This window comes from Chanos chanos, chromosome 9 (assembly GCF_902362185.1).
Source record: "Chanos chanos chromosome 9, fChaCha1.1, whole genome shotgun sequence".
NCBI classification, from domain to species: domain Eukaryota; kingdom Metazoa; phylum Chordata; class Actinopteri; order Gonorynchiformes; family Chanidae; genus Chanos; species Chanos chanos.
The window spans coordinates 15109953-15182041 of NC_044503.1; the positions used below are offsets into that span (position 1 = coordinate 15109953).

Consider the following 72089-nt stretch of genomic DNA (forward strand, 5'->3'; position numbering starts at 1 on the left):
ATTTATTTCTACCATATGCTCACCTGGTGCACGCGGTCACCTTGACAAAAACCCGTTTTCTTAATTATGTTTTTGTTTGCTTGTTTGTTGGTTGGTTTTCAATTTTTGGTCATCAAATGATCATCAAATTTGGGCAAGGTTCTGAGACACGTTGAATATTTCTATTCTTCTAAATGAAATATCGTTAGGATTTGAGCTGTTAATTGCTGTTGTTAAGGTACAGTTTTAGTTTTGTTGTTTTTATTATCGTTGTTGTGATTGTTCCCCTGAGGTTTGCTTTGCAGCCAGTATTCCTCATTTTGTAGCTACCTGTCCTGATTTCTGCTGCACTACCCTGGAGGAAAGAAGGCAGGAAGTGAGTCAAAGAAAAGAAAGCATTGTCCCGCACCCTCAGGATGTTTCCACATGGATGGTCTCTTCGACTCTGACTGTTAGTTTAAGTCTTGATGGGCCACTCACATTGGAAAAGAACAGTCTAGACACTCAGACAGAGTTGGGGATTGTTTAACAATGAGCAGTTCACAAGGATTTCACATTTATTCATTAATATATGCTTTTCTCTGTTTGGTTTGAATTCATGTTTATATTTATGTTGCAATGAATAAACAGATGCTCTTATCAAGCGTGATTTACTGATATTGTAGTAGCACATCCACTCACATGTAATTCCACCCAGTATGATGCTTTGCCATGGTTTCACTGTTTCCCTGTTTGTTTTCCATCATTTACCACAAAATAGCTTTTTCAAAGTCACACACTGAGTTATATTTAGAGGATAACAGACATAAAATGAAATGTTTTAGAGTAGTGACTCACAAAAGCTTCATGGCCCATCTCACACAAAGCCAAATTCAAAAAATGATCAAGTCATTGTAACATCCCTAAGCCAAAGACTAAGCCAAATATTGACTCATAACCTATATTCATGTAAACTAACTTTTATGTGGGTCATGAAACTTATGACCATTCACCAACATATGCGTCTTTATGTACCTTTATTGGTTTCGCAGTCAATCAAAAAAGAATTATAAAAACCCAGCCCTTGATTTAAAGAAAGTAACGTGATGGCAGATGGCAGGTCAGATTTTGTAAGAATGCAGTCTTACTGGTTGACTGGTGTGAACTGAAATGGAATTCAGTGAAAAATCAAGAAACGTGAAATCAAATCATAGCGTAACTGCTGGAACAGTACACCACTGAGAAGTGTGAGATGGCCTTGAGATAGGGAAATCTATTGCATGCCGTTGCTGCGGACGCATTTCAGGAGCATATAGGAGTAGGCCTATCAGTGGTGGCATCTCTATTTTCACTTAAGTTGTGTCAAAGGGTGTCAAAGAGCTCGCATGGACCATAATGCAATTTTCACGGAAAGAAACACCTCACGTAAGGAGTAAATAACTTAATTTGTGAAATTCAAATTCTTCACGTGACGGCACGTGACAGCACGTAGGTTGTTCAAAACGCCCAAATATCAGCTTACGTGACACAGGTGAATTCAACAAAGTCTACAGTTTAATTTATGCATCAGTGGCTGATAAAAGAAAAGATACCGTCAAGAAGCTGGGTTGATTAACGCCAGGATTACAAAACATTTAATGGGTGTGAAGTTGACGAACATCTGACCGGAATGTTTGTGCTGCATGAATACACTGCTCGTTCTCCGCGTGCCCGGTGTCCATGGAAACACAGTAAACAGTAGAGTAGAGGAAGAAAGTAGAGGATTCAGGCAAGAGAGGAGGAGATTTGAAGCAGTTGACGAGGTCAGTATGTGAAAACAATGAAAAAAAATCTTTATGAACGTTTGACAAACCCCACAAATATTGATATTACTTATTCTAATGACCTATATGTTTACTTTTCAAGATGTGTTTGTTGTCACTCAAGCAACGTGTCAATCTAAATTGACCGCTAGACCATTAGAACTAGCTACTGTGCTAACCGATTAAGCGTCCCTTGGCTTTTATTGTAAGATTAAGTGTAAGTGCGTGTTACTGTGTTTCTCAGTTACAATGGAAATGTCGGCGAAGATGAATCCGTGTGAGGAAGTGGGCAGCATGTCACTCTCAGAAAGTGAAGACGGCCTAGTGAAAACTATGACAGACAATGAGACAGGTGAATGGCCAGTAAGGAAGAATAGTTATTCGGTCGTTTTTACCTGTCATATATTCGACAGGTAACGTAGCTACATGCCACAGCTTAGCTGGATCTCTATCGTGGTCAGTGTTTGCTTTGTTTTCTATCCATGTCAAGCCTTTGTTTTCATTTAAGGTGAAAATACGGGAGATGTCATCTTGCCGGGTGAAGATGTCTTACTTGCAGATGCGGACTTGTCCCTGAATTTTGGCACAAGCTCTGAGTGGTTTGTAGTATTACTCTATTTTTGCTTTTGTAAGAGGACTCACACACACACACACACACACTCACATATATGTGAGAGAGTGTGTGTGTGTGTGTGTGTGTTAGAAAATTTGCTTTGTTTTTAGTGTGCACTATATATACTTATCCATTACACACCAAATTAGAGACAATATTGTTTTCTCCAAATATGAAAGATTGCCTTACAAAAGGATTCACCCACAAAGTAATTAGAGGAAGGCAGAGAAATTCTTGAAGCGTGGTTTTTGGTGATCTTATTTGCGAGTACATTCACTCTACTGCAGTCCAAACCCATACCTCAAGTCTTGTTTTTACCCTACGCCTGTCTGGCATTAGCTCAGAGAGTGAGTACGAGGATTTGGGAGATGGCAAGAGTAAGAGGAGCGTCCATGGTGCCGGCACACGGATGTTCATGCTGGGAAAGAACCTGCACCAGCTGGACAGCTCTTACAAACAGAAGGAGCTCAATGTGTTGATAGCCAAGTTTGTCTCTCTCCAGCACAATCAGAACCTTACTAAGCACATACGTTCAACACGCACCAGAAGGATGTTTTCACATTATAATTGGCTGATCTATTTAAAGTCACGGAGGGAAGAACAAATCCACCTCACGTAAGGTGTAGCGTACCTGCATATTTTAGCCTCATTTTATCCTTAACAGCCTAATGTGGAAAAGCTGTTAAGTGAGCGGCTAAAACAATTCCGTGGTCTCACTATATTTATGAATGCGGAAAAGTAACATCCTGACAACCGTTGGAGCAACAAAGTTGTAGTGTTTTATTCATTTATCAGGATGCAGAGTCTTTTTCACTCAACAGCTCTGGTTGGTGAATAATAAGGCAACCAAATTGAACTGTTTTAGCGGTCAGAAGGTGGTATCGAAATGCTTTGTCCATTCGTTTGATTCAGTAAGAATCACTGTTCCATGCAGCTAAAATCCATTGTTTTCTGAAATAAGCATTTTTTCCTCATAAAATGCCACCTGTGATGGTTGCTGTCACGGGACATACTGGTAAATGTTCCTGTCCCTTATCATGTGCATGGTCAGTTATACTCTATTAATAATATGTCATTATGTCACATTTGTAATTCCTTTGTAAGGAAACAGTTGGTGGTAATGGTACCAATTTTTGATCTCCCCAAGGTAGTTAACAAATCATTTGAAAAGTTGTTTGGAAATCAATTTTATATCAGTAGAATTTTTAGGCAATTGTCATCTCCTCTTATCACTTTTTCAAAATCCTTTTTTTTTTTATTAAGGCGGGAACTCGAGGCATGTTGCGTATTGCCGCGTTGCTTAAAGAAGTTCTAAAAATGGCCTCCACCCCCCCCCCCCTCCTCCTTCTCTTTCTCTGTCTCTCTCTCACTCTCTCTGTCTCTCTCTCACTCTCTCTCTCTCTCTCTCTTGCTCTCACTCTTTCGCCTCCCTCGTCTTTTGCGTGGTTCCCCCAGTGCGGCCATGTTCCGCCTACAAGCTGTGCACAAGTATGTGTGTCTCGAGCTTCAAGGCAGGGAAGACTTGGAAGCTCACATCAGCGTAGTCCTAAAGGAACACAAGTGTGTTCTACACCTCACAGTAACCCTCGTTTACGCTTACAGTGAACTCCTGCTCCTGTTGGTATTGTTTTGTTCTTCTGTGCCTTTCCTTTTTCAGTTGTGTCCCATTCTCAAGCATAAGAGATTTTACACACAAGATAATTTTATATCGAAAGCCCTCGTTTAGCTATCTGCATTTTTGCTACATTAGATTTCAGTTTTCTCTTGTGATTATTCTGTAGATTGTATTTCTTGTCAGATTTGAAACTGCTGATACTGCTCAAAGTACTCTTCCTCACCTCTAAGATAAAAAAAAGCATCCTCTGTACTTGGTAAATTACTTTCCAGTGCTGATAAGGGAGAAAATGACTGATGGCAGGTGTCTGACATAGTAGACATCTTGTACTTTCACACTGTATTTATAAAAAGATAGCAAATCAGGCAATGTTTATTCTACACTGAACTCTATCAGAACTAAAATTCACTTGTTAGACACCCTTGGTTTTGTTGAGTATTGCATCTGAGCTCTTACGTTCTGTTGTGATGTCTCGTATTCCAGGTTTGAGCTGTGCTGGGCTGAGACAGAACTGGGCCGGACCCACAGCCCGAGACAGGAACTGGAGCAGGAGGAGCAGAATTTCATGGCCCGGCAAGAGAAAGAGAGCAGAAGAATGCAGATAGAGAAGAACGCTATAAAAAGGGCCAGACAGCAAGCAATGCGTGCCAGAATGTAGATACCACACTGTTTAATGTGTTTTTTAATTATTCCTTAATTAAATTGTTCTATATTCATTTAATAATTTTTCTTTCTTTCTTCCTTTACCTTGCCCTTGCTTACGTTCTCACATTGAGTCATGCACATTTTAAAGAAAACTTTCTACTGACACACTAAAAATTTCAGTATTAGTGCCCATATGTATTAACTGTGTTGAATTCTGTTCACTCATTGTGTTCATTATTCCATCTTGTATATAGAAATGAATAGCATTTGAATATCACTTCTCCTATTTCCATGTTTACAGAGCTCTTGCAACCAAAATACCCATTGCTTTGTTACGCTTAAGTGCAAAAAATTCACACCACTCAAGATTCATAGCCATTGACATGGATTGTACTACTATGGTGTGGTCACTATAGGTCATTTCTCAAATACCAACAGTGCCATTCCCATGGTATTTTGCACAATTATGTCCAGTTACCTGGCACCCAGGGAGAGGAATCTAGGTTATGGTTGTTCTTAGAGAAACAAATATGTATAGAATACATGCTTTGAATGGAGTTACTGTGTAATGTGTTTTTAGATAAGACTGTTATTTTCATACTGTTCTAGAGGGGCTGTGTGTGTTTTGTTACAGGAAGCAGGAGGAAGCTTTGCAGGAGCAGGCAAAGCTTCATGAGAAAAGACTGGAGCAAGCCATGGCTAGCAAAATGAAAGCAGACGTCTACCTCAAACAGACTCTAAACAAGTATGTTTACCAAACTGAACAAATCAGAGTTAGAGACAGATAGATCTATAAACACACACACTCACACACATAAATGGCAAAATGTTTTTACAAACATCCACACACACAGGCACACACACCTGCTGTTGTATTAGTTCAGAATTTCATGAATCTGTAAACTGCAGGATCTATCAGAAAGAGACAGAGGAGGAAGAGAAGAGGAAAGAGGTGCTGAAAAAAAGACTGGATGCTGCAATGTCATTGAAGGCCAATATAGCAGCCAACCGGGTAAGAGCAGCTACAACGGTTACCACTCAGCACTAGCAGTGAAAAATTGTCGTGTATACAGAATTTATACAGGACAGGTGCAAAAAGCATTCACAATTTAATATGAAGGCCTTGACTTTAAATTTTCTTAGGATGTTGTGATGTAGAGATTTTGCACTGGTGCTGTAAAAGATGTGTGTACTAACATTTATAAACAAATTCCATAAATCAATAGAATTTATTCTTGGTTCTGAGACATTATGAGTGGCATTGCTGTATTAATGTTTGAACAGGAGACTCTAAGAGCCCGGCTGGCTCGAGAGAAGGCCCATGCTCAAAAACAGAGAGAGGAGGAGAAAGGAAAGCTAGAGTCACTGCAAGCAGAGGGAATGTACAGAATGAAGCTTCTGTACCAGCAGAAAAAACGAGACGAAATTGACAAAATGAAACAGTGAGTCTCTACATATTTCCCTAAGTATTAAAGTCATAAGCTTTAACAAATTTCTGTATTTATTCTGCAGATTGATCTGTATTTCATAGTTTGAAGGTGGAATGTTTTTTATTTATTTATTTTTTTTTTACTGACATCATAAAGAGTATGGAGATGTTTCAGCGAACACAGCTTGACTGCTCTGGCTTTACAGGTTGCTGTCAGGGGGTCAAACGTGTATCTAGCATTTTCTGTTGTTTTTGATCCATTGTACGTTCTGATTGGTGGTGAGATTACAGTACACGGTACATTTTGTGAGATGATCCTTGTTTGAGTCACATCGGGCACGGAGTGGGTTGGTAGGATCTGCATTGGCCTTGGTTTGTATCAAGAATGTACCATTTTGCTGCTTTCACTGTAGATTAGGAGAAGTTACACTCACATGAACCGAGACAAAGCATTAATGTGGCCTATGAAATGGCTTACTCAGCTGGGGAGCCTTTTTAAAAACAGATTTGAAAACATCCTGTTATAAGTGCCGTTTATTTATTTATTTTTTAATTGCTGAGACCCAGCTGTTGCTGTTAAGGGCTAAGAATATGACCAGATGGAGGGGCTGGTACCAGGGGTTTAACTCAGCTTCGGTGAGGGGATTTAACCCACAGGGCCTGGTGTTGGACTTTTCCTTTACTTACCAGCCAACATGGCTAATGTTTTTTCTCTTGTTCTCTATTTTGCTTTCTTTTGTTTTTGCTTACCCACCACTTGTCATTTTAACCTTCCACAATATTTTATCCCAAAAATATATAGGTTAATTATCAGAGATTTTTGTTACATACATTTGTGTTAGTCCTAGTGTTCAAGGGAGTTGTCAGTATCTTGTTAATGGACGTCAGTGTTAAAGAGCTTTGCTATATTACTGTAAAGCAAGAGGACCTGAGAGGTCGTGGTATATCACGAGTCACATCTAAAGGTCACACAGCGCCTACAACCCCTCTGGCTGTGACTATATTCACAAAATACCACAGCCTATTTAAAACAAAGTCAAGGACGTGAGTTGTTAGCTCTCCCATTTTTGCCCACTCATGGACATAATTTTCCCTCACCTTTAAACCCATGTTAGACATTTTCTGCACCAGCCAAAGCAGCCACAGCTAGAGAGTTTTGTTTTGCTGGTGCATCTGTTCAAGTGTTTTTTTTATTATTATATGAATGATATCATTAGTAACGTAACTCTGATATACCATGAGTATACATAGGGTTAGAGCACTGTTTCAGCCAATCGGCAAGCAGGGCCCGCATCAAGTGTTTCATAAAGTTATTTTGTCATAGTGAAAAGCGTATCGACAACTCATTACGATCGCCCAACAAGGTGTTCTAGTTAATTAACCCAGCAGAGTTACCTCCACTACTGCAGGGTTTTACACACTTTTGGTAGGTTGTCAAGCATTCATTTCAAGCCCCATCTCATGAATAACCTGATACCAGGGCTTTAAAACTGGGGTGGATATTTTACACTTTGACATTGAAACTTTGGAAGGGGAAGAGCCAGAGCTGTGTCAGTTCGTCTTATTTGTTGCTAAGACCAAATGTGTCCTTCAAAACACATTATTTGTTTTCTCCCCTCAACTCTTATAAAAAAATCATGAATAATTCTTTTATTTTGACAGAAAATTTGATGAAAATCACAGAAACAGATGGAAAGGGATTGTCTCAAAGTTACTCTTGGAAGAGGAAAGGCATAAGAGAGAGGAATCTCTGCTTTTTCCTCCGGTGCCCTCAAAGTCAAAGAAGACCTTGAGTCAGAGAAAGCCTGTGGAAAAGTTGCCGCAGACCTTTGATGCAACAGACAAACCAACACTACAGAAGCTAGTGAGTAATTACACTGGCCTGGACCTGTATTCTAGACACAAATAACAGCAAGACATTAAATATTTAGTACATCAAAGCAAAGCCTGTTTCAAAAAGAATTAGCACGGTGTTTCCAAGTCAGTCAATTTGTGGTAAAAGCCACACAAATAGCTCTAAAGTGGAACCACTCAATCTATATGGCATGTAGCCAATAGCTATTGATAGTGAAGGACAAGAGCGTAACATGTTTGCTACTCTGATTTTTTCTTTTTTCAACCATTTGTGTTCCTAATTTGAAATGCCCAGTTGCCCTCAAAGTCTCATTAGTCTCCCTCTGGCATGTCAGCCACCTCAGCTGAGGTGAATGAGGACACTGTGTGTTTTCACACTGCGAACTGTTGTGTTTGAGTAACATGACACGCTTGGCAGGGGAGTGCTTCTTGTACAAAGCTGCACACAACTCTCAATGATGAGTCAGAGGAAGGGTGATTCCAGAAGCCTTTAATTCTTGACACAGTAGCCTATCCATGTCCAAAAAATACCAAAACGACTTTGAAACACGCTGTTAGTAGTCTTTAATCACAGAGCTGTGGAACAGAAGACTAAAACGTGTTTTTCCATGCCAGATTTTTCTACCCCGGTATGTAATTCAGGACATAAGGTCTGCTCCATATGAATTTTAATGAGCAGTGAGAAGTAAAGTTGTCATTAAGTAAATGTGTGCTATCGACTACAGACGTATAATTGCTAAATGAACTCTAAGTGGCAGCCATTTGACAGAGCACATTGCCTGTAACGAGCACATCACGCCAAGCACTGCTGATGTTGTAGGAAAGACACTCGACATCACGTCCCTTGTCACCAGCCAGCGAGAGGAGTGATGTCAGCTCCTCTCTGGATGAGGAGGAAGACACTGAAGAGGACCTAGGACTACAAGAGACTTTGGCTCAGTCTGAATTTACAGGGCTCTGGGACCAAAAACCCAGAGCCTACACGGTAAGGCCCTTGAAACACATTTACAAACCGCACATGTTGCTTTTCAGGAATATGTATTTGCCTGACATCATGTCAAATCACATCTTAGTGCAGTACATCCAGTCAAGTCTCTGGAGAAGCATTAGCCTTAAGCATAAGCCGTAACCATTACTATTTGTTTGACCACATCACTGCATCATTTTGGCTTTAATAGTACTTATCAGAGTATGACACTGGGCAGTAGATTGTATATGACTGACAAAGATATACAAAGATAGATAAAAAAGGTAGACAGATAGAGAGAGAAAGAGAGAGCAAACATTCGCAGAAATTTGCTTTAATGATTTGCAGAAACATTTGCATGAAGCAGAAGCACATTTCGTGACAAACGGGCTGGATGATGTTCGGTTGGTAAGATCATTGTCTGTCCTCCAGAAAATGGACACGTGAAAGAGAAAAGCAGGGAGTCCGCGTTGCACTGGAGAGTTAATGTGCGGGAGGTCAAAGTAGTCTCGTACAATAAAAAAAAAAAAAAAAAAACCCATAGAGAGACTCGTCCCATGCCCTTAGATCCACAGCGACACACATCACTTCTCATTTGCTGGTACTGCTGAAGCTTCAAACCCGACGTGACGTTCAGGCTGCTCAGGACTGACTTTGAGTATCCATGTGGAAAACACTGTAGTGGGGGGATTTTTGTTTTGTTTTGTTTTTTTTGTCGTTTGTTTTTTCTTTTTGCCGTTAAGGCTCCATGCATGGAAACACACCACAGCGTTTTGCTGAGTCTTATCATCGTAGCCTTAGAGTAAAGCGGGGCGTAAAGTCAAACGCTCTAATTATCGGTAAAGTTCCTTCTCTCCTCTCACCGAAACACAGACAACGCAAGCAGATCAGCTCACATCAGCATTCTCATTACTCTTTATCTCACTTCCCCTCCTTCAAACAGCTGAAGCATTTGTGTGCCAGTGTGAGTTTTGCCTGTTCCAAACGTTTCTTTTAATTGACTATGGCATGTTAATATTTTATCTGGCTGGGTTTTAAGGAGGTAAACATTAGCATTACATTATTCTCCTCCACACAGGCAGTGTCTTTAGGCTGTACTCTCAACACATTAAGCAGTTATGTTTCATGCAGTGAATGAGGGTTTTTTTCCCCCCCTCGTGTTGAGCTGTACCAAGATGGTTTTATGTGACTGCATTATCTTAATGTCAGCTTACTGCAGAAACACATTATAAAAATCTCATTACAATTTAATTACTTCTTAAAATGCTGAACCTCCATAGTACCTGAGAAAATGTCTCTCTCTCTCTCTCTCTCTCTCTCTCTCATGATTAGCTTTTTTCATTGTTACTCCTCAAGAGTGGTCAGAATTCCACAGCCTTTGGTTGAAAAATGAGACAGAAAAATAGGAAAACGTTTTTCTGAGGCCCAGAGCAAATAATTCAACTTGTATCTCAGTATTTTAACCAATAATGGGGTAATTTTTAATATTTGTGTCAATTATTATGATTCAATTATTAATAACTCCATGACTAACACTGTAAAAACTCACCTCATGTTTTTTATTACTATGTCAGTATGCTTTAGGAACAGAGAGTTTTGTGGCCGAATAAAGATGCACATAATGAAATTGTTGCAAACTATTGTATTAGTGTTTAAACCTTGCTCTGGAAATGAACCAGTTTAAATCATTTGATTTGATTTTTTTGCCATGATGTTCTCTTCCTCCTGTTCACCTAGAGCACACAGGACCAAGAAACCTTGCCATCCATTCTTAAGCTGGATAAGGCGACTCTGTTATCACCAGCCAAAAAATCTGTGTCTGGGAAAGAATTTAAAAGTCAAGCATTCTTGAGCAAGCCAAAGGTCATCCACTTTAAGGTACAAGCCCATATGATCTATAGCTTTCATGTCTTTCATCCTCAAATATCTATATTATGGTTATTAACATGAAGAAAAGTTTACATTCAGGTTTTCATCTAAATATATTTCTAATTCAATAAGTAATATTGACTTTTTAGAATGTCCCTCCGTGCCTTTTCTGATGAGTAATAACAGAGTGCCCCTGTTTGTAGAACTTCGACGTTGGAAAGACATACAAGAAGAAGGCTGTCCTGACCAATGTCACAGATGCCACTAATTACTGCCAGCTGCTGGGTGTCTCCGAAAATTTGGCTGATTTTGTCTCGATAATGTGAGTAGTTTTTATTTATATAGGAGTTTGTACTGAGTCTAATAAAATGCAGTGCAGTATGATGTAGACTCATGCCCTCTCTGCATTGTAAAAAATACCTCTGGGGTGCTGTAAATACAACATAGATTAATATATAAATTCTACATAAAACGAACAAGTTCTCTCATTTTCTCATTTTCTACTGGAAATACTTCACTCTGTTACCTAATTTTAAACAGGAAAAAATACGCTGGAGAAGAGATGTTAGGTATTAGTTCATTTTATGTAAGATGTAGTAGAATGTATCATGTAAAAACTAACAAATATAAAATGTCTTGTAAAATTAACTCAAAATAGTTAGTGTTCTATCCACAATATTCCAAAGTCCCATGATGCCTTGTCCGGAATATGTGCGGAACCTCCCATTTAGCGTAACCGTTATATTAAATGCTGTGGTAACATCTTAAAATGGCAGAAATGGGAATAATGTTTTGGATGATCTCAACTCTATACATTGTTAATAAAACAATTGACATAATGTGAATTCATGTGAATGATTTAATATTATTACAGCTATCTTATATGTGTTGCTCAGAAAATTTGTATTTAAAAAGTAGAAACAGTTATATATTAAGGACTAAAAATGTTTAGTTAATAAAGCCTAATTTTTAAACATTCATTTGCATTCAGAAAGCAGGTAAAATATATGGAGGAAATCTAGGTAGGCTTTACCTAATATATTTTAGTAAGGGACGTTTGCAAAGTTTGGGTAAAATTTGCTCAATAATGCATAAGATTAAATTTACATTAAAAAAAAAAAAGTATGTGTAAATTGCTGCCAAATGTTTTTAGTGGGTACATTCTACAAGTTATTTTTTGCAGTGTGGCCTGTTCTGACAATAGTGCTTAGCTGAAGGTGGACTTGTTGTTAGATGGGTGCAATACAAAGCACACTTTCTCTATCAAACTGCAAAAGGTAGAGAAAGAATTTAAGGCTCCATCTGGTCAGGTTAGTCCATTTCTGCTTCCTAGCTCTTCCCTGGTGGGCTTTGTTTGGATATGAGGACCTGACCCAGGTTTTCTAAATCTGGCTATTATACTGGGAATGTTTTTGTCCTAAATCTGGCTATTATACTGGAAATGTTTTTATCCTGGTGCTGTCTTCCCTGCTGCTTTTTGGATACAGACCAGGGATGTTTTAGTCATCTGAGGCAAGGCAAAACCCTACTGTGTCCATAAACGTTTCATATTCTCTATTCAATTTCTCGTGGCATCTACTATATGTGTATTTGGTTTGTATTACTTCTAGGGTTCCTGTAGTTACTGTTTGTGGTATTTGATCAGCCAGTGGTAATTTGTTTTGTTTGTTTGATCTTACTGTCTCTATGACTTCTGTTTTTGTTGTCTTGGAAATAGCTCTTTATATCAGCAATGTGCTACTCCAGTAAGCTACTTACATCAAGCTATGTAATTATGGTGTGTTTTTTGATAAGATATTACAGTTGTACCTCTTGCCAAACATTTCCTCTATACTGCTGGAATTCAGTCAGCTCCACAGCTTCATAGACATGTTGTGTGTTTATAAAATCACAATCAATCCAGTGTGATGTGGAATTGCTCTGTGGTAGTAAGACTTCTTTTTTGCTGCTTGTCTGTGGCTCCTTTTAACGCCCCCAGAAATTCTAAAAATGGTCTCCATTCTCTCTCTCTCTCTCTCTCTCTCTCTCTCTCTCTCTCTCTCTCACCAGCTTTGTCTTTTCTGTGAGTATGTGTGGGTTTTGCAGCATGTGTTTGTGTGTGTGGGTGCGTGTGTTAATGTGTGTGGGAGTGTGTCTTCGTGTGTAGGAGCAAATGTGTGTGTATGTGTGTGTAAACATAAGTTTTTATGTGTATAGGAGTGTGTTTGTATGTATGTGTGTGTGTGTAGGAGGGGGTGTGTTTATGTGTGTGTGGGTGCCTGTGTGTGTGTGTGTGTGTGTGTGTGAGCATGTATGTGGAAGCATGCATTTATGCCTGCTTAAGTGTGTGTTTGTGTGTGTTTGCATTTTGTATTTTGCCAGCATCCCCCTGTCTTGAGTCTCCATACCGTACCAAGCTTCCTGTGTCAGCTCAGCAAGAGCACTGAACAGGATGTTAACATGCATTTTTTCCCTCTTTTTTCCCTTGTTTTGCTTGATTTAAAGATGGCATTTTTTCCAGCACCCAGCACCAAATATAAATCCCTTTGCCCTCTCCCTGTCCTCTTTTGTGTTTTCTTTTTCTTTCCTCATGTTTTATATTAACATAACCTGATCCCTCTATTATAATGTCATAAAATATAGTTTAATGAATATTGTAATTACTGATTTTTACATTTCTACCCTCTATTAATAACCATTGCCATTTCTGTCTGTTATTTGTATTTTGATGTTAAATTCAGAGGAGAACAGACTCAAGCACAGCCTAATGATGACTACATACAGTAGTGTATTTGCGCAAATGTTTTGCCGCGTAGGGAAACTGTCTAATCGTTTAAATTTGAAACTGTTCACTGTGTAGATATCTGAAAACTGATCAGTTTTTCAGACATCTGTATCAGAGGCCAAGTTCTCCGTAAAATATATGCACTGTGTGAGATCACGGACTTGTATAATAAACACTCGCTCTGTTCTCATCTGCTTAGCCTCATCTTTCCTCAGAGCATGTCCACACGTCAGACACAGAAAACATTTCATTTCCCAGATGGTTTCCAGTTAATCCTTAGAGCAACGATCTGAAAAATTTGTAAATAAGATGTGTTATATTCTTGGCTAACATTCATTGAAATGGGAGCATTGAAATGGGTTGTGATTATGACTCGGAGTCCCCTGTAACATGGAGGTGATTGACAGAGGTCTTGTCAAATGACAAACCAGGTTGTTGAACTGGAAAGCTATAGGCTGACCATAATCTTTTTTTCATTACATGATTGATATCAGGAATCTGACACACAGTAATAATCTCGCTGCGTTTTGCAGTCATCTAATAACATGCTGATTGGTTATGGGCTGTGTGATGTAATGATTTTTTTACGTAATACATGTTACATTTCAGAAAACAGCAAAAATTTGTGAGAACAAAATGAGAATGAGGAACATATAGGTATATGGAGTGTGGTTAGATGTGCCTTTAATCGACCTCTGTCAGAAATGAGTTTGCTTATTTATGGCTCACAGAGGAAGCAAGATTTACCTGATCTAAAGCTTCCAGTAAAATCCAGAGCACAGTCCTGTGTGGGCTTGAAATTTAAGATTAAATTTTATGAAGTAAAAAACAAATTGTGTTTTCTGTTTCTCTCCACTGTCGATGTTGCAGACCTCTAATTCACCAGGGAGATTACTCAGTTTAAAATGCAGCGATGATGTGTATTTTTAGTTAACACGATCACTGAACAGGATTTGTACAACAGCAACACAGAGGACATGTTTTACGCATCAGCACTGAGGTAGTTAATACACACAGTTCACTGTTCACTCTGACAACTGCCCTGGTTAGAACATGTTGCTTTAAAAAGACTTCCTCATAAGCTAGTGTATCATGGAAGCTAACCCCCTAAGCTTTCTTTTCTCCTTGGTCTTCAACCCTTCCTGGCATCTCTTACATGGGATTTGGTGAAGTCTGTGAAAAGAAAAAAAGCTCTATGTGTGCATTTTCAATGTGTTTTCAAGAACTTTTGACAGGTTTTGTGGAAAGCTAGAGGACATGCAGGGGCACCAGGGCATTTGCTTCTCTGAAACACTGAGAGTCTTAGTATCTTAGTGTCTTTGACGTATCCTAAGGAAGGAGAACATAAATAATTAAATACACGAATAAACAAAAAGTAGCAGACAGAGAGAAGCAAAAAAAAGAAAAAAAAAATTGCAGGTTTTTGTTAGGGTGAATATTGTTCTCTAGACCTCAAATAAAGACGACAAAAATCTGTGACTCGTTAGCTTCTCAACGCTTTTTTAATTATTTGTCATTCTTCTTTTGTTTTTTTTTAATCCAATTGTTTATTTTTGTTTTGTTTTGGCCTTTTGCCTTGTTGTATTGATTGTTTTATCTTCTGGGAGACTGAAACACAGCAAAAAGCTCCAGGCAAATAGCTTTCTGATCCTGATCTTTCTGTCTTTTAATCAATAATCTACACGCTGTGCAGTATTTTGGGGGTTTTTTTGTTTTTTCGGATGGGTTTTTTTTTTTTTTTTTTGGTATTGCATGTCGCCTTGAAACTTTAGCTCACCCTGAAACCAAAATCCATAATTTTCACATTACACAGTCACAGTTTATGTCATTTTGATCATTATGGTAGCATATGGTTATCATTAGTGTAATGGAAATGAATGCACTGAAAGTTAGTGGGCCACAGAAGCTGTTAGAAATATAGCAGTCACAGTTTAGCTACTGTTAGAAATATAATAGTTTTCAATATCTTTATTGATATTTATCATGTAGAAGAACAGGCTAGACTTTTTTAGTGGTTTGCACAGCAGTTTCAGTGAAAAAGAGTGTGCCTTGTGTCTGTTGCTCTCTAATTACGCATATGATGTATGCATACTCAGCTTGCGACTGGATTACCAGTTTTGTCTTCTATACTTGTGAAATCATTAAACAGTTCTGAGCTTTTTTAATAGTGTACACTGACTTATTTAGTTAATTAGTTACTATTTATTTATTTATATATTTATTTATTTATTAAGGCATTTGAATGTGTTGCTGGGGTGGTAGTTCAATGGTAGAATTCTCTTTTTCAGCTTTGAGCCTCCTGGCCCCGTGTCTCCAGGACTGACTTGTCAACTGGAAGCTGTTTTTACACCAATGGTTAGTAAAGATTGTGATATGTTTAGGGGGAAAAAAGAACTGTAGGTTGTACAGGCAAAAATCAAAACATTATCTTGATTCTGTGTTGACTTTTACTAATCACATTATTTTTGGGCAGTAACAAAAATAATAACGGTTTTAATTTTGTACATTCTCTTATTGGTAGTACATGACCTAAAATGAAAAATGTCATTGATTTTTTATTTCATTCTTAAATGATGTGTTTTCGAAGTATATTTGTTCCTGAACGACTTGAGTGGCTGTGGTTCAAAGTAACGATTCACTAAAATGAATAAAAGATAAATACTTTCTGATGAGAAGTGTTATGTTTTCTCTTTATTTTAAACACTTACTGCTGTAAACTTTGACTCACCTTTCAGATAAACGAGGATTTGGATGGTGAGGTTCAGTTTCAGTCAGCGACTGGACCTTTCTCAGTGGTCGTTAAGTGCTCTAAAAAAACCTGTAATGTAAGAATTTTTACTGTACTCTGCATGCGTTTTCTGGCCAGTCTACAATCAAGGGAAAATGAAATGTAATTTCTCCTCTCAGGGCATAATGTGTTTTTTTTTTTCATGGAAAATCATATTGTTGTTCTCTCGCCTCCTGCTTGGCCCAGATGGTGGTTGATAGCAGTTTCATTGACTTTGGCGCCCATGTGGTAGGACAGACAATTTCACGGACAATCACCCTGACCAACAGGGGGGCTATGGGTACTCACTACACCCTGGTCCCTATTTCCTCCAATCCCTCTCAGCTCCAGGGTATATCCCAGCATTCCTCTATCAGCTCACAGGTGAGGCTTTCTTATGTTTCCCCAGTTGATGCACCAAGCATATTGTAACACTGTTTTACCCACTGGGTGTTATAGCTAATAATAACTTAACAACTTGCCAACAGCTACGATAGCTTTTTTATCATGTGACATATAACAATAAGCCCCTATTGGTGGGATGGTTGTGAGAATTTGACTATGTATATTGAGGTACTACATAGATGAAATGTAATAATCTCATAGTGAACAGTGTCACTCAGAATACGCAATAGGAAGCACTGTGAAAAGTTGCTCATCTCCGTACATTTTTTTTTTTATGGTAGCTATCATCAGTGATTAACGGCACACGCTGTGGACAGCTCAAACTGTGTCTCTGTACTGTAAACCTTTGTGAATATGTATCATGTAGTGTGCTTGTGTTTGTTTGAAGGTGCCGGCTGACGTTAGCAGTGCTGAGATCTGTGATTTGCAGAATAATGCGGTGCCCCAGGAATCAGGAGGGGCCACTCACACACTGCTCAGTTTGTCAGGTAAACTCCAGAGTCTTTAAAACTGTGACAAGTGACTAAAAGCAGGTAAAATAAAGGTGTGTTGAGGCTATGAACAGAAAGTTTTTGTTGTTTTGTAGAAAACAGTTATTTGTTCTTTTATTTCATTTAGCAGTAAAAGCCAAACAGTTTGACAGATATTGCTGGAAACTAGAAATATAGCTGATTCTAATTGGCTGCACAGGTGATATTATATACTGTAAACACAGGATCTTTCATATGTTTTCTCTACTGCTTCAGCTTATCGAATTACAAATTTTTGCACCACTGCTAAGATTACTGTAGTGACATCTTTGTTTTCCCTGAAGTCTCTCCTTTACGTCCCCAGTCTCTGATAAGGCAGTCTTAGATGTGCTTTTCCCCAATTTTAGTCTCATTTATTCCATCCCATTCATCACATCCCTGCCTACTAACTATTTTAGGCTCTAAGACCAATCCCTGAACTTTGACAATATAGGAAATGAGAGCCAGAAAACCAAGTTTTGGGGTTTTTTGGGGGGGGGGAGTTGGGGGGTGGGGGGGGGGGTATTTCTGAGTTATGAGATGTGCTCTCCCAGGCACTCGGATTATTTATTTATTTTTATTTTTTTTTCCAAAAATAATCCAGTCTTGAGTTGCAATGAGACATTTCTAGAATGTTTTTGGGCCATGCCTGTCTTAGTGCTTGGTTTCAGTTTTACAAGAAGACCATATGTAGTCTTGGAAGCACTGCTTGTCACCTTGGATGGCTACTAAGTAAAGCAGATAAGAAAATCTGGGACCCCTTCTCTTATCTGGGCTGGTTTGGTGATGTCAGCAGCATGTGCGACTCATGTTAGCGTGGAGGCTGATGGAGCAGGCTCAGGTCCAGAAGTCAGTCTCACTGAGGAGAACAACTCGAAGGAAAGCTGTTATCCCAGTGAGATCAACATCGGAGAGGTATGGACCCTCAGACCCCATGGGTGTCACCATCCAATTAGAAACTGTACTTAATCCGGAATTACCATCTGGATTAACAATAACTTCCTTAAATTGAATGAAAGTAAGAAGGATAAACCCATAGGCAAACGAATCAGTCTTGCTCCTTTGGATCCTGATTTCTTGCTGGTCTTGAAGCGGGATCCAAAGGGGTCCTTCTGGACTCTGTCCTCTGTCATACAAAGACACTGTAAATAGAACAGCATTTTGGTCACTTTCGATACATTCCTTGCATTAGATCCTGTCTTTTTCCAGGCTGCTGAACAGCTTGTTCATGGCTTTTTTTGCCATAGTTATTGCAATACATTTTTTTTTTTTTTTTTTACCAAATGGTTACCAAAACAGACCAGAGGTAGACTACATCTCACTAACGCTTTGACATGTTTCAGTGGCGCTCCAATAGAACTGATCGTACTTTAAACTGGGGTAAGAGTGCTTCCATGTTTTAGCAACTCACCTTAACTTTGATGCCATTTATCATAACGAATCCATCAGGCAATTACAGTGACCTATTAAAAAATGTCTGTACAAACATAGTACTTCTTTTACAGTCTTTGCCGAACAAATTAACATCAGTGCTTTTATTATTTTTGTAGCTCTAACTAAAAAACAAACAAACAAAAACAGGTTTGATATGTCTGATAAGAAAATATGCTAACACGTGGAGCATTTGTGAAGAAAAAAAGTTGTCTGTTTTTGCTGTGCTTTGACTCTTTACATTTTCTACACCCCTTTTTTCATCCCTAAGTCTCATTGAAAATGCGTCTCAGTTTTATATGAATGTCATAGCAGGCCCTTGGCACTGTGCTCTGCTTGGCTCATTTGCTTTACTACATTGCTGTGACTTCCCCATGGAAACTAATGGGAACACTCTGCATTGATTGTGCTTACGCCCATGTGGAGAACACAGACCAGGGCAATCACAGGAAGATTGTCAGTTTGATTTATTTGCTCATATCTAGTGTTTGATTGCGGCAATGCTTAAAAAAAAAAAAAAGGCAACAGATTATCAGACAACATGTTCAGGCTTGGCAGCAACACTTTATGGTAGAACCTCATTGACTGTACTGCCATCTTAGGAGACGTATCTTTCATCCTTTTCATCCCTTCATTATTGATTTGTTCGCAATCACCCGCCTGTGCCGCATGTAATTGTCCAAACTGGTCATCATATTGTGCAGAATCACTGTTTCCTGTGATTTTCTTTAAAAATAAAAAGTTATGATAATTTAACATGCGCTGAACATATTGGTTGTTGCAACTGAACTTATTTGTGAGAGAAGTATAAACTTGGTGTATTTGATATAATAGTTAAAAAAGAGAGTGATGTATGCTCATGTTTTGAAGAAGATATTATGTCTGCCTGTAGAGAATGATTGCTTACTATGATTACTTGATATTAGTTTTTTGTTATGCTCCACACAGTCAATTTACATATTTCCAAAGAGGCTAAAAAAAGGAGTATGAACCTTGTACCCTTTCAGAAACTGTTGCTCTCCTCACCCACAGATAACAGAGGGAGAAGTTGGCCCCTTCGCCAGCGTCAAGATACCCGTCGTTTTCACACCCACCATTCCAGGGGAGGCATATCTGGACCTCCGCATCCTGTTCTCCCAGTCCGACTGTGATCCGGTAACAGCCTTGTTGTCATGGAAAATCTGAGGACTGCGGGGCTGGTTAATTAACACAGTTTGCACATATTAAAGTAACACAGCCAATGGTTTGGGCCTTCGCCAGTCATTTGGCTAGTTCACGTCATATGTTTATGTCATGAGACTGCTTTTAATGCGACTGGACAGCAGAAGCCACAGCTGTGTGTAAAGCATATACTTATGGACATAATAAGTAGAGTTTATAGGTGTATGGATGTAATGAGCAGATTAACAGCATGGTTAGAGATGTAGTTGGGACATAACTGAAGGGGAGGCTAGGAATCCCCTGCAGCTTAAATGAAAACAAACAAACAAAAAAGTTCACAAGCATCATAAATCAAAAAAATTACATTAGAGTTACATATGTGATGAGACTTATATATACAATATAAATCTTCTTATTATTTGTTCCAAGATTCAGGGAAGATGTTGCTCATAACAAAGGTGTTTAAGATCTGTACTAAGCCAAACTGTTGTTGTATGATTGTTTTATTGGGACAGGTGGTGGTAAACATGCGTGGAGAGGCTGTGGCTGCCCTTGTCTGGGTGTCACGGCCAAACATTGACCTGAAGGTCTGTTTGTTTGATCGGCCGTGTGGGGACCTCATTGAGGTCCACAGCAGGTGAGCAGTCTGACATCAGATCCATTGTCATGGCTATAAGATAGATCGCGATTAGCTGGCCATTAACTGAACATGTAACAAGCTACTCGTTAAACACTGATTACATGGAGTGAGAACATAGAGTGATACTATTAGAGAGCAAACATTAGAAGGTCAGTCAACAGCATCACATAGAATACACATAACTGTACCTTTATGTGTGTGTGTGTGTGTGTGTGTGTGTGTGTGTGGGAGTTGGAGTGTACATGTACATTTGTGTATGCATGAGAGAGAGAGAAAGAGAGAGAGAGAGAGAGAGAGAGAGAGAGAGAGAGAGTGTGTGTGTGTGTGTGTGTGTGTGTGTGTGGTGTACGTGTGTGTGTGCGTGCGTGTGTGCGTGCGTGTGTGTGTGTGTGTGTGTGTGTAACGTCATCACAGAGGATTTGTAGCAGTTGCCATCTGGAGCTCAATCACGGTGCTGTATATGACGCTGGTTGTGTGTGTGAACACCAGCCTCCCACTGACAGGCCTACAGAGATTAACTAAACCCAATCCTCACCATACATATTTACTTTCACTCCCAGTCACGCAAGGTTTGGCCATCTACTGACGCCATTTAACACACTCTAAATTTATTACAACCATCAGAGTGTGATTCAGTAGTGGCTGGGCTGGTGTGAAGAGAGAGAGCTTTACACCCAAAATAGCTATGTCTACTCCATCACTCACACCTCGGTTTTCTGAAAGGCCTTACCTTACTGAGTACCCTCCCTCTTTTTGACAGCCTAGCATAAGGTGATTAATTTCCTTTTTTTAGAGTTGGCTTCACACTCTCTCTCTCTCTCTCTCTGTCTCTCTCTCTCTCTCTCTCTCATTGTCTCTCTCTGTCTCTCTCTGTCTCTCTCTCTCTCTCTCTCTCTCTCTCATTGTCTCTCTCTGTCTCTCTGTCTCTCTCTCTCTCTCTCTCTCTCTGTCTTTCTCTGTCTCTGTCTCTCTCGCTCTCTCTTGCCACCCCCCACTCATGCTGCTTTCTCAACTCCGGCTGCCGCTGCAGTCTCCTTAATATAGAGTCTTTCAAGAGACGGCTGAGAATCTTCAACTCTACTGAGGCTTTCAGTACCCTTAGTGGGCTCGGAAAAGGTTTTTACTCCGTATTAGGTCAGGACACGACGGCTATGACGTGAGGGTCGCGCAGACACAGACTTTGCCCCCCCCAGGAGGGCAAACAGGCTCAGATTAAGTGGCTGGTCCTGGAGCAGGTTTACCATCTGGCCCTGTGAGGCGATGTCTTTAACTCTGCCAGGACCAGTGAGATGAGAGCCACTAATGGGCATTAACTTCTCAGGGGCTCAGTACTTCAGGCTAACACTGTCTCTCTCTCTCTCTCTCTCTCTCTCTCTCTCTCTCTCTCTTTCTCGCTCTCTCTCTTTCTCTCTCTCTCTCTCTCTCTTTCTGTATCTCTTTCTGTATCTCACTGTACTCAAGGGACTCTCAGGAACCTAGTTATGCTCAGCCATTTCACTGGATTGAGACACTTTGCCAGAAATGCTCAGTTTAGGTTTGAATTAGGTTACAGTGAAATTGCTCATCGTCAGGTCACATCTAAATTACTTTAGCTTCACTGTCACTGATGTAGATTATGACTAGTCACCCTCAGCCCAGTTTGTGTCAACTGAGGGACATATCCAGCCACAGTTAAGTAACTAGACACCTGAATTTAGAATTGAAAGTCAGTCTTAAGTTTTAAAAAGCAATAAGTCATTAAGAAACAAGAAGAAAACCATATCTAGAAAAACAGGTCTGAAAGTACCTGATTGTATTTCCTGCTAGGTTAACGACACAAAAGTCATTCATGTCAGAACTTTTAAGATCTATGATTTTTCAGGAGCAGTACTTTTTCACTGTATGATTTTGAAGATTTAAATATTTAATATGGGCTTTTTTTTCCAAATCTGCAGTGCCTATCATTTAGGCGTGTTAGTTTCTTCAAGGTTGATGCTGCATAATTGTTGTAAGACATCCATTAAGATTTCCCCCTTTCTATTCCCTGGCTAGAAAATGCCTTTGCCTGGGGCGTAACATCATCTGTTAGGTCCTTTTGTAAGTGGGTCATTTGACTGAAGAATAGATAGAGGTGGACCACACTGAACATAACATCTGAAATTTTTGAGGCTGTCTTCTCTTCACTGATAGGCTCTCCCTCATCTCTGAGAAACATTTTTATGTAATGAGATTTGAAAAAAAAAGAAGAAGAAGAAGAAGCAGCAGCCAGCGAATATGACTCATCATGAGTTGGTGAGTCCTTGGTAGGTAGGACGTAGGTGTATGCATGAGTTTGTAGCTGGAATTCTGCAGAGAATTCCCAAGGACAGAGATCCATTTATATCTCGCGTTATGGAAGCTCCTTGCCACAGGCTGCACTGAGACTTTGGATCCCTCTAAATTGGGTCACCCCATCGGCGAGGAGCAAAGATGGCACCCAGATACTGTACTTTACAGGAGGCAATTAATGTACGCGTCAGTCATTAGGGTTAGTCCTCAGTATCCATACAGAGCACTTTTCACAAGCCATGTGAAGCAGCCTAGAAAATGTAATTGTGTTCTGTTCCTTTGGGATACGTCTTTATTTGCAGTAACATCTGGCGATGGAAAGCACTGTCATGACTTTTTAGATCACATCACAACCGCCATGGAGGCATTCTTAATTTTCACAGATAATGAAACTCCGAATGGCTGCCGGTCTTTGCACTTAGTATTCCTTTCATAAATACAGTCCCTAAGAATCAACAATCAAAGTATGAACCAGTTCGTACATGCATAGACCAGTGCATATTTGTCTACGTTTGCATAGCAAATTAACCATAGTCAGCGATCAGTGGTTTGGCACAAGGTGTAAATTTAAGTCAGTGATTTAGTAAATGAAATTGTGTGTTCAAGGGCAAACAGGAGTCTGAAGTTAACCTTCAAAGTGTGTAAGGAGTTGAAGAACCACCTGGAGATTCTCCCTAAGTCAGGCCACATCCAAGCCAGGTCCAGCTTCAAGGCGAAACTCAAATTTAAACCCAGGTAATCAACACACACACACATCCTCCTAGCACACGCTGTAGTGTTCTTACCATGTGAAGGCATTGTTGTGTGACTCTCTCAGAGCATCACTCTTTTATTTTAAAGCAGCTGTGTGTTGGCCCTGAAGCTGACTCTGTAGGTGATTCTCTTTTAGGGGTGTCTGTCTGTGCAAATAGCAAGACTGTAGGCATGATATTGTAAATTGTGGACTATTGTACTGTTTTTTTTTTGTTTTTTGTTTTTTCTTTTCCTGTTGAGCACCACTGTTGCCACTGTCATATACACAATACTGACAACTTACATTTTTCTAGTGAACCCACAGGTGTCAGAAAGCGTTATTTACATCTACCCTGTGATGCTAACACAAAAAGGTTTTGGCGATGGTGCATTCTGATGAAATTGCCTGTGTGGTCTCCTGTGAATTCAACCCTGATAATTACCCAGAGTACAAGTCCAGCGCACATTTACACACAACCATTTATTACTGCTCAGCGACTTTCATTTGAGCAAGACTCGTGGGATATTTTTAAATCTGTGGCTATGCCCCACTGTGTACTGTGTGAGTACTGCAGGACATTTCAGCAAGCATGCTGGATGTGTGTGTGTATGTGTGTGTGTGTGTGTGTGTGTGTGTGTGTGTGTGTGTGAGGGGTCCAAATATTTCTCGCCTACCTTTTATTCATTTTGCCAGAGAGGCATATTGATAGCTAAGAGGATTTGATATTTGATGGTTGGGGCTTTATATGACAAAAAGTTAATGGTGCATTTGATCAGCCTGCTGCCTGAAGAGGAAGTGAAACTGCAGTAATCTGCTTTTGCGAATCAGAGGGTTTTAAAATACGGATTAGACGGGCATTACCATCATCTGCCCTCTCCCTCTCCCTCTGTCTCTCTCTCCTACTCTCTTAAAGCCAGGAGCCGATTTACACACTGGTAGCACTAGACTAGAATGCTTACGTAATCTATTTGAGAGGTTTGTGGCTATGGTTGTATCATTTTTCAGTGATGTCCATCGTGATGAGGCTAGCCCGCATAACATGTGTCAATAGTGCTGAACAATAAAATGTGGAACCCAGCGGTACAGAAGGTTGTGCTTTTGGTAGTGGCTGGGGCGATAAATCAATATTCTGTTTTTCAGTTTGTTCCCACTTAAAACCATTGTCTTTAAATCGGTTATCCCTAATATCTGTCCATCCAGTTCACCATTACAAACGAAAGTACAGCCTGTCTTTACACACACGTAATATGGAAACTATTGCTGAACTTGACATGTCAATATACATAGTCTTTACAGACACGTAATGTGGAGCCTGTTGCTGAACTTGACATGTAAATATACAGTCTATACACACACCTAATGTGTAATGAGACCTGCAGCTCCCTTTATAAGTCGTCTTTAATTTGATTGCTCTGTATTAAATCCCTCATGGTTTTTCCTTGGCGTGTGAAAACTATAGAGAATCATTTTTCCCTCTTTCGCTCTCTGGTATGTATCATTTCTCTTACAGTCTATCAAATATGAAATATGTTTATATTTCCTTCCCACTGAGGCATTGTATGTAAATGATCCCCTGATCATCCTATTTAGAGAGAACAGTATGTTAGGGATCATTATTGAATGCTTTCCTCTGACCTTTGGAACTGTGTTTTAAATGGTTTACAGTATAATCTGTGGAATGGGAGGTATGGGTTGGCTGGACTGACCAGTCATTCAGGACAGGGAGAATGAAAGGAGGTATTTGAGCGTTGAACATGACTGGATTTTTCTTTTCTTTTCTTTTTTTTAAATGTCTTTCTTTTTTATTATGTCTATGGACTTGACTGATACGCTCAAAATGTTGTTAACAACAACAAGAAAGAAAGTAATCATCTGTGCATTTTTCATTCTCTGCTTTTTTTTTATTTTTTATGATCACAAATGGCTGGTCATATGATGACAAATCATTAATCCTCTGAATCTCCTTTTTAAAATCCTTTTCATCAGAACTGTTTTAATGTGAAACCCTAAGCGACACAGCTCACTGCACTAAGCAACAGCTCCCAAGTTTCTAATCAAAGATGTAGCTTTCTACCTCAGAAAGAAAGAAAAAAATGTTTTTCTTTACACTTTGTGAACAACTAACTACACCGTAGACAGAAATGGTTTTCCTTAAATGTACAACTCTCTCTCTCTCTCTCTCTCTCTCTCTCTTTCTCTTTCTCTCTCCCTCTCTCTCTGCATCTCTTTGTGGTATCTGTGTGGGATTACAGGAAACCTTCAGATTACTTTTTCCCAGTCTTTCAATATTGCTTGTGGAGCAGGAACTGCAGTAAATGAGATACTTCTGACTGGGACAGAGACGTGAAACCGAGGATCTTTAATTGTGATGTTGCACTCTTTCAGCAGTCAAACAGATGTTATCCTGTGATTTTCCACTGCAAGTAATAGCATGTCGGTTTTGTTATTGTTTATTTGGTTAAATGAGAAGTAAAGCAACAGTGGATGATTCAGCCTAGAGGTTCAAAAGGACACATACAGGCGTGCGCGCACGCACTCACACACACACGCACACACACGTCTTGCGTGCGCACACACACACACACAGACACACACACACAAGCCTTTATTCAAATCCTAGTGGGGACTTCCCATTCACTCCCATTATCCTATAACTAAAAAATACTAACCAATCCCTAACCCTGACCCCTTACCCTAACCTTAACCAAAGAAATGTTTTGACGATTTTTGTTTTATCAGTAACAGCAATATAGTTTAGAAAAACGTTGTTCTCCTAGTGGGGACCAGCATTTTGGTCCCACAAGGCAATTTTGTCAGATTATGTTATCTTATTGGGGACATTTGGTCCCCAAAAAGATACAAATAAATGGTATGCGTGCACACACACACACACACACACACACACACACACACAGAATCATACTTGTAAACAAGCTCACTGTGACAGCTTAAACCCATTCAACACATATCTTTTGTATTGAGCCATTGAAGCTGATATTTTGGGGGAGGGCGTGATGCTGATAGTAATGATACATGTTTTGAAGCGAGATATCCTAAAAGCAGCCACCCTCCCAGTCCTCCGACAGATGGGCCCTGAGATATCCCGCAAGGCTTTTCCACAGCATCATGCCAAGCTCATTCAAGAATGACCTTCCCACTGAGACTCCATTAACTGAGAACAAGTGATTCCTTAAATAAATGATCCCTACTGCACATTTCATACAGCCATCATAGTTCCTTAAATGAGTCATCTGCAGCCTGAACTTAACACAGTCATAACAAATCAGACTCTGAAGATTCTCTCGTCTCTATTGAAAATTAGTCGCCTGTGCTTTTTTCATGTGATTTTCATCTTAGTTTACCTCATTTTTATTTTTATTCATTCATTTATTTACTTATTTATTTGTATTATTTTTTAGTGATTGAGCTCAGAGATGTTTTAAGGTGATCAGAGAAAGAGTGTAGAGAGGATAAATAGGAAGAGAAAAAATGAGCTGAATTTCAGTACACTGTGCAGAAACGCCTAAAGCATTGGAACTGTGTGTAGGCACAGATGTTACTTGTAACGTAATGAAAACACGATATTGATGCTTTTTATTTATTTATTTATTTATTTTCCAGGGCTGCTGCTAATTGGGGAGACTGTAAGTTGGCAACTGTGGTTCAGATATCTTTACACTGACTTCTTACAATATAAGTGGTTGTATGCAGATATAATATTGCAACAGGCATTAATTTTGCAGATGGCAGTTCTCCCACTCTCCAGTCATTTTAAATCTAAGGTGTTAGCGCTCTAGCTTATTGTATTACATAATTCTGTCCAATGGCAACGCACCTACAGCTGACATCACCATGGTTACCGGGTTACACAGCACTCTCTGCCTATTACTGCCCTCGACACAGCCATCTCATAGACGAGACCACTAATACATGTCAAATACAGCCCAATCTCTCTGCCATTACATCCGTCTGTGGACAGTTAGATCCACTTTATCGTTATTGCTAAAAGCACTCTGTAGTTGTGTACTTTTCATTTGTATGATTTTTACCTCTAGATTTTCTTTTTTTTTTTTTTTTTGAGTGGGGACCCAATTTGCTGAGAAAGAGCAGGAGACAAGGGTCTTTGGAGCGTGTTAGGTTCACCAATCAAAAAAAATGGTGTTTTCTTTTTGCGTGAGGGCATAAAATATTATGTTTCATTGTGCAGACAATAATTGTATTGGTGACATCTAAATTTCCATGCTTATACAAAGGCACCCTACAGTCAAACAGAACCTGATTGAACAATCTGGTCGACCCTACTAAATGAAAACGTCTGTTATTCACTGTCTACCAATACTGCTCATATATTTGACATATGTTTAAGGGGTAGTAGAGGTGTCTTTCTTCTTTCCCCTAATCATCCACTATTTTTCTTATCCACTATTGTCTCTAGATGTACCTTGCCTGAGGATGCAAAGAATTTTTTTGACAAAGAAACATGTGTACTGGAAGTTCCTTTGACAATCCAAGTAAGAGATCAGGTAGGATTCTCCCTCCAAAACGCTCTGAATTAAGTGCATTGTTTAAAAAAAGAAAAAAAAATCACTCCACACACTTCACTCTGATTCCACATCTCCATTACAGGGCCATGGCCTTTTACACTGGTGATGATCCATCGTGTTTTAATGCTTAGCACATCTGAGCTAAAATTACTCACCGCCCCCAAAGCTGTGCATGCTCGTGTGTTCTAATGATGCTGCACTAAAGGTTATTACATGCTGGCTTGTGGAAAAGGTCTTTGCCATATGAGTGTGATTTTTTTTTAGCTTTGCCTTGAAGGCTCAAGTATAAGTCATTTCATGAATAATTCCATATGGACACACATGTATATTACCACACAGTAGCTGTAGTAGCAGTTATCATAGGTAAGTGTGTTCAGTTTTACTTTACAGTCTGCGGAGGCTGAAAAGTGAGTTAATCCCCATAACTGGATGCTCATGATTTCCCCTCTTCCAAAAGAGGACCCCCTCCTGCTTTTGCCTATTTTCAGAGAGAGGAGGCAGAGAAGGGCAGGAGCTCAGCTCACCTCTCTGTCTCACAGCCAAACACATCCTCAAGGCCAAATATCACGTAGAGCACAAACCTGTGTGCCAGACCGATGCCCCCCCCTTCCCTTCCCTCTCTCTCTTTCTCTCTCCCTCTCTCTTCCCCTCCATATCTGTCTGTCTGTCTGTCTGTCTCTCTCTCTCTCTCTCTCTCTCTCTCTCTCTCTCCCCCTCTCTCTCTTTCTCTCCCTCTCTCCCTCTCTCTCTCTCTCTCTCTCCGTTGCTCTTTTCATGCTTGTTCTCTCACCACCAGACATGCCAGCTTGATTTCACTAGAGAAGTAATGAGTGGAAGGAATGACTGTGTAACCAAGGTCATTTGCATCAACCTGATCACCATTATGTGCGCGAACAAACAGTTGTGATTGTTTTTCTCCCCTTTTTTCTTTTTTTTTTTTACCGTTAGGCATTAACTCTTGCCCTGAAATCATTTTAAATTTGTGCCATGAGTAACACGTGGTGTCATTTTTTCTCTCGTAATATTATTGTTACACGCTTCATTGAACCTTCTAATGTTTCTATCATTTTTCCCATTTTAATGGCACGAAATGAGAAACAACATTTTGAGAATGCCAAGACCATTGTGCTGATTGTCAGTGCTCTGTCAGGTACAACCTGTGCGCTTTACCCTCCATGGCATTGTCACAACTTCAGACCTGGAGTTTGACTGCACCAAGGTCGACTTTGGCCACTGCTCCATCTATGGATCCGTGAAGAGGACTGTGCGACTCACTAACCGTTGTCTTCTGCCCCAGGACTTTGGCTTTTTGCACATACCTGAGGTAGCCAAAATTGTCAGCCAAAATTTCTAAGCATAAGGGTATATATGACCCATATATACTCCCTCTCTCTCTCTCTCTCTCTCTCTCTCTCTCACTCTCTCTCTCTATATATAAGCACTAAAATAATTTTTTAAAGTAATTATCTTCTTATTACTGAATCGCCAGTTTCAGACATTTCTTTAGGTAAATCCAGTAATCCTGTTTTTTCCATGAAAAAAAAAAACATTTACGCTCTTAAAAACTAATTTTAAAACCAATTTTTAACTATTTTCTGGTCAGCATTGTTTTTTCAGGGTTACAGACATCCTGCATTAGGTGGCAAAAATTCAGCTGTTCTCATTTTGCTGATAGAGTCGCCCGTAGATTTAGCTAATGTGATGTGTCTTATGCAATTTAACTATGATTATTTTTGGTGTTGAAAATTCACAGCAAGTTAGCACTTCAGAGAAATGCTGGGAGAGACGATTTTCCAACTGTAATTACTGCAGGGCCGTCAAAGTGGAAGTGGCCACTTAAAACTGAAGGAAGTAACCTCCCGCAAAATGATGTCAGCTCACTTCAGGAGGACTGCTGTTGCACAGGGGATCTCAAATTCAAAATTAATATATGAGATTTCCTGTAACTTGTTACTTGTTTTGATCCAATTAGAAAACGTGAAATGCCCAGGACTTATTCAGCAATGGATGGATGGATGGATGGACGGACAGGCAATGTAACAGATAAAGTTTTGTTTTTCTCTGCAGTTCATGGACGTCCAGCCTGGAGATGGATTTGGGACTATTCTCCCTCAACAAACCCTGGAGATAGATCTGATTTTTAGCCCCCCCAAAGCTGGAGAATTCAAGTTTCAACTGAACTGCAAATCAGGCATAAACAGGCTAGTAGAGCCTGTTGAAAATGAAACTTTGACTTACCACTACACATGTTTCTAATGTGTTTGCTTTATTTCAAATTAATGTTCTTCAGATATATTACTCTTGTTTCAATTATCGTATGTATGTGATGCCAAGGTAAACATCAACAGGAAATTTGAGCTTACATTTTAAATGAGTGTATTGTTGTATTTGTAGTGCGTTCACTCGTTTTTGGGGGGAGACGTCTTTGTAAATGTTGTGTAAATGCTTTGTAACTGGGTTATGTGAATGCAGGGACTTCATGCTGTCATGCTACGGGATTGGCGTTCACCCTCCGCTGGTACTCTCTGACTCACTGGTAAAGTTCAAAGCCACTGCAGTTGGAGACAAATGCACAGTTGTGCTGTTTGTGGTGAACTCCCACACCAGTGCCGATGAGTTCTCGGACTCAGTGCCTCGCATCGGTAACGGTCCCATTGCCCCCGTCGGACCGCGACTGTTTTCCTTTGTTGTTCCGGAAAACTCTGAAATCTCAGTGTCACCCACCTCAGGACTGGTTCTGCCCGGAAAGGTACCAAGCATTGTGTCTTGACCCAAAGCTAAGACTAAAGTAATGAGTTGTCTAATTATGAAAGGGTTTCCATGTCACCTGTTATGTTTAATGCATTTTTAGAATAATGAATGTTATACACTCAATTTAATTGTAGGGGTCTGGCTATGAATTACACAATGTAAGGTGCAGAGAATTAAAATATAAATTAAGTGCATGTTCATTACATTCACAAAATGCATGCCTCTGGTACTGACCGGAGCCTGTATTTACTTTGAGTTATTTTCAGTTAATTTGACATGTTCCTCTGTATGTGTGTGTATGTGCCCACAGAGGTGCCTGGTCCAGGTCACGTTCAGTCCGTCCCTGTCTGACAATGTGATCAGGGCGGAAGCGTTGAGGTTGAAACTCAAACGTAAGAAAGAGCTGCCTGCTCAGGAGCTCCAGAGCACCCAGACAGAGTCCAAGAGCAAACATATCGATTCTGATCAACAGGTCAGACCTAACAACACTGAACCCAGCATCTGTCTCACAGCTAAACGCAGAGGACATATCCCTGTATTCATCACAGAAAGAGCTGGATGTCCCCAGATTAACCCCTATATCTAAATGACAACTTATCACACCAAACCATACGCCTGATAAGAACCAGTCTGACCACTCTGAGATTTTGTAGGTAGTACACTTTTGAGCACAAAGTTCACATTGTACCAGATGTTCCAGGACTAACTCTACCAGATTCTATGTTTTATGAAGAAAAAAAACTGAGCCCCATAATGTAGTTTTCAGCAGGAAGTGAGCAGGCTGTACTGGAGGCTCAGACAAGAAGATCAACATACACAGAGATAAATGTTCAAATCAAAGTTGTTCCTTTGACTGCCTGGAGCTAGATGAAACCATAGAAACGGTTTACTAAGATTTTTCTTGTTTATTCATCAATAGGGTCTTCATCTTTTTTTATGTATATTAAATCATGTTTTGGCAAGTCCTGTACTATTTTATGTTTAGGTGAAAAAAAAAAGTTAGCTCTCAAATAATATTGGTTTGGTAGAAAATGTAAAGAATTTTACTAGAGTTGTATTAGAATTTTAGGGCAACAGTGCATTCTAGAATGAAAATCATGTCAAGTTTGTGATTGTGTTCTGTTACAGAATGAAATATGTGATTTCCCCTACTGTTCAACTTCTGAGTAGTTCATTTCTGAAAATACAGTCATGTCGTGATGATAATGACTGATTTGAGACAGGGAATTACACACTATATATTTCATAACTCTCAATCAATCACCATGTTAACCTGAACACATCCATAAAACACTGCCAATAGTCTAAAGAGGGTGTTCACATCTTACTTTTGTGCTTTTTGAAAATTTGGTCTTTGTCACGTGTCCTAATTTTAGTAATTTCTTTGTAATTTTTGAATACAAAAAAGGCACAGCACAAAGTGAAGGAAAAGAAGAGGCCATCATCAAATCAGGCTTCAGGAAAGCAGCGGGTGAAAGAGAGCAGCAAAGTGCCTGAGACCCCACGAAATGTCAGCCCGCACAAAGCCCCCAGTCCGGACGACATTCATAAAGAGTGGGCGTCCACTTCAGCTGTGTTACACTAGCTTATACTTGCACTAGCTGTTTTAGTGAACTGTAATTATTCTGGGGGAACAAACTGTGTGATAACTTGAGTTTTCTGTCATTTTTCCTGTCATTAGCTCAGACGAATATGCAGCTGCAAAAGCCTCGCTGCACCGATCGTTTACAAGACGATTTACCAGTTATGCCATTCCCTGTTTTGTGTCTGATGTATACACTACAAACAAGGGAGACACAGAGGAGCCTACATTCAGGTAGTGTTTATCTGTGCCAAAGCAGCCCAAATACTGCTACATTTCACTTAAATAAAAAATGATGGTCAGTCAAACACAGAAAAAAAAGTTGTACAGTTATGTATTCTTACTCTATAAAAAATCTGAAAAAAAAAAAAATGATTGAGAAAAAGGAACAGATGTACTGAGAATGGACTGAGTGTACGCTACAGTTAATACGTGCTTGTTAGCTGCTCCATGATGTTCCATCAGTTATTTTCCCTCACAAAATATTGGTAATATTTCATTTAAAGCTTTTGGGTTAAAATGCACCGTTGTTTGTAGTAGCCATATTTAAACTCCTAATGATCTTTGAACAAGATAAACAGAGTTCATCAATTCAGGAATCTTGGGTTGTACCCCCATTCACACTGAATTCAATTTGAATTGAATTAAGCATGAATACATTAATACCTAAATCAAGTTGAACTGCCAGCAGCTGAATTGAATTCAGTGCAGATCACAGTTTCCCCCTAATCAGTTTGACAGATCACACACTGCTGAGGGACCAAATACCAGATGAGAGTCAATACCAGAGTTTTGAATTGAGCATGTCTGGAGCTAAAAACATTCTAGACTCCTCCATGAATAGAACTACATGTTTCATCAGATTGAAAATGACTCTTAATGAAACATCATAAAGACACGATAAGGTTTTCCTGCATGCTCATGATTAGCGTTATAATGTATTACAACTGACCCATCACAAACGAGATGTTCTTGCCTAATGTGACCAAAAAGGTTTAGATTTAGCTTTGTAGAAAACATTTGAGCTTTTTCCTACACTGAAATATGACGTGACTGTGAAACGAAATTTACATCAAAGGATGTTTTGAATGGTGTGGTGTTTGAACTAATGATAAATTGAAGTGACATTCCTTCGAGGCATTTGTCTTAAAGCAGAATCTAAACCGTTCTCCACAGTCCCTATAACACTCTGCACCTGGAACTGCATTGTCCAGCGGTCACACCCAGTCTAGTGGTCACGTCAGACAACGGCCGCACACACGTCGACTTCGGCCGAGTGCTCGTGGGTGAGAAAGCTCCAGCCTCTAAGGCTCTTTTCGGTTATCTGTTCTTCCTTCACTGATATGTCTGTGTATCTCATGTGATATATGAGGCTTTGTCTTCATATCAGGAGAGAGAGTTTTGAAGAGGGTGTCAGTTCAGAACATTTCAGAGGAGCCTGTGGAGGTACTTCTTCTTCTTTTTTTTTTTTTTTTTTAAATTACTTTCCACCTTGTCAAATCCAATCCCATGTGTTTCTGTGACAGGAGCGATAAACAGAATTTTGAAATAGATTTGATGTGATTCCACCAGCGAACTCTTTAAGGATGTGACACCATTGCTGTCTGTGACAGAATGGGAGATTCAGCTGGGAACTGTAGTTCTCTGTACAGCTCAGAGAGTTCATTCCCACCATTAAAGTTTAATTCAGTGCAGTGTTTTGTGAAGTGAATCACTTCATTTTAACTTACAGCGTTCTCTCACACTGCACTGCAGTCATTTTCAGTAATTACTATAACCTGTACTACATTGTACTGTCCAGTAGTCTCTCAAAATGTAATGAGTTTGCTTACTCCACTTCTAATCAGTGTATTACAGTAACTTATTTTAAGTTTGCATATAGGAGGAATGTACTCTACTCTAATTATTTAGCCTGAATTAACAATCATTGATGTTTATTTTAATGTGGTAATGTACAGTGATTCACCATACAAGGTTGTTGAACAATCTGTCAGAAAATGACTCACAACCTGCATAAATACCAAAGTCACAGAGTTATGTAGGACAACACATTTGCTCTTTCATTCGTGTTCCAGTTGACATCTTCAGTGCTGGACCTCAGCGAAGTGTTCCTGCTGGTGAATGCACTGAGACCGCTGAGTCCTGGACACACACATACACTCGTGCTGGCCTTCACACCCGCCAAGGGCAAAAAGGTGACCTGTCCTAGAATGTGTGTGTGTGTGTGTGTGTGTGTGTGTGTGATAGAAAGCTCGACATGACATCTTACATGTTAACACATAATTACCGTTCATTTCCATTTTCATACAGATTCAGAATAATGAACAAGTGAATATTCCATGAATAACTCTTCAATAATCAATATCTCATTACTCAAAGAGTCTGATAAAAACTCAGCTACTTTTTTTACTGTCTGTTTGAGAGAATATTGATTAGCCAGAGAGAGAATGATTTTATGGCCTGAAGAAGTGAACACGAAGGTCATTACAGAGAGGAATGAAACCCGGGCTGTAGAGCGCAGCATATGTTGTTTTTTGATGCACCAGTTGTTCTGCTTTTTTTTTTTTTTTTTTTTTTGCAGTATCGTGAGAATCTGCAGCTGCGCTGTAGTAAAATGAATTTAGAGTTGACTCTGTGTGGAGAGGGCATAGAGCCTATCATTACCTGCTCTCACCCAGGAGAGCTCATGGACTTTGGTTTCGTCCTAGAGAAAGACATCTGTTCACAGGTGTTTCAGGTAACTCAGCTTTATCTGTTGGCACCTCTGGTTTTGCCACATAAATGGTTTTATATCTTATCCTTTTCGACCAGTGTTCATTAGTGACATGAGTGTTTTGTCGTGATTGATTGGCTGCTGTATTTTTGGTAACTGTCAGTAATTAAGAAGTATCTGCAAGCGTCATCATTGAGTCTATTTTTTAATGTTAAAATTTGATATCACATGTTGTGTTCTTGGTCATTTATTTCTTTGATTTATATTGATTTTTTATTAAAACATTTGTGAGATTAATCATTACTAAGTATCCCTCTCCCTCTCTCTCTCTCTCTCTCTCTCTCTCTCCCTCTCTCTCTCTCTCCCTCCCTCTCTCTCTCTCTAACACACACACACACACATAGCTGCAGAACACTTGCTCTCTGCCTGTTAGGTTTCAGGTGCTCCTGGCCAGCCTCTCTCCTTTCAAACATAGTGATCCACAACAGCTCCCCATCCTATATTCCATATATACTAGGTCACAGAGAGCTGTGGGTAAGGATGCTACACAAACACACAAACTCATTGGACCTGCATTAAAATAGCGTCATACACATGCAGTAATAGCACATGCATTCATGTACACACAGAAGTCCATCATTTGTCCTGAACAAGACCCAATCAAACACACACACACACACATGCATGCATGCATGCATGCATACAAACACACAAATGCACAAACATACATACATACACATGCCTGCGCGCACACACACAAGCATCCATGCATACAAACACACAAATGCACAAACATACATACATACAGGCACACGCACACACATGCACACACATACTCTGATTGAATCAAAGACTAACACTACTGCCTGTGCAGAATCAAATGAACTTTGATGCCTTCCTTTTCAGGCACGCAGAACCACAGTGGTATGTGTGTCTTCAGTGTGTCACCGGTAGGGGGCACTATTCCCCCAGGGAAAACTCAAGATCTCACAGTCTCTTTCAGCCCTGACCACGAGAGCACGCTTTACTCTGACATACTCACTGTGGAACTCATGAACAAGGTGAACAGACACTACCCACATTCTCCCTTATCTCTTTGCTGCTTATATGCATAGATCAGAATCAAAAACTCACTAATACAGCATCCATAACAGCTACAGTGTTCCTCACAACACTCTGAAAGCATGTTTGTCACGCCAGACCAGGAACAACTCTGCATGTCTGGGGCTGACAGCCCTCATCATCCCGCTCACCGCTCACCTTGTTATTCCACCTCACAGAGGCTCGCTAAAGTTTAATGTTCAACGCTGAGAGCAAATGATCTTTTGGGGAAGACCATCTCGTTTTAGATTTCATAATATTCTCCCACACGCTTATTTGGTTTGCGCACTATAAGGGAGAAAATGGAGAATCAGTTAGGGCTTGGTTTATAGAGGAGCCAGCTCTGAGTGGGTGATATATGATAGAATAAATGAAACAGAGCCAGGCCATTTTTCATAGCACTGCCTTCTGTCTTTCTCCCTGCGGATACGGCAGCACTAAACCGGGACACACTGAGCTCTGCTGGCGTTAGAATGATGGGATTTGTGTTTGTAAGGGAATATGAGTAGGTGAAGGATAACAGAAGGTGTTTTAGCAGCTGATCTGGAGTCAGAAGGATTTCAGACAGGGCTCAATGTCAGGATTCAGCCTGATCTTTTGGGTTAGTGCATGTTTGGTGTTTTGAAAGGCAAGGTGATTCAGATGTGTGTGTTTGTGTGTGTGCATGTGCTTGTAAACTGGAGAGTTTAAATCTTTTCATGTGCATATTATGAGAATGTGTATTTGTATTAGTCTGTATCTGAATCTTTTATAAAGCCTGTGCCCTGTGTGTGTGTGTGTATGTGTGTGTGTGTGTGTTCATGTGTGTGTGCAGCAAACAGTCTGTGTATTGGATCTCAAAGGCACTGCTTGGCGTAACCCAATGTTTGTGAGTGGAGGGGATCCATTAAACACACAAACCGAATTCGACACCCACCATCCCCTCCTTATGGGAACTTCTTCAGTCAAGGGTAACCACCCTGTTCCTACTCAAATCCTTCCTATTAAAAACACAAACATATACTTTCTACAGCAGTAACTTCAGTTGCAACAGAACCCAGTACATACACATGTGCTTACTGTATCTGCAAGCCATCTCTGATCCAAATCAAGATTGTCCAGTTTCACTGCCACAGGGCTACATGTCTGTGTGCAGTACAGATTCAGTCTCTCAGTATCTGACTAGCTAAGGCTTTAAAAACACAGTGAAGACAGTTTTCAAGGCAGAGGGTTCCTTAACACGCACGTGCAGTTCTCCTCCAGGAATTTGCATTGAATTCTTAACATTTATACAGACAGAACAATATTCAGGAGTTTCAGGACTCTTTCACTCCCCATTCGATGAACCTCAGTGCATTTACTGATGCTGTTTCATGGGTAATCTTTCTCTCTTTCTGTCTCTCTCTCTCTCTCTCTCTCTCTCTCTCTCTCCCTCTCTCTCACACATGCACATACACACACATACATACTCTTTCTCCCTCTGTCTTTAAAACACACACAGAAGTTGAGAAGTTGCCCATTCCTGTGTTAGTGACACTGAGAAGTGTGTGCAGTGAGGGACTTGTGTGTCCAGCTCAGCGGGAGCTAGAGGTGGGCTTTATCCGCACCAGCCAGCCAGTGACCAAAAAGGTATCACGTCATCAAACACGCGCGCTTCCCACCAGAGCTGTATATGACACAAAGCAAATCAGTCATTTAAGTTCAAAGGGACATAGATTTCCATATATTCAGTAGATAAACAGTGAATTTCAGTCAAGAATTATTTCAGTTTAAGATGGAACTTTGCTGCAGGTTTGACTTGCCCTGTTGTAGGATAGTTAATCTCCATGTCATCTCTCATCACCTTATTTGTCCGCTCCTCTCACACTCCTTTGTTTTCTCCTGTTGGAGAATGTGGAGTTTTATTGGGAGAATTTATCTGCGCTGCAATCGAAGGGCTTCAGTGTGAAGCCGACTAAAGGATCGGTAGACGCTGGGCAGACACGTACCATCACTGTGACGTGGACGCCCCCTCGTGGCTTGAAAGTGAGTTGCATTTCTACTTCATGACGTTACTTATCATCTCAGTGTATAACAGCAATGTTTTACACGTCCATATTATAACAACATGAATCAAGGTGAATGGTAAGGCAACTGTGACTCTCATAGGGTGTTTATAACATACTAAATCAGATCAGATTACACCCCTCTAGAGTTCAACCATCCGTTAATTATTAATCGCACATTGCCTCCAGTCTGCATCTGATCAGCTGAATATCCTTAACCAGTATTGATTTTTCTGGTAGGTTTATGTAGCTTGAATATGAGGGAAAATTACCAAGAATGGATCATTTTTCTCCTGTATTAAAGTATATGCCACGGTAATTCATGCAGTACTGCTTTGTATGTAGTTCACATTGGTTCACATAAGCAGTATATGAATATGAACAGTGTGTGTGTGCGTGTGTGTATGTGTATGTGTGTGTGTGTGTGTGTGTGTGTGTATGTGTGTTTATATGTGTGTGTGTGTATATATATATACACACACACACACACACACACACACACACACACACACATACATACATATATATATGTGCGTATGTATGTATATAGTACGCACATATAATATATGTATTAATAACTATGACATGGTATACCAAATGTAAGGTCCACTCATTATAAAACTATTATGTTGTTACCTGTCGACAGCCTGTGTAAAAAAGCCCTATTTAACCTGGTCGTTTAGTTCAAACTTGTTTAATGTGTAAGTCAGCCGTCATATCCACCTATCTTAGACAGTTCCTGTTACTTTTTACCTAATCTCCATTATGACATTGACTGAGAATGGGACCAACCAAACCCTTCAGCCTAAACGTACATAGGTAATATGTGATATAAACAACATCTCTCTCTCTCTCTCTCTCTCTCTCTCTGTGTGTGCGCATGTGTGTGTGTGTCTGTGTTTCCAGCCTCTTGAAGTGGTTCAGTCGTGTGCTGCTCTGACATTGAAAGGAGAAGAAACAGAAGTGTATAATGTCACTCTGATGGCCCTTGTATCTCCGCACAGACGCTGATCTTCGCTAACTTTGGAACACTGAAACGGACAGGACTTGACCATGTCATTTCTTTCATCAACCCTGTAATGAACTCTGTGACAAACGCTTGATCACTTAAACCTTCACTCAAACATGTTTTATAATAAAAGGAGTTCCTGTGTAAGGCAATGCATTTTTCCCTGCAGTAGTGCATTGTGAGGTCTGGCCAGCAGGTGGCGATGAAGCCATGTAATTCAGAGTGTTCTCTCGTTTGTTCACACTGGACAGCAGAGCCGTAGACATAGAGGTCAAATCCCGATATAATCCCTTGGTCCTTTACAGGGTCTGTTAAAGCATGTCCCAGAAGGACTATATAGGTACCGGACATATGGGAACAACTACGTCCTACCCTGTTATTATTATTATTGGCTTATTGGTGAGCTAGTCACATGCTTTCAATTTAACTAGTCATTACAAATGGAATAGACAAACCTCAGGATGTGAACCTTGAAGTGTTTTTAGAATGTGGTCTTCATATGGCTTGTCCTTCCACTTAGTCACATTGTTGTATAAATTTATTTAAAGCTGCAGCCTCTCTTCCACTCCAAGAAGACAAAGAAAATAGCAACAATACAAAATTGTATCTGCAGACACTGATGCTCACAACAGTAGGTTTGTAGCCTAGTCATGTCTTACATATGCTAATAATTTCCCTTGAACTGTCATCATATGAAATGTCTATTGTAGTTGGTATCTGAAAGGGTCTCAGACTGGGAGATGACACTGAAAGTTAATATGACATGCCTTAGATTGACAGCAGATATCAGTAATGCTGTTGCTCAGCCAATAGGAAGTGTCCATTTCGAGAGAGCCATGCAGTCAGCATTTATGCCAGATTGGAGCAGATTATTCCAAATCAGATTACCACATCCCCTACCCTGCTATAAAAAGCAAGGTTATTATAAGCTTATCTTAATATAATGTCAATTTCTTTTATGAAATGCAGCACATCATATAATGAGATATTTGTATAGTTATTTCAGCCTTTTTTTAAAAAAAAAATCCTAATCTGATTTGGTGTCTGATCTCCTTAAATGCTAAATGATACTACTACTTGCATTTGCCAGTCTGCAGAGTATTGTACAGGGTTTTTATGGGAGTTCATTTGTTTACGTGCATTTTCTAGTGATGGCCTTGTAATTCCCTAAGTAGCAGGGTGTTCTTCAAAGGGAAAAGTAATTCTTCACATTTTCACCATGTAACATTGTCTTATATTTCTATATTTAGTCAATACCCTTCCTAATATCTGACTCTGGTTTACAGTGGTATACAATAAATTACTGTTCCGCTACTTTATGTTAAAGATGGACCTGATGTGCAGTCCTACCTTCTGACATCATGTTTTATACTATATGATGAGCACCAAACAGTATAACAGAAAGACCCACCAGCCTGTCATTACTGTGTTTGTTTACTAAGGAAATTTGTTTAAAAGCAAACATGGAGTACCAGGATCTGTAAACCTGTGATGAATCTAAGTAAATAGATTGTTAACCCATTAAGGATGATAAAACTGAGCATCTCACTAATGAAAAACACATATACATTCCTGAATATGTTTCACTAATGTTAGAATGAATCCATGCTGGTTTAAGCGAGACAGCTTATATTCTTCATTCACACTCAGCTCAAAGTGTTCTTCATCTGCTGCTTCGTCGGATTGCGGCGTACCTGTGCGGAGCAGGTAATAACCAGACAACCTCACAAACAGGACCCTTGGGTGCATGTTGTGGAGAATCTCAGCACACGGTGTGTGTTCAGTGAGGATTTAGCCAAGGCAACTGAATCTCGCTGGTATTCTGTTCTACTAAAGACAGCTTGGCTAACACAGCTGAGAACCAGTGACCTTCATCCCAGCTGTTCTTACAAAGCAATGATCACTGCGGAGGCAGAAACACCGTGGATATAAATATTCTGGATATAAATATTTACTGTTATTCACCTATTACGAAGTAATCATTACCATTCATGGAATTTACAGGCTACAAATCAGAATAAAATCTGAAAACCCCTCATGCTAGTTGGACATGAAGTGTAATTCTGTAATTTCGAATGGAAAACTTTGTAATCCAATATTGATATAGTTAATATTTATCCACCTACTTCCATCTACCTCTTTATCTGTCTGTCTGTGGATCCAGAGATAGATTATAACTAGGTTTAAGATAAATCAGTGTACATGTACAGTTAATCTTTTATACATGTATTGTATATACAAAATTTAACCTTAAGTGACATTTTACTTGAAAATATGATTTTCCGTGACTATAATACACTTACTAAACAATAGGGTGATTTTAAAAGATCAGTGCACCAAGGTTGAACCAGTTGTGTCCCTCACACTCTGTTATCATGCTAAAAACTGCCTGTTGCTTTACTTTTTCATCCACACGAGTCAACAGATTTTCCACCACCTGATACCTCACCTATAGACATGAAGACCACCTGTGTACATGCTGTGAATCAAAGAAACTATCCACCCAGACCCTACTTTGTTTGCATGTACTTTTGTTTTGACAGATTGTTCTAAAGCCTTTTTTTAAACTTTGGAGAGATGAGGCTTGGAGAAACTGCATCTCACATAAGACCAAGAATGAGGCAGCGTTGCTAGCAGAGGGCTTTGTGGATGCACAAGTCGCCTTGGTAAAACATCCATCCTGGGGATGTCTAGGGCACCGTCGGCCCTCTGGGTAATGGAGGAGGGTATGTTGTGTTCTGGGTCTCTAAGAAACAGCCCTACCCAGAGCGCCTGCTGTGCGTCCGTGGGGTAATATCGCACACGGGCTGCATGTGATAATTAGGTGTGTGCTTGAGGACTGGTGATGCTCACCCAACCCCACACCCCCCTTCAGAATGATCTCCCAAGTGGTCCCCTGACTGCCTGCCTTTCATTTGCTCCATTTGTTTTTCTCCTGGAGGCAGGCGTTCGGTCCTCTCTCGTGAAGACGTCCCTCCCTGGTGGAGGTGTGTCACAGGGTGCATAGACTGTAACTCCTGAAAGAACAATGGAAAATGACATCAGGTCTGCATAAACAGCCACTGACATGTGTGTGAAACATCTATAAAGTTAAACAAACTATAAAAAGCTCTTGAGGTTTTTTTTCTGTTTGTTTGGCTGTTGGTTTTTGTTATTTTTTTTCTGCTAAACTGGAAATTATTGTCTTTTGCTGACATGTTTGTTGATGAGTTACTTTTACGCTTCATTGTTGTATGAGCATTTTGCAAATAATGGAAATAACTTGCTCTTGTCAATGTGTTTTGCAGTTTGCACACGAAACAGATTAATTTTTTCAGAGCATCTAAAATTAATTATGCATATCAAACAAAATGTAATGGATTGCATAAATATCCACCCCCTTCACTTGAGTCAATGTGTAGTAAACAGAAATTACATCCGCCTGTATTCTTAGTGAAATCTCTACCAACCTCGTCCATTTGGACTCTGCATTTTTCAATTTCTATTTGTAAAATTGCTCAAGCTCTTTCAAATCAAATAGGAACTGTTTGTGAAGAGCAATTGCCAACCTCTACATCTAAGTTGCCACAGGGTTAAGGTGATACTCTTTCTTGGGGTACTCCATTATGACTTTGACTGAATATTATGTGTTACTGTCCTGGTTATACCAAGGTCTATTTCAGATTGCAACAGGTTTTCCTCCAAGGTCTCTGTGTACTTTGCTGCATGCATTGGCTTTTTTCCTTCACAAGTCTTTCACATCTTGAAGGAGAAAAACATCCATGCAATATGATGCATTTGTAACAAACATAGTGTTTCCATGATGATGAGTGGTGATACACTCGCACCAAATAGAATTCTTAGTTATCGGTCAAAAATATGGCTTTGGTTTCAACAGACTATGATATCTGAGTAGTTGTTTGTTTGTTTTTTCTTATATACAAGCCTTTGTTTTTGAATTTGAAACTTTGTGAAACAGCTGAACTATTCTATATGAAGCTTCACCCATCCCAACCCTAGGAGAATACACTTCTGTTTGATTTATGGATGGCCTTTTGGATGATCTCCCTGATTAGTGCTCCTCTCAGCCTGTTTTTTGAGGACACCTGATCTGCACAGATACACAGCTGTGCCATCTTTTATGTTTATATTTCATTTAAGTGAGTTTTTACTCTGATTGAGAATAATTTAATTTTGTTTTCATTCAAGTCACCTCAAGTCTTTTGTGTCGGTCTATGGCAGAACACTCAGTTAAATCCAGCATCAGTGTTTGTGACTCCTTAAAATGTGCCAAAGTCTAAGAAGAAGGTGGGGTGAAATAGCTACAGTATGTGTGTGTACGTGTTATTATCAGCTGAGCCACGGCAAGTTGTTGTCATTGTGTCATTTTGGTCGTTACTGATAAGATGTCGTCACATGTAGTCCGCTTTGCCCATATGACAATAACGTTCACTGTGTAGACAAAGTTATTCTTTCACCTCATAGTTTGAATTTTTGGTGTGCGTCATCCTTAGTATATCATCTTCAGAAACTCAGCCATCATCTAAGATCCTTTTTTTTTTTTTTTCATATTAGTTTGAAGCCTCTTTCTCATATTAGTAACATATAATCAATGTTTCTTTGTTTTTAATGCACTATATATGGTAATTCATCCATGAAAATATATCAAGAGTGCTGACCATGCCTTGCCTGATCAGGCAGGAAAAGATCTTGATCAAAATGTGACGGTCTGAGAAAACGATAATGAAAGACTTAAATGGGTCCAAAAGCCCCTCTCATACCCGTTCTAAAAAACAAAGAAAGGCCTTAAATGTCTTACAGCAGCAAAATTCAAAACATATATGCAAACTGAAACTAAAACAATAACTATAAAACATGTGAGAAACTCAAGTTACTCAGTTCATGAGCAGTTTATAGTCACTTGTTGACAAGTTTAATACAACCATGCACCCCAGTTTTAAGGAAGCTATTGTGGTTACAAACGATTTTTACAAGGAACTAGAGGACAAAACTGAAAATGAACACAAATCCAAGGCGGTCAAAGAGCACATCCTTGAATGACTGCACAAGCGTCGTCTTTAGCTGCCACATGTGCAGAAGGTAAATTTACTTAGGACAATGTTGGTCAGGGACTGTGTACAGTGAGCATAGCAGCCTGTTATAGTTAATCATTCTTGATAGGACTGGCTAATCTTATATGTCTTTGCTGAAGACAAATGGTTCTTGTTGTATACGAGACAGATCATAACCCATGTAAAATATCTGATGCAGAGATCCTCTGGCTACAGATAGTCCAAAAATGTATTGTCTGGGCTGACCACATTTTAGAGTCTAATGGATTAGAAAGGTGATGTCTGATTTTGTAAACCATTAAACAAATTAACACCGGGGGTACCTAAAAGGAGACGTTTCAGAATTTGGAGTAACAATTCAGCGTGTGCAACGGTTAGCTACGTTCTAACAACTTCCAAGCAGTCTGTCAGAGGAAACACATGCATGCATGGTTCCTGACGGGAATCTGTACCCAGTATAGCAGTCTGACCGATCTCTGTGCATTTTAATAAAATTTCCAGGACGTTACAGAGATGTTTACCACCAGTGTATAATCCCAGCATCCCTGATTGCTACCAATTGGTGAGATTTCGGTTTGCGCCGACAACTCTGCCAGTGCGTAGTGACGCAGCCGAAGCGTGGGGTTTCCCAGACCTGAGAGCAGGGTTACCGCGCCCATCTCTGCTGTTTGATGGCCGGAGGAAGCGCCTAAGACACTGGTGAGAAGAAAGAGAGAATAGGAGAACGACAGTGTGGGACAGAAAGGAAGGCTAAAATTGGATAGGGGCAGGAGTTGACCATATCCTTCTGAAACAACATCTGAAGACTTTCGATCCCAACGCATTTTATTGCAAAAAACTGCTTTTACTGCGGTGAACCCTGCCCCATCTTTGCGCCTGTGTGCCGGTGTGTTCCCCTTGGCGTATCGAAAGCTGGGTTCGGGGAGTGCCGCTCCTCGGTAGCTTGTTAGCCAAGTCTGTGCACTGGTCGGAGAGAAGGGGAGTCTATCTTCGCTGTTTCCAGTCAATGCTAAATAAACAACGGATACCCCCGACTGAAAACGGGTAAGACATTGCTTGGGTGTTGAAAAATGGGGCCGAAGACATCGCATCGAAGAATGTCACTGTCATCATTGTAGCTTGCAGAAAGGGTTTAGCTAGCTAATTGGGTTGACTTGACTTCGGTAGATGTGTATGCTGGCAAGCTGTATTGAGACGGGGGTGGGGAGAAACTGTTTTGCTAAATAACAAGATGGATAATTGACAACCATCACTTAATTACCCCACGAGTATTTGAAGAAATAGATCGACTTTAAAGCAGCATTACTCTATACAACTAGAAGCTGTATGCCATGAAAATGTCGTGTATGAGAAAAAATTGTTAGACTTGCTTAGCTAGCTGGTCTTTGATTGCCCCTCGTAGTGTTAGCAAGCTAACGGCTATAAACCCTCAGATTTGGGTTGCATAATCCACAAGTGTGTGATTATTTTCTGAAGGATTATTTTGATTCGTGTCAACAGTTGTACGCTGAGCTAGCAGAGTTCACATGCTCTGTTCTGTGGAACGCAGTTAGATTCCGTGCATAGGACACACAGTATTCAGTCTTGGAACCATGTAGGTTAGCCCTTCATGGCTATATAGCCATGGCTAGTTAGCTACTTCCTATAATATGTTAGTTAACGATGGGCATCTTAATAGCCAAATCTTGACGGAATAAGACATAACGTTTGTGGCATCACCCTGTCTTGTTGTTTTTATTCAGTTGCACATAACAGCCAACAAACCACAAATCCAACTGATGGTGGTAAAAATGAGACTGAAAAATGGCTACTTCTCCAGTGGAGGAAACAGCCAACTACCACCACCCCCACTCTCTCTTGCTCCATAGCTACAGCCTACGCTAGCTCGAACGCTTAGCTACTGTTTGAATTCTGGGTGTGTTTGAAAACCCAGCAGCATTTTGGTTGAATAATGATGATTATTTCGTATATTGAAAGATTAACCGTATTTCCACAAATTCATATGATCGTCTTTGCCATGTCAAGTGTTTGGTTTTACTAAAACATTAACGCCCTTTAATATTTATCTTTGCATTAACTCCTCGATCATTGAGTTTGTAGGCCAGATATCACAATTATCTAAAGGCTGAATAGCTAACATTAGTTGAGAGCACATGACTGAAGTAGAGCGACAAAGACAAACGAGGATGCCATGAGCTCCTACAATTATTATCGAGATTAGCCACCATCTTGCTAATTGCCAGTGTGATTTGACTTATGTGTCGTTGCTTTCGTGACTATTAGATGTATTGGGTGTGGAACAAACACTATAAAGCAGAATATGATGCATATGGCGGATATTGATGCCCCTTTTGCCCATCATTTGGGTCTTTATCGAATAGATTAACGTTCGATTCTGATGCTGTTGCCAAGCAAGACGGCAAGCATACGTTCTGTCTTTAGGATCAGTTGCCGCGATTTATTCAGGACTAGTTCTTTTAATGCGTTGTCTGGGTGCATTTGATCAGATTTTAATTTGTGCTTCTGCCTTTAATGGTGTTGCAACAAGGTAATTGGATTTTGCCAATCTGTTTAACCTGGATATAAATCTTTGTGTTTGAGCGCTAAGTCAAAGATCCCTTACGCCTCGGCCCGCTTCATGAGCGTTATATTGTAGAGGAAACGGGGAACATTCACTTCAAAATGAGGAAGCGACGAATCCTGCCCGTAATACGAACTGAAAAAAAGACACACTGACAAGGGAGGGGAATTTTACTGGAACACAAAGCGCCAGCTATGTTAAATGGACTGGCTGTTGTAGCACAGCAAGCGAATAGTTCATTCTAACCTGCAATACCGAGTGCTACAATTTTGACAGAGATTACAATGTAACGCCCATAAACACTGGTTTGCAGCAAATTCGCTCGTTAAGGTACATTTACCGCTACGTTCACATGGATTTTTGCTTTACTTGAATTAGTTTCTCGCAGATTATCGACAATGGCTTAGGCACGTTAAACATTTTCCTCGATCTAGTAATTTACTAGTTCACAATGATGAATTCATCCCGCTAAGGTCCCCTCCTTGAATGAATGGGTTCCTGTATTCTGGGCCTAAACAGCTGCAACGAACAAGATGGCGTTTGCAGTCCTTTTTCCACACCGATCTTTCTCCGAATGAGCAAGACAAGAGCTCAGCATCGACACTATGTAGCGTTCAAAATCATTTTCTGTTTCGCAATTTGTCTCAAAATTCGCCTTACTTATCCAGAATTCGGGCGTTTGGCTTTGCTTCTTATTTTTGTGAAACTGAAAACGAGTATGAACGTTAACGGTAGGTGATTTAGGACAACATGGAGGGGAGCAGTGGTATGTTCTGATATTACTGAAACCTGATTTTTAAGCCGTAATGAGCCAATCTTAAACATATGTCCACGTAAAAAAATACTTAACAGCTTTTGCACTGAGATTATTTATATTTAGCTTTATTTTGGGCTGCATTGTAAAAACAAGTGACTGTCACTGCTAAATGCCATAAATATCTCTTTTCTCAGTGAAGTTTGTCTACTAAACATGTACAGACGGTTCGTTAGTTACATCCTCAATTTTTTTTCGAACTCTGTTGCACAGCTGAACCTTTCCCAGTCTATTCTTGATCTCCAACAGCTCAATAATCAGCTTTTCAAAAAAAACGAATGTGGTCCAGAGTGTGTTGTGAATAAATACAAGTACATTTGTGCAGAGGAGTGGTGATTTTGATAGCTATTCTTAAGTCATCTGTGTGTGTTCATTTTAGGGGCCTGATGTGTGAGAACTATCATACTGCAGTTACAAATAATGTCTTTGCTGACAGCTGGACTAGTCAGGTTTCTGTATTTCTTAGGTAAAAGATGAAGTTTTAATTAAATGGTCAAAGTAATGAGTCCTGTATTTGGCCTGAACCATGTCTGCTTCTCTGTGCAAAGTCATTGTCCTATTTGCATGTTACAGTAATCGTTCAAAGGGTTCATTTAAATTTTGTTTTGGTGAGAACAACTAGAGTCATGTGGATTTGCATTTAGCAGTCTTTATAAAAAGAAAGCCCTTGACCATTGCCTTCCTTTGAAAACTCCCTTCATTTCTGTTCCTGGAAATGACCACTGACTTATGGACCTGTGTCATTCATGTCCGTGTGTCAAACTAGTCTGACTTTAGGGTTATGTGTGCAGGACTGTGGTGGTGTGTGTTCAGTGCATGCAAAGATTGCCCTACATCCAAATCAGCTCAGAGCATCTCAGAAGAATTCCAACATTGAAATTCTCACAGTTTCAACATGTCTGCATGTCACTATTATTGTAATTACTATTATTATTATTATCATTATTATTATTATTATTATTATTTCCCTTGAAAGCAAAATGCACATTTATAATGTGAATGTTAACGTAACTTGACACATGGTCATCGGTATGGGGTTTGGGTTTCCTGTGTGAAAACCTACCCATACTGAATTATAGCGTATCATGTATGGAAATGTGAAGAATATACCATAAACCAGGTGAACCCTCCTCAATTCTTTTGATTCTTTTTCTTCCCTTATTATCCCAGCATCTGTCAGATGTGAGACATGCCATATATACAGCTTTTTTTTCCTTCTTCTTTCAAATCAGCATTCTTTTTTTTTTTTTTTTGCTATACTTCTGTCAGGGAGGAATTGTAGATGATTGGATAACTGGGCGTTAAGTGAGAACCTTATGACAAAGGATTATCTGCCCTCAGTGACCTGTGTGCATATTTTGTTTTGTTATTGTTTTGCTACCAACCACTTCATCCCACTCTATTTTTATTTATTTATTTATTTATCTCAGAGAGCAGGTCTGAATAGGATTAAATTCTTACTGTCTCTGGCTTTCAGCTTTTAGGATTATGGGCTTGGTCAGTGATAGTGCTGATTTTAGTCCTCTTCCTATGACCGAGCTGAAACCATACATAATATCTGTCTGTCACAAGGATCTGACCCAGGATCAGTTCTGTGCTCTGTTGCTAATCTTTCAGAAAGCTTCACCAGTATATAATACTGCTCTGCACATTTCCCATTAATTGCATGCGAACATCCAGTTTGTTTGGTTTTTTTTACCCACCTCTCATTGTGTAAACATTTGTTTAAATTTGAATGAATAAGATTTGAGTAACTTCAAATGTATATAAATATTTGGAAAGCTGGAGTTTTTTATTTCCACCCATGATCAACATATGGGCTGACGGAAGGCGCCAGGGTCAGGGCTTGACAGTGACATCTTGGTAAATTTGGCCCATATATGGTCCAATGTGTCTGTCCTTTCTTATATTTGGCATGCATGGGTCTAGCCACAAGGAAATACCTCTAACCAAAATCTAGAAAGGGTATAAACCCAAGCTGATCTCATGCAAAATCTTAAAGCCTTATCAGCTGGCATCGCTGCGCAATGACGGATGAACCGTAGAGTGAGACATGCATTTGCCTTCAAGAACATCACCTCACAACCAATCACGTTCAGTCCTACCGATGACTGGATGTTTCCAATTGGATGATGAGTACAGTGAAAGAGAAGAGTGTGAAGGTTCATACAGGCCTGGCTTCATACAGGAACACTTAAGAGAACCCCACTGAATAGAGTTAATAGAGACAAAATAGACACCGTTGACATCTCTAGAGTCAGTTTAGTCTTACAATTTTTTTTCCCTTTGTAAAGACAGTGAATTTGATTGGGGAAGAGAAACTGGAGCTCAGATCGGCATGCATGGTCCGCCTTGCTTCTGTTCTCCAGGCTGATACCACAAGTTAGCCCGGTACATTCTGGATAAGTGGAAATTTTCAGGCAGTTAAGTAGTTAGGGTACATTGCAATGTGAAATACTACACAAAGCATGGCACAGAATCTTTGAAATGGGTACACACTATGTTAATGATCTGCATAGCTGGACATTCTGAATGCTGACAAGATGCTCATGAATATGACTTAAAGAGCTTCATTGGCTTTCACTGCTCTCTGTTTTACTTTGAAAGAGCAAACCCTCAAACTGGAGCGATTCTTTTTTAGAGAGAAACTATGATTTCACCATGTACTGACCACAAACCATTTGAATCTTTGCTGGGCCACAAGATTGCATCAGAGACAGAAAATAAACGCATGCTGGCGTGTGGCTGTTTGCTTGACTTGCTTGGGCGATGTTTACATAGCCAGTATAGCCCTAGTGATGTGCAGACAGGTGTGTGGTAATAAACATCAATACAACATCCAGGCATATCAGGAAGTGCATCTCTGATGAACATGTTTCCTGTCAGCCATTTTTTTTTCTAGAATTTTCTTCCATATTGTTCCCCAGTTTTAGATTGGTGTGTCATATGGTACAGATGGGGAGCTTTTTAGTGGTTAGTAGCCACTGTGTGAGTGTGAATGGATTTGATTTTCAGTCTCTTACAACCTTCTTTCAGGCTTGGCAGTGACTTTAACCCTTTTGACACAGAAAACCACAAACTCCATTCTTCCTAGGTTTTACTGACTAAATGGTTGTCCAGTGTCACAGATACCCAGGCTCATTGTGTCTGTTGTCTGGTCTAATTTGAGGGTAACTGAAGACGCGTACACGGCGCGCGTTTGCTGGCGGGCCATACGGACACCGGAGAGGTTAGTCTGTGTTTTGACCGCCCTCCGGTGATTGGCTGATATGTGGACAGGCCCAGTGGGGGCAAGAGAGGCCAAACGTAGCCCAAGGAACCGGAGACCAATTTCTGTCATGGTGCGAAACCCACTTCCATCCCAGCGGTTTATGGTCAGAGTCCGCCTGCACTGGGAGCAGAGCCGTAGTGCCACAGTGGCCTCCCTTTCCATTAAGATGTGGAAAAAACCTTTGAAACGTTTATGTAAACTGGTTCTTTGTCTTTTCTTGGCGCTCACAGACTTTTTTTGTGTTGTAGGCGTAGCTGAGCTTGACCATCAGTCCCGGGAACAATTCCACCATAAAAAGGTGTGAATATCTTTGTTTTTTTGTTTTGTTTTGTTTTTTTTCCTACAAAAAGATCATCTTGTTCTTGGTGTGTCTGATCTCTCTTGTTTTCCTCTTTCTCCATGTCTCTCCTGAAGACCCATTTCTGTTCCTGTCACATATTAGAGCCAGGTTTAGAGAGCCTGTGATATACAGGACCTCATATTCTCTCATTTGTATCTGTGTGTGTGTGTGTGTGTGTGTGTGGGAGAGGTGGCAGGGCTAGCACTCTGCAGTATAGTTCAGCACAAACAAGGACATCTTGAAGACTATGGTTTCTATTTGATTATCTTGCGCATGTGACTTTTTTCCTCTTTAGAGAGCAGTTCTCTTGTCTACAAGAACATGGCCAGTCTTTTGACATATGCTCTGTTGTTTAGTGGTGTATGACTATGGCTATAACGCTGTATTTGTAATTCAAGGTTTGAGGCTGTCCATAGAGCACAGTCACTCCTAAAGCAGGCTCTGTATGTCTCTGTGTGTTTGCACCTCTGCTCCAGGTAGTTTGAATAAAGGCCCCAGTACAGCTGTGTTATCAGGAGACTGGTATGTGGAGGTGTACTGATTTGAATATCCAAAGCTTCTGGCAAAGGGACAGTTTCCTGTACTACAGTTCATTGTGGCTACCATTCACTCTGCAACTTCAAAGCCAACACCGGTTTTGCATGTGAAACCTCAAGCCCTTGAGTGTTTTTTTTTGTTTTTTTTAAGCCAACCAAGTCGTCACTTTTCATTGCAGACCTTTGACTTACAGGGGAAGTATGTGACCAAACCTGTATTCTGATGTCTCAAGATCTGTCTTTGCGACATACAAGGAAAACCCCCCCCCCCCCCTTCCTCCTAGCTTTCGTCTGAGCAGCAGAAGGAAGCTAGTCTCGTAGCCGGAATAAGATGATTAGCCATAGTGTCATGTGACAGTTTGCTCACTGTTGCCTCTTTTTTTGGAATAGAAGAAGGGGGGGGGGCAGTTGGGAGGGGGGTATTAATGCAATCAAAAGGGTATTTTGCGTTTTAAACAAAGTCATGCTTTTGGCTTTGGGCAAGCTTAGATTTTCTCTCTTTTATGTTCATTATTTTCTTTATGAAAAAGCCATTTGTATAAATGCCCAAAGATGAGCACAAACCATATCTTTGTGTGTTTGGATATGAAGGAGGCAGAATTTGACCCCCCCCCCCCCCTCTCTTTTTTTTTCCTTTTTTTTTTTGTTTTTCTTCTTTTTTCTTTTCTTTTTTTTTTGTTATTCTTGAAGCTGAAATGAGTCAGTATTTCTGGAGTCTGTTGTTCAGCACAGAGCTGCCATATCCGGAAGCTTCTCCAATGACTATCTTCACTGCTTTGGCATTTTAAGTGACTGACTGTCAGGATTCAGCCAGCATGCTCTGTGTCCTGAGAAACCAGTTTGGCCTGAGGCGGGAGCAGGCGGACCAGGGGAATGGGGGAAGCATGCGTACTGCGCCCTGGAAGGCCGGTGGCGTTGGTTTTTGTTAAGATGGTTCAGAAAAGAAAAAGATTGACTGACTGCCCGAACAGATAATGGTGGTGTGGACTACGGGGAGGGGGAAGGTCTGGAAGATACAAGGGGTGGGCAGTCACAAAAGACCCACCTGTGATGCGAGGAGAGAGAGAGAGACAGTGAGAGCGGTTGATGCGTTACGTATGTAATAAGCTGTAGTGTAAACAGGGCTGTGTTTGTGGTGGCAGTGGCAAGCGAAGCCTTTTTTTTTTTTTTTTACACCGTTGACACTCGTAAGGAACTCTGGTAACACTCCATAGACTGAACACGATGCCTCAGTTAGCTTTTACAGCCACACCGGACAGGAGATCAAACCTCATTCCACCTAGGAATCTGACCTTAAGGTTTTTCACCCTGTGATATAAGCTTTTATCAAAAAAAAGACCAAAAAAAAAACGTCCTTGCTTCAGGTGCCCATACCGTGTTCTCAATGGACATCTTTAGTCATTCGCTGATGAATTTCTCTGTGGCGCTGATAAACATGACCTATATTTTGTTTGGCGTGAAGTATCAAGCTGCTGCTTTGTCTCCAGAAACCTGTGCAGACCTTTGGATGGTAGGACACAGCTATGGATGGTGTTTGGTTCCCTACACCCACTAAGTAGTTCTGCAATCTAGGTATTTTCATAGAATTTCTAAAGAGCAGCAGAAGACCCAAAGTTATGTAACAAAATCCCAGGAACTGCTAAGGTTTTTTTTTTATATTGTTATTTGATAAGAATTCATGACTCAATCGTAAAATTTGTAACATGAATAAATCAATTAACTGGGTTACAAAGAAATACAGGAGGTTTTGTTGGTCAGAAGCATTCAGAAGGGGCTTGTGCCCATGGAATCAAACGAAGCGTTAAGTGTGTAAGGAAAGGCTCTCATGTGGCTGTGCGAGCAGATGCCATTTGGCTAGGAATGAATGCAGTCTCCGGAATTTTCCTTTTCAGTATGGCACGTGACCTACATAACCATTCAATGGCACGTCCCCTCATACATGAGTAACTCCTCCGTTTTTTTTCTTTTTTTGAAGGTCTAGTAATGTTGTGTCATTTTTAATGTGTAGTTCTTCCTGTTTATGTTCATCTGATATCATGCCATCCTTTCTCTTTTTTTTTCCCCCCGTCTGATATGTTGATCATTAAGATCCACTGACCTGAAAAGTCTGGATAAAAAACATTGCTTAGTTTTGAATTACTTGGTGATTTTTTTATTGTATATGTGATCATGTCTTGGTTGCATTGATTTTATCAGATACAGGTTTTTTTTTCCCCCTCTCAGAGATGAATTATAAATCGCGCCTAAAAAATAGGTGAAAATGTTAAACCTGTTTAAAATCTCAGATGACACCAGTACTTTGAAGGAAGTACCTCATCGAGAATGTTGTTTCCCAAGTACAGATGTTTTAAGTCTGGTGTTTTTATTTGTTTATTTCTTTGGTCAGCTTGTAGTTCAGGTTACAGGAAGACCAGCCTCTGAGCCTCCGTGTTCTCGATAACCCATTTACAGAATAACAACCTTTTGTCTATTCAAAGAGGAAACAGATGCAAGTCAAACTATTGTTCACCCACAGGGACCATCGTTAGCCATGTGAAACTAAGCTCAGTGTACCAACAGCCGTCTTTGACTTTACCCCCCCTTTTTTTTCTGGTGTGTTTTACTGCTATTTCTGTTCATGCTTTTTGCTCAACTCCAGGATGCTGATCAGGTGAAGCACCTGAAAAATAACTGGACAAACACATTGCGGCCTGTGTCGTATGCAAAGTCTTTGGTATTTTCTCTATGTTCCCTTTTTTTGTAATCTTAAAACCCCGTTCAGCCAAGAATGCTGTTGTCTCAGCCTTTGAATGGGGATGGGGACTAGGTTTGACGACATTTTTGGCTTGGGTACTCCTCGAAACATTTTAAATGAAAAGCAGTGACCAAGCCTCCAAAGTGCAGCTCATTCCTTTGTCGGAGTGATAATGTCATAAGGGAGTCATTCCTCCTGATTGCAGAAAAGCAAGGCGTTCTCGCTCTTCTGCCAGGCTGATCTTCTCCTCTGCGCCTTGCCAAGCAGGCAGCGGGGTAAAAATAGATCCACAATTGACCATGTTGACAATACTGAATAACTTTGTGCAGCCGGCCTCTGCAGCCGCAGGTTGTCAGACTGAAAGGCTTTTTTTTTTTCTTTCTCTCTCTCTCTCTTTTTTTTTTTTCTTTGGGGCTGTGTATACCCATGCTCTTCTCTTCCAGGAACACTCAAGAGGTGAGGATTTTTCAAACATCCCTGGGCCTGGTTTTGCTCCAGTTCCAAACGGAGGAAACAGAGATATTTTTAAATCATCGGGCTGCAGAAACTGATTTTTCTTTCTTTTTTTTTTCCACCCCCCCCCCCCCCCCCCCCCTTTCTCTAGTAGATGTCAGCTTCGGCACTTGATTGTCTTCCTTCGCCAACCTCTTGCAAACTCTTGATTCTATACGAAGGGAAAACAAGTTTGCTATCAATGGGCTTATGACTCATTGCACACACCACATGCCCTGTATGTGCGACAACTCTAGAAACGGGGAGAGAAAGGGGGTTGGTGTGAGATGGAGGAGGGGGTGTTTGGTGCGTGGGTGGGTTGGGGAGGGGAGGGGGGTTCTGTTGTCTGGATAATGTCCCCCTACCCAAGCGCCCATATGACAAATTTGCTCAGGAGCAGTGTTAGGGCTAGAAGAAACTGCCAGAGAACTATGGCAGCCTATTCATCCTATGTGTCAAAAGGGATCTCTTATATTAAGCAGTGAAGTAGTCATTAAGGTGGAGTTACCATTGTGAGTCAGCTGTAATGGCCACTGAAACGTAAATTCTCATGCATGCTCGAGATTCTTTGGTTGAGGTGAAACATGAATGTCTGGTTTATGGCTTTGTTCAGAGGCACTTGGGTTTAGTTTCATAGCATCAATAAGGAACGCGGTAGGAAAAGCCTGCCATGCTTACCAGAGGAGCTACGGCTGGAAAATGCCCGTCTTGTGCTCGTTGAGTTCTGAGGAGCTTGCCACGTTCCGAATTCTCTCGATTATCGTTGGAAGTTGCAGGGTTTGCCCTATGCGGAGAATGCTGATGGAATCACAGAGTGAAGACGTCAGCCTTGATTCATCAGCACCAAATCAGCAACAGCTTCAAAAGAGGACTGAACCTTGTTGTCCGTTTCAGTTTAGTAAAGAGGCATTAATTATATAACATAATGAACGTGATTTTTTTTTTTTTTTTAAGCTGCATTTAGTTATAGTTGCATGAAACAGCATTGACTTACTCTAGTCATCTTTACTGGTCAGCTTTAGTGGTTTAACAATGCAATTTTTTCACCATTTTTAGCCAACCATAGTGACTAACCCTGCTTGGCTTTACTGGTATAGCACTGTCCCAAGCGTAGACAAAGTGACGCGATGTGGCTGTGAGCAGCAGTGAATGAAAATTGGTTTTAGTGACGATAGAAGGTAAGAGAAGGTGGAGACACAGCATCCTAGTTATCACTCGGGCAACATTACCCTTTGACCCCCCACCCCCCCCGCCTTGTGATGTCAGCTTTTGAACCGTCCGACTGAATGGGTCTGAGTGGTCAACCAGAACCAGGCTCTGTGATGACGCAGGAAACAAACTGAGTGCCCCTCCCCCCCCCCCTTTTTTTTTTACGTTTCAATGAAGGATGGAAAAGAAAGAGCGAGGCAGAGAAAGGAAAATCTGGGGCTTTTAAGAAATGGCTTCCAGCGACTTCTGTGTCTTCCATCAACCCCTGCCTCCATCTCTCTCTCTCTCTCTCTCTCTCTCTCTCTCTCTCTCTCTCTCTCTCTCTCTCTCTCTCTCTCTCTCTCTCTCTGGTTGTCCCAGCGCTCTTGGTGACCTCCTTGTGTTTCAATTACGTTCTCATGGATGACTTCCTTCAGAGCTCTCATATACAGGCCACAGAGAGAAGAGACGGCTCTGCTGCCTGTGCTGTCTGCCACACAGAGAGAGAGAGAGAGAGAGACAGAGAGAGAGAGACAGAGAGAGAGACAGAGAGAGAGACAGAGAGAGAGAGAGAAAGGTTAAGAATGAGGGGAGAGAAGAGCCTTCTCTGCCTGAATGTGGTTTTTAAATGGAGGATAGTGGAGAAGTGGGGGTGGGCGGTGTAGCAGGCATAGCAGAGTGCTGTTAAATATTGCATACTATGTTTTCAGTGCATGGCTGCGGGGACAGGCTTCGTCCAAACACACTCACTCTCTCACATGCGCACACACCCTCACTCGCTCTCACACACACTCACTCACACACACACACACACAAGAATGGCCATTTAAGAGCTTCTAAACCAGTCAGGCTTATTCACCACACAAATGCTCAGGAGATTGGGCTTTTACACATGCCTTTCAAGCCTGAGGCTAGTGCTAAACACAGACTGGTGAGAGTGTGTGTAGGGAGGGGTGTGTGTGTGTGTCTTTCTATCAGGGTGGGGGTCAGTTGTGATCTGAATTGACAGTTAAGTCTACTTCCATTTTTTTGGAATTCGATTGGAGTCTGTTTTGAAAGCTGTGTTGAGAATGTGGAAATTGAATTGGATTGGAATTTATAGGAAGGGGAATTTAATGAGATCACACAACCAGTTGAGAAGTTATCTATGACAGATAAGCATACATTATCATGTCAAATAAAATGAGTTTTTTCCATTACCTGCTGTTCAAAGACAAAGTTAATTTATTTGTTTGTTTTATGCAAAGTTCATTCATCCATCATACCTTAATTTGGCAGTCCTTACAGTGCATCAAGACTCATTCTCTCTAGATACATATTATATGGGAACATTTGACATTGCAAAAAAAGGGAAGGACAGGACGCCAGCAACAGTACATCATAATGACTTTTTAATTGTAAATCTTACAAGCAGATGTTCATAAATATACATCCACACACAGAATTATTGTGTAATATTTTAGTATAATCACATTCATAGATTTATGCTTGATGCTGTTGGCTGAAAATGTACCAGGCTTAGAGTGTTTTAGTTGAGTACATCTCTACTTTTTCCACCCTACTGATTCTTTAGATATCTTTGCTGTAACGCACTCCTTTGATTGTAGTTCTGTTATTTGTGATGGAACCCTGAGAATTCCAGACATTTCTTTCATACTGGACACAGGAATATTTTCCCAGCATTTAAACACCTTCCACATAAAGATGAAGGTCTTAAACCCACGATAAGATCTTTCCATCTGCAGTGTAAAACTGCTTATGTGTGAGTGAGACTCCCGAGATGAGAGCCCCTTCAGCACAACTGTGAAATGCTCAGTTTGATGGCTCCCATGGATAGGCATACATCTCAGGTGTAGGCAGAGTGATGGGTTACCATTAAAAGAACTTCTGGTCATCTTTTGTTTCTCTGATACCAAGAGCCAATCACTTGCACAAAAACATGAGGCAGAATGTCTTGGCATGGAATAGATTTTACTTTGATGCACAAAGCCAAGAAAGATCTGCTCTTCAATTGGAAAATCACACAAGAGATCTGATGAAGATTAGTCAACGAGGAACCACGCTATGCCAAGGATCTAGAATCCCAACAACAAACCACGTTACATCCAGATCTAGAATTCCAACAACAAACCACACTACACCAAAGATCTAGAATTCCAACAACAAACCATGCTATGCCAAGGATCTAGAATCCCAACAACATACCATGGTGCGCCAAGGACCTAGTGTTTCAACAACAAACCATTCTACGCCAAGGATCTAGCATTCCAACAACAAACCACACTATGCAAAAGATCTAGAATTCCAACAAAAATCCACACTATGCCAAGGATCTAGAATTCCCACAACAAACCGCATTACTCTGAAGATGTAGTATTCATTTAGAATTCATTCAACATTTAGAATCTCAACAACAGCAAACCCAGACTGTTGTCCCAGCTCAGCTTGCTGTCCTTAGGAGACAGTTTCTTAGAATTGTAACAGTTCTTCGTAGTCTGTGTGAACCAGTTTGTATTTGTATTGCGTTTGTTTAATTTGTGTATTTCAGCATTGGTTTATGATGTATTTCTTTTGAGAATTCAAAGAATTTTGTTTCCACAGTAGTCGGTTATTAAATAGCTAACAGTTTTGTCTCCATATTGAATATTTTAAAATTGTACGTTCCATTGGTCTTCCTTCAGTCAGCCTTGTGTTGACTGATTCTGCTTGTAGAAGCTTGCGAGTTACAGAGGCCCTAAATTCAACCTCGCTCGATTCCACGCTTAGATTTTTCTACAGGCAGAATTTTTTTTTTTAAACTGGGTAATTTGATTTCATGAGTCCCTGATTTTCTTGTATTCAGAAATGGCCTGAAAGACGGTCATGTTGTACAATTCTGTTTTTAAATTCTTTACACTTAACCTTTTAAAATTCATATTGCTGTGCAAAAAACGGTTTATGAGAATTACTCTTTGATCATTAAGGGTTCCCTTAGATAGCTCTTAGACTGAATAGCACTTTTTTCTTTTGGTCAATTTCAGCTCAAGCGTTCAGAACCGCCAAGCGGTGTTCCAAGTGTGAGATTGGTGTTCTCTCCCCTGAAAGTGAAATGAATCCCGGTGAATTCTGCTCAGATTTTGACAATTTTGATTTTCTAGATTAACTGTCTGCTCGACGGTGTTTTCCCACTTCCAATTCAACTTTTTTTTTTTAATTCGGCTGTCATGAATTGAAATTGGTGAATTGGCACCAAATTAGCATGTACTGTACTGTACATGTTTAAAACCTACCACTGTATGTCTGGATGAGTAAATCTGTCCACTGCTATTCTCATATGCAAAGACAGTGGACTGCAGTTTTCTCTCTCTCTCTCTCTCTCTGTCTTTCTCTCTCTCTGCATGTTTGGGAGGGAAAGGGTTCAGCAGCAATGTGTTGAAGGTGTGGCATCCTTGTTCGTTCTCTCTCTCTCTCTCTCTCTCTCTTTTTTGTTGAAGGGCTGTTGAGTTCCTGTGCCAACTCCTGTCCTGGAGTTAAACTAAACAGATCACATGCTCATACAGGGGACTCAAGTGTTACTTTTCCATGCTTTTTTTGCCCTGGTCTTTTGCATGGATTTTCGTTTCCTGGACACCAGTGGAACAATACCAATGTGTTTGCATTTTCTAGGCATTATGTATATGCCTGTGTTTGCTGTCTCTGAGTGTACTTGTGTCTTCTGCCTGTGTGTGTGTGTGTGCCGTAGCTCTACGACTCACTCCACCCAGTGTTTCCTGTTGGTAACATATAAACTGAGCTGACTGTGTGTGTGTGTGTGTGCGCGCGCGCGAGTCATGTGATGTTGCTGGTGATGAGTACCGGATGAAATACATAACCTGCCCAGAGAGGGCACGTGTCCAAAAAAAAACCCAACCAAAAAACAGAAGAGACCTTTGTGTATAAGTGTAGAATTAAACATCTGAGTCATTGGTTGAGCCCAGTCATACACACCATATACTTTGTAGTGATACCCATTTGGACTGGTATCTTCTCACTGCCTGTGTAGGCAGGACAGAAGCCTTTTATTTTCCTGTGGAAATTTACTTATCAAGGAAATCTTTACCTACTTTGTACAATTTTCTGAATGCAATCCAAGCTTGTGTGAGTTGGTTATTTCAAAATAACATATATCAGATTTTATTTTTTTCTGTTTTGTCTCTTTTGTGTTAAATCTAAAAGTCATCCTGTCCCAATGAATATGAAATTCATAGTACATTTTTTTTTGGCTCAGTTTGACAGTTCACTGAATAAAGGTTGGCAGGCCCACCATGTTGAGGTTAAGGATGACGATTTTGACAGGTTTAGAGTGTTTGATGGAAATTTTCGGTCATCTGAGTAAACTACAAAATATCACGTAAAGGAAAAAGCCATGTGGAGAGATTCCCCATGCGAAGTAGTACTTTTTTTCTTTCTCTCTCTCGCTTTTTTTTTTTTTTTTTTTTGGGCACAGCGTTTCCACTTCCTGTTCTACAGTTGCGACAGAGGGACCTTCTGAGAGGCGAGGAAAAGGCCTCTCCAGTGACTGTTCACACAAAACTGCTTCCCTTTAACTGAGCCTAAATTACTCCATATCTTGGCCATATCAGTGTTTTTTTATTTTTATTTTATTTCATATATATATATTTACACACATATATATCAATATCTTTGGCCCTTTGTTTTTTTTTATTGCCCTGTTGTGGCAGTGATGGACTGAATCAGAATTTGTCAACGCGCAGCCCTGCCAAACCTGTTCACAGTCGGAGCGACAACAACACGTTCCAGCTCTGGCAGACCTGCCGTGTGTCTGCATCCTCTACGAGGGCACCGTGTGACGACTGGAAGTGACAAAAAGTCAACACCGAGCAGATGTTTCCATCCGCCGCCACCCGCCGATCAAACAGGAAGTCCGAGAGGCCTCCGACAGGAATGGGTTAAACCCCCACAGCTAAGCTGTGAGCCCATGGGGCAGCTGGTGAAGTGGGCGGGGGGTCCTAAATTATTAAACGTCACACCAGAATCAGGACGACAAGGCTTAATAGAGAGGGGAAAGCAGTGCCCTCTGAATTTAAACCCAGTCAGGCGGTGCACTGTAGCAATTTTTTATTCCCTCCACGCAAGTGTTTCAGATTTAAAAAAAAAAAAAAAAATAATAATGGTAATACCATCACCAGAACATGCTAAAAGATCAAGCGGTTTGTCTTTTCATGGTTTTCAAAGGTTCATGAAGGTTAGTCTTTATGTCCTTTGTGAGAGAAATGAGACAGCCGGACGGAAAATGTAATGTATTAGTGAAATGTAGTTTCTCTGTATGTAACGTTTTTTTCCCTCTTTCCCTCAATGAATGATGACAAAATTTCCCAGAGCTGTTGTGTATTTGAGGGACACAGCTCCTTCAAGTCTCTGTCAGCAACTGTTTTTTGATGTTTTTTTGACAAGGAAAAAACCCTGAGACCACCACTGTAGAATAGCGCCTTTGCCAAATGTTCAAATAGTGTATTTTCATTTTCATCAGAGTGGTTTCCATTTTGCAAGCAGTGTTTCAAGTTTGAAGCATCCAGAATAAGTTCTGCGAGATTTACGTGTGTAAAGTCGAAAACAGGATGCCAGTGTGGTGTCTCTGGTTCAGAATGTAGAGCACTTATCTAAAGCTGCGGCCCGAGTTGGGACGTGGAAGGGGGAAACCACTCGGGCTGTTCCGTTTAGACATTCCGTGGATGTTCCGAAGGTCGGAAGGTGGTTCTGGAATCACTGGCTGTTCTAAGAAGCTTCCTCAAGCGATTTGAGGTGGCATTAGTGTATACTCGTGTGTGTGTGTGTGTGTGTGTGTGTGTGTGTGTGGCTATAATGCTGAGAAGGTGACCACACCCCGTTCCCCTTCAGTGCAGTCCTAATTAGGTGAGCTGCTCTGCTCCACGCTGTCCTCTGTGTGTACGCTTTCATTAGGCTAATCTCCTGACACAATACCCTTCTGGACACCTGGAACACACACACACACACACACACGTATACACACGCCTTCAGGATTGTCTCTTTACTTTTAATTTATGCTTTGCCCCGTGCTGTCAGCCAAGGTATTTATAAGACTGTGGTTATTATCCCCTTTACAAACTGTGGTACTTTGTGCCACTTACCAGAAATGAGTTTGTCTTAGGACTTGAGCTATTATCCTAGTGACTGAGGGAGAAGGTCTTTGGATGTGTCATTTTTTAGGCTTTGAATTTATTATTGAGTGTGAATGGTCTTATTTCAAGTTTAAGTCTTTTTTCCCCCCTCCTACACTTTTTTCGTCTGTCATTCCGTGAAATGTTAGTGGAATTTGGTGAAATATTCCTTTAAAGTGACCAGAGCAGGTAACAGTGTGGTGTTTAATAACCATGTCCAACTGAGCACCCTCTAGAACAAGGTTCACGGTTGTGGTTTGACCGTTTTGGGGAGGATGCTGTTTTTGTTACAGTGGCGGAGCTTAGTGTTCTCCTGACCCAGTGAGATGTATACAGCGCTATGCTTTTGCTCTCCAAAAGACTATCTACCACACAGCAGATTATCTAGAACTGCCCTGATATCATCAAAGCTTTTTTGAAAGCTGGATCTCACTTCCTTTCCTCTGTGTGTGTGTGTGTGTGTGTGTGTGTGTGTGTGTGTGTGTTGTAGTGTTGTGTTGTGATGACAGAGCTGATAGGCGTCGCTGGAAAATGTGAAGACTGCTTCCACTCTCTCCACCAAACCCATCCAGCACCCAGCTAAAAATAGTGCAGAGAGAGAGAGAGAGAGAGAGAGAGAGGGGCTGCACAGAAGCGCTTCCTGCCCCCACCTTCTCTCTCTCTCTCTTTCTCTCCCTCCCTCCCTCTCTTTTGCCTGCTCAGCCTTTCCTTCTATCCCTCTGTCAGTGGGGCCTGTATGTAATGAAACACATCTTCAGCACCACACCTCAGACTATCTCCTCCCATAAAACCGTGCAGCCCAGTCCGACCAAACCGGACGCCGCTTTAGGTTCGACGTGCACTGGCCTCAAATGTACTCTTCAGTCGCTTTACTCATTCTCTCTCTGATTGGAAAGCGCTGGTGTTACTCTGGTGCAAAATGAAAAGGTTCAACGGGAGTGACGGCTGAATTTCCTAACGTGCCAAAATCCCAAGTTTTCTGTTTTACAGTCTGCATTTGACTTTTTTGTTGCACAGTGGTGAAGATAAGACTTGATTTAGGTATCAAGGTGAGAGAGAGCGCTAACCAGCAATAACCCGGGCGCACTCCTGACAGTGAAAAAGAGTATTAGCACTATTAGAATGACACATTTTATTGGCTGGATTACCCCAGGGTTAAGTCGCATTGTCTAAATACGAGGCCAGGTAGCTGTGTCAGCCAATCAGAGTACAGAGGGGCTTTCTGCCAGGTGTGGTTAGGTGTTTATTGGATCAGGGAGCCATTCAGAAGGTCCTTGGCCATCGAAGACTCAGGAACCGCTGTGAGGGGGGAAAGAGAGGAAGGTAAATGAGGAGTGTTATTTCTTGGCAGTAGTTTGAAGCAGAAATGATGGCATCCATTTGCTTTGGACTGGGCAGGAGGACGGGCTTGTGTCATAGTTTGTGTCTGTGTTTTTGTATTTGTCTTTGGTAAGCGAGTGGTAGCAGTGGGGTTTTGGAACGTTTTCAGTTTGCCCCAGAAGCGTCTAGATTCGAGTTGATTTTTTTTTTTTTTTTCCAAATTCGGCTTTTATACATTCATGTTAGGGATGGTTTTATTAAGTGTAATGTGATTCTGTTTAATAACGCCAGTGTACAACTGATTTTTTTTGTGTTCGTTTGCTACCTTTACTTCAAAGGTTTGTCATTCGGAATTGCTCAACCAGTGGGCGGTAGCCTTTCTCTGACACATCTTTAGGAGGTCTTGTTGAGAAAAAGGGTGTATCTGGGGCTGTGGTGTTTTTTGGGTTGTTTTAGTAGAGCCGGCGTGCTTAGCCGACTGAGCGAGAGTGCGTTTGAGTAAACGTGTCAGTGTTAAGATTGGGGTCAGCAGGATAGCTGCTGCTTTTAGGATCATCAGCAGATTCTGCCTTAAACGGATTTGGCTGGACCAGCTGAATCAACTGTGTCCCTGGATTACAGGAGTGACATTGGAGAAGACGAGAGAAGGAGGGGAGAGAGCGAGAGAGAGAAGCACAAGATAACACTTGGACACTGTCCTGACACCTTATCAGGGCTACCCATTGTCTATCTATCTCTTTCTCTCTTTCTTTCTTATTTTCCTCTCTTTCTTTCTCTCTCTTTGCCACCCGCGTACACTGGACAAAGGCTGGACTAGTTCTGTGAACCAGTGGCATTGGCTCGTGTTGTGTCTCACAGACGTACGTCCCTCTTTCTCATGGGCAGGGCATGTTCTGACCTTCAGCTGAGGAGCCGCACTAAAGACAGACGCTCTCTGTCCATACCTAAAGGGCTATAGGCCTGGATTTGCCATTGGTGCAGATGAGATTGAGCCTTGCATTGTTTTTCTACCTGCACCAGTTGCAGTCAAAACTGTGCAGCTAGAACATCAGCTCATTGCGAGTGACCATCTATACAGGCTCCAGCAGAACTAAAAGAAAAGGCTGATATTTGAAGAGAAACCTTGGTATTTGTATCTAAAATCTTGCCTTTTGCTATCCGATCTGCCTACTTATAGATATGCAGAAATACCGTCAGTGTAAGTAGACTGGCCAAATCTGATTGTGGTCAGCGTGAACCAGTTGGAAGCAGTGGGATTTGCTGGTCATGATATTGTAAATAGCTTCTCTGCATCAGTGTAAAAATGGTGATCTTTAGCACGGACTAGCTGCAGAATCCTGTTGCTTAGTAACAGCTTCACGGGTTGGCAAGGACACCGGCTGGTTCCTCCACAAGGCAGTTAGAGAGAGAGAGAGAGAGAGAGATGCTGGCATTCGTGTCGAGTTTAAGGTACCATATTTAGCTCACTGGTCCAGCTCATTGGCCCAAACGCTCAGTCCTTGGGGTGTTTAGTGGGCAAATTTATTCAGTATTTGGCCGTCTTTTGCTTTTAGGATATTTTGTGGTTGTGTGTGTGTTGTCAGATTTCTTTCTGGAAGTACTAGTGGCAAGATTGAATGTCACGTGAAAAATATGTTTGGTTTGTAACGTTTCCATCAGCTTTTTTTCAAGTTCCTGAAAAGTCACTTAATTTTAGATGTGTTTCAGTTATTGGTGGTAGATGTTTGTTTTTACATGTGAATCCCAACAAGTGTTGTGTGGATTAACACTTGACACAAATGTCTGTATGTGTCAAGTGTATGTATGTATGTATGTGTGTGTGTGTGTGTATATATATATAAAATGTATGGCTATTAGTAGAAGTATAATGGATTCAGTGCTCTATATTTAGAATCATGTCAGTTTCTTGACCTCTCTCTTTCTCTCTCTTCCTCCTTCACTCCCTCCCTCCCTCCCTCTATCCATCTCTCTCTCTCTCTCTCTCTCTCTCTCTCTCTCAGATTAGTGAGTGACCCACTGCGAGGCCCGACTGAAGCACGCCAACATTTAGCCGAGGAAAATGAGCGAACTCGATCAGCTACGCCAGGAGGCTGAGCAACTGAAGAACCAGATCAGAGTGAGTCTCTCGCTCTCTCTCTCTCTCTCTCTTCCCTTTCCTGCCCGTTCTCTCCCACTCCACCCATAACCCTACAGCTCCACAAAGCAACAGTTTCATTTCCATATGCACTGAAGACCTGGGCAGCAGCAGCGTGAAACCTCAGAGACAAAATGAACACGCCTCTGTAGATAGCTGGTTTGACATGTACGATTTTCCTCCATCCTGATTAACGTCTGGGGGCTTAAACCCATGTGTCCCGTTCAAGTGGCCTTTCTGTTCCATTCAATAAAGGGAGGTAGGATCTGTAGGAATGCATTGGAATCTGCTAGAACTTTAACTTCTACGAGACTGAATGTTAACAGAATATTAACGTAACCACTGTGAAATGAGTGGTGTGAAGACTGTTCCCTGAATCATGTTGTGAGAGAACTTGGCTGATTTCTACTCTCCGTATGTGTGTCGTCAGATGAAAGGTCTCAAATTCTGGGTAATAACTAACCCCTGACCTTTTTTTTTATTATTATTATTATTCCACTCTGCAGTACTGTCTTATCTGTCCTGTTTGTTTGTGTGGCAGATTGAATGGAGGCAGGATTATTTGACTGTATCCAGTGTATGGGAGGGTGAAAACTGATATTATAATGGATTAAGGATTTTCTGTGTGACCGATAAAAAGCCGGCAAAGGGACTTCAAATTTTCTTCTCTGGCCAAGAAGCCTTCCTTTTCTCTCCCTTCACGTGGCAGAAAGGCCCTATTAATGCCAATGGAGTCATTGGAAATCTCCACTTGTCTCTTTTTTAATGTTACGCATTCATGTTCTCCAACCATGGGAATTACCCAGCAGTTAATCGGCTCGCCGAAAAAGAATTGGAAATAAGTCAAGCCCAGATTGACCTGGTATCAATACCCAATCATTAACCAGTTCATTTTTAAACCGAATGTAAATGAATTGAAAGTGTGGTTTCGAATGTCAAAATTGCGATCTAAGATTGTCGGTGGAGCCAGTTTAACTGGTTTTAAGAGTTTCATTCTGTGCTTGTCACAGAGCCCTAAGAAATAAGCAATGGTTTTACAGTTGTCTCCTAGTCATTACATAGCTGATGCTATTTCTCTGATGTAAGAACATTAGCCAGTGTCTATGAGTGCTGTTCTTTTTGTGGGCTGCTGGAGGGAAAATGGTTTTACATCTTTAGTCCTAAAGACAAACGGTAAAAGACACGGCTTTGTCCGGACCACTGTGAGAGATAATACACCGTACAGAAGAGCCTGTACTGGCAGAAATCACTGTGTTGCATCCATTCGATGTCTTAGCAGACGTTCATTTGGAAATACACAGACTATAAAGCCCTCCACAGTCCATGGCTTCATCATGGTAAAGTAGAGTTTATGAAAAATAGCGTTTGATTAAAAAGGGTACCAAGCCCTCCAGGTTAAAATATGGACTTCCCCTTCAAGAGATGAACTCATAAAGAGCCAACAAGATTCAGTGTTAATGAAGAATAACGAAGGACCAGTTGGCCGAATGGAGTGTTCTGGAAGATGACTTGAATCTGAATTATAACCATCAGCCTCCCGAGCAGTTCTGTGGGGGGGTTTTTTTGTTTGTTTTTTAGGCAACACGTAGTATGAGTATGATAACGAGTATGACTGTAAATGTGTGCTTTTTTCTTTTTTTCATGCCTTCAGGATGCAAGGAAAGCATGTGCAGATGCCACCCTGTCTCAGGTAAAACCTCCGTTCGTCTCTCTCTATGAAGGAATGCGGCTTATGAACCAGAGCTCAGACATACATGTGTGAATTTCTTTACATTCTGACTACACGGGCCTTGCCCAGACTTGTCGTGTAGACGAAGATAAATCTTTTAGGCTTGCAAAGACAAAGACTACCTATTTTCTCTTAAAGACAAGAACAGTTAGAGCACTGCAGCATTTCTGATGTTTCCGTGTTTTCCCCCTCTCTGGTTGTCTCCAGATCACAGCGAACATCGACCCAGTGGGGCGAATTCAGATGCGCACTAGACGGACACTCAGGGGGCATCTGGCTAAAATCTACGCCATGCACTGGGGCACTGACTCTAGGTAACCAGATTTAGCCACACATCCACTCTACAGAGCCTGTTACGTTTAAAAATATGAATATTAGCCTTAAAATTGTCCTCTGTGCCCTTTCCCGAAAATATATCAATAATGTGTGTCCAATTAGGCTGAGCTGAACACCAGCCTTACGTCAAAGGCACGACGGTACACTGCGTGTTGAAGTGTGTGTGTGTGTGTGTGTGTGTGTGTTACGTAAGCTATGACAGAGAGAGTGAGGGAAAATATAGTACGCATCTAAAGTGTAAAAACAGGTCATCTGTTGATTTTTTTTTTTTGTGAGATGTGAGTGTCTAAAAATATGTTTATTGGATGTATGTATGTGTGGAAGTGTGTGTGTGTGTGTGTAATCTCTCAGGACACACACACACTCTGGTCTCCAGGAGGCTAATTGGCTGGCAGCAGGTGTGGTTTGGCCCTGGGGAGAGACAGACTGCTTTGCTTTGTCATGTTGCTTTGCTGCTTTCAACTAGATGCCTGTTTTAGAGATCACACTGGAGCAATGGACCAGTTCTCTGAAAGCAAACCTTCATGATCTACGTTTGAATTCTAATACCTAGATTCAGAAAAGCCCGTAAACAGTGCATCGCCGTCTAGGCTTTCTTTCAGATCAATATGTCTCTTCTAGTGTGTGGACCCCCTCCCCCCAAAAGAAAACGGGGGGAGGAGGAAATATTACCTCTGTGAAGCCCGAGGAGAAAAAGACAGTCGGAGTCACCCGTGAAAAGCCATCTTGGTCAGTTACTGTCCCATGGCTAATTTTAGTTCACCCAACATTGGAGGGCTCATGTGGATATTTTTAAAGTCCTCTTCTTCTGAAGAGAGCAGCAATGTCCTTGTCTCCACATTTCTTCACAGAAGGCCCAGTTCACAGTGTTTTTTTTTGTTATTTTTTTTCACACTACTGATCCATTCTGTGGATGAATAGATATATATTCTGTAAATGATCCTCTTGGCTCTGGCAACCAAGGTGAATTCAAAGCACCAAACATCTGACTTGTGATCTCCTAACTTTTTGTTAAAATAGCTAAAAAAAAAAAGCGAATACTTGCAGGTGGAAAACCATTGAGGAATCAGTTGATAGACTAAGTCCACGACCAGTGAACAGGCAGTATGTTGTCTGATGCCCAGGATGAAATGGGTCTTAAATCAGAGTTTTAATGCTGTATTTTGTATGTTTCATGGAGGCATGTCCCATGAGATGCCGACCCAAACAGCGGTCTAATCAACATGTATACCTGCACGCACAGCTTAATCTAGAGGACAGGAGAGTGCTTTAATGCCACTCCCGTCGTATTGGGGACGGGTTTTCGAGCGTATGATAATACCCCGAAATCTCTGATAAGCGTCTTACTCTGAACCACAAGTGAAGGAGTGTAGCTTATCAAAGGCACACCAACTTTGGAGGCTTTCGCCTGCTCCTCAGAGGGCACGACAGGTCAGCCGTTGACCGGCACCTTTGCCACATCCTCACCTAAAACCTACTGAGCTGAAGGTCTGAGAGTTTAGGTCCATGTAGGGCTTGGCGATATGGCCTGTAAATAATATTGTGATATGTTTATTTGGATACATGATACATATCTCGATATTTTGAAATCTCCTCTAAGGCACATCATAAATGCTCCATTTAACCCTTTGACGCGTACAATCACACCAGTATGATGATTCCATTAGTCCCTACGACATATGTCTGCATTAAAACATTCCTGTTTATATTCAGTAGTGTCTTCTATTGGAACATTTTTAAACTTGCAAAAAGGGGGAAATCACAACCAGGTTAAATGTAACAGAACAGTATTTATTCAACATCTTCCTTGTGAGATACTTCAACCACTGCCAGACGATAGAAAAACATGTTTCACCTATATACGTCACACACACTCGCCCAGGAGAGTGTGTGTGACATGTTTATGTGAGTTTTTTTTTTCTTTCTGTGTCTGTGAGAAGGAGAGAGCCATAGGAGAGAGTGAGAGAAGCGAAACGCCAAAGCAAGTCTCATGCCGGCAGCTTAAAGTTACGTAACAATTTGTGCTGAATGTGCGTAATATAGTCATTTACTACATCGCATTCAGAACAAGGCACTATAGATCAAGTACATTCGAAATATCGCCCGCCCCTAGCTCCATGCAGAAATGGTGAAAATGTCTCTCTTTGAGGAGTAGTGTAAGCCCAGCACTTGCGAGTTGCTGACGCTGTCATGGTGTGACATCATGGAAAAGTTAATAGGGTCTCTAGTGGCCTGTCTCAACATCCCGAAGTTATGTTTTCACCCTTGACTCCATCGCTCTCTCAGCTGATCTGAGGGCACACCAGGTAAAGACTGGCCGATGGCATAACCGCGCCCTGCTGTTTCACCGAGTGGGCTTCTCTGCACAGTGCTCGCCTCTTTCTAGGACATTGCACAGGCGGAAGGAGTGATGCAACACATTTTGCTGGGAAGTCAAATTTGACTGCAAATCCTCCATTTTGTGCCTGCTACGATTGACATAACATAATTGTCAGAGTATCTGTCAGGGGTAGCCGTTACTTGCGTCCTAAAGCATACAGTTAAAAATTTCAGACAAGACTGTCATGTGGTGTGATATTATATACTATATTTGTCATACATGTATCACCTTCAAAAACACACTGTCAATTGCAGTAATAATGAGGACACTAGCCAGTAAAAACAACCAGAAGTCACTGTTTTATCCGTCATAAGGCAGAAAAGTTGACTCAGCTGTCTGTAGTTCAGACATTATGTTCGCACAGGTATAATTCGGAAGTCCAAATCATTTTAGGACAAAGGCCGTCTCAGTCTGTCGTCACTCATGTGTTACAGCAGTGGTAATACAGGTGTTCAGGGGAAGCAGCAGAGCTGATTGGTTGCCCTGAAGCTCCTGTCCACTGCTTGTTTTCCTCTCTAGTGGAAAACTTGACAAAATGAGTGGGATGAGGTTTTTGCATATTCAAATAACCTGTAGAGGGAAGTGGTACTTGCACGCATGTTGCATGTGAATGGAGGGTGTGTTTTACGTTGGAAGGTGTACGTATGCCCCCACCCCCCAAAAAAAAAAACCAAACGCGCACGCACACACACACCAGCAGCTAAAAGTAAATCTTTCATCTGTCAACAAAAGAGAGAAGACGACTAGCTTTCTATACGACACAATCCATACTGTGTCCTTGCATCGAAGCGTGTGGTGGTGTATGTTAATGTGTGTTTCCACATGTTTTGGAACATGAATGGAGTATTGACCAGCTAAAACCAAAAGTGACACTCAGAAATGTCTGAATGCAGTTTAATCACTTGTGACAAAGGGAGCTGGTGCGCTTTGACCAATCAGAATTGTTATTTCCTATTTCAGGCTCTTAGTCAGTGCCTCTCAGGATGGTAAACTCATTATTTGGGACAGCTATACCACAAACAAGGTAAGACTCCTCCCTGTGTAACATGCCAAATGCATATGTGGCTATGCTGTAGTAATGAAGGTCTGTATTCTGATGTTAAGTAATTTTCTTAAACCTTTGCTTGTCAAGTTAAATTTAGGTTTAATTAAGATAGAAAGAAAGAAACAGACTAATTGTGCGAAACTGTCATTTACTGTCATGAGCCCACACACCTCATAAGAAGTGGCGGAGATAAAGCCCATTTCTCCGTTCTCACGACCTTTTTCTAAACGTCGGCATCCGCTGTCATTTGTTTCATTTTTTTTTCTGAGCATGTGTTAACACGGACACAAGCACTTGCCTACACAGTGGAACCTCTGCATATAGCATTTAGCAGTCTTATCAGCTTGGCCTGGCCTGTCATGTGTAGATAAGTCACTATTGACTATAGTGGCTGTGAATTTAGGGCCATGTTACCCCATTCACCTCTATACAGACAGACCTGGAGAACAAGGACATTATGGCTCAACTAAACTCAGGTTTCACTACTGAACTGAAGCATAGTTATAGACAGTGGACTAGGTTTGGCGGGTTCATTTTGAACTGGATGGAAAAGCTGTGATAACCCAAATGAAACGGGGTGTTCCGTGTGTCTCTTCAGGTGCATGCCATTCCTCTGCGTTCCTCGTGGGTCATGACCTGCGCCTACGCCCCCTCTGGGAACTATGTGGCCTGCGGTGGCCTGGACAACATCTGCTCCATATACAACCTGAAGACCCGCGAGGGGAACGTGAGGGTCAGCCGCGAGCTGGCCGGACACACGGGTAAGGACCGCACTCAGAACATGACC

At 40.8% G+C, this 72089-nt stretch overlaps 2 protein-coding genes across 2 annotated transcripts in view; both read left to right on the plus strand.

Annotated features, from left to right (window-relative positions):
• The first annotated feature begins 2782 nt into the window (after window positions 1-2782).
• cfap74 (cilia and flagella associated protein 74) lies at window positions 2783-39195 on the plus strand. The gene is made up of 36 exons (XM_030785245.1): window positions 2783-2859; window positions 3829-3933; window positions 4472-4642; window positions 5268-5378; window positions 5543-5645; window positions 5918-6075; window positions 7725-7855; window positions 8771-8901; window positions 10621-10761; window positions 10956-11074; window positions 15805-15871; window positions 16252-16341; window positions 16491-16667; window positions 17077-17176; window positions 17994-18112; window positions 19661-19783; window positions 20305-20426; window positions 23343-23471; window positions 27905-27992; window positions 29164-29337; window positions 30081-30214; window positions 30486-30762; window positions 31075-31173; window positions 31852-31863; window positions 32173-32318; window positions 32446-32580; window positions 33523-33632; window positions 33737-33792; window positions 34422-34541; window positions 34928-35083; window positions 35464-35593; window positions 35966-36120; window positions 36975-37110; window positions 37632-37768; window positions 38030-38164; window positions 39091-39195. Exons 1-36 carry the CDS (start codon window positions 2783-2785, stop codon window positions 39193-39195), a joined length of 4479 nt encoding a protein of 1492 aa, XP_030641105.1.
• Window positions 39196-44927: 5732 nt separating this feature from the next.
• gnb1a (guanine nucleotide binding protein (G protein), beta polypeptide 1a) overlaps window positions 44928-72089 on the plus strand; it is a 33931-nt gene continuing 6769 nt past the window's right edge. The window contains exons 1-6 of the mRNA XM_030783772.1: window positions 44928-45288; window positions 65679-65794; window positions 67464-67502; window positions 67749-67855; window positions 71218-71281; window positions 71901-72063. Coding sequence (XP_030639632.1) covers window positions 65738-65794; window positions 67464-67502; window positions 67749-67855; window positions 71218-71281; window positions 71901-72063 — 430 coding nt within the window. The 5' untranslated portion in view covers window positions 44928-45288; window positions 65679-65737. The remainder of the gene's footprint in view (window positions 45289-65678; window positions 65795-67463; window positions 67503-67748; window positions 67856-71217; window positions 71282-71900; window positions 72064-72089) is intronic.

Bases quoted from the DNA above. Each gene is read 5' to 3' on its own strand.
- cfap74 (XM_030785245.1), top strand. From the start codon at position 2,783: ATGTTCATGCTGGGAAAGAACCTGCACCAGCTGGACAGCTCTTACAAA. The intron at 3,934-4,471 runs GTGTGTTCTACA...CTCGTATTCCAG, and splicing joins GTAGTCCTAAAGGAACACAA to GTTTGAGCTGTGCTGGGCTG. The intron at 35,594-35,965 runs GTAAGGATGCTA...CTTCCTTTTCAG, and splicing joins TAGGTCACAGAGAGCTGTGG to GCACGCAGAACCACAGTGGT.